General features: G+C 41.0%; 1 protein-coding gene across 1 annotated transcript; it reads right to left on the bottom strand.

The window, feature by feature from the left end:
• Nucleotides 1-7,731: 7,731 nt before the first annotated feature.
• LOC147638905 (uncharacterized) lies at nucleotides 7,732-51,284 on the bottom strand. The gene is made up of 2 exons (XM_086792893.1): nucleotides 51,038-51,284; nucleotides 7,732-8,457 (listed from the first exon to the last, which is right to left on the bottom strand). Exons 1-2 carry the CDS (start codon nucleotides 51,282-51,284, stop codon nucleotides 7,820-7,822), a joined length of 885 nt encoding a protein of 294 aa, XP_086649019.1. The 3' UTR covers nucleotides 7,732-7,819.
• Between the last annotated feature and the right edge of the window lie 16,229 nt (nucleotides 51,285-67,513).

Here is a 67,513-nt window from a genome sequence, read left to right as displayed (position 1 = left end):
CTCGATGGGTGGACTAAGTATGTAGTCAAGCTATAGAGAATCACTCACGAAGATCTCCGTGTCGGTCACCAAAACGCGCCAGTGAGTAAATGCCTCAACGGTCATCACCGAGGCCATGTTATGAGTAGTGTCACCTCATGGTGGTGACCTTGACATCTCAACACTCCCCCTCAAGCTCAACTCCATCGCTCAAACTCCAAGCAAAGTCTGAAATTTGCGAAGCTTCTCAACTCCCAAGGCCTTCGTGAAGATATCTCCAACCTGCTGCTCCGTGCTGACATAGACCAAGTCAATGATGTCACCTGCTAAGACCCTCTCCCTGATGAAGTGATAATGGATGTCTATGTGTTTGGTCCTCCCATGGTACACTGGGTTCCTAGCCAACTGAATGCTACTAAGATTGTCACAATATATGACAACCTTCATGTCCACATGCAGTCCCAAATCATCAAGTAGCTTGTGCAACCAAGCTACCTCACAGATGCCATCGCAGCACCCCTGTACTCTGCCTTTGTACTAGACAAGGCCATTGTCAGCTGCTTTTTTTTGCTCTAAAGAACAGCTGCACTCCCAAAAGAAAACATAAATCCACTAGTAGACCGCCTGTCTCTGCAATGCTAACAGCCCAATCTACATCTGTGTAACCATACAACTCTAATGGTACACCAACCTCATAGAAGAGTGCATAATCCACCTTGGACACCTGACATAGCGTAGTGTGCACCTTGCTGCCAGAAAAGCCCGTGCAAGAGGTTTTTTGGGAAACGGGTACCGTGCTTTTTGTGAGTTTTTGCTCAACCAATGCTCTCGTAGGTGCTTAGCACACACTTTGCGAATGCACATATTACCTCGTGCAGGGGAAACTCTACCAATTTTTTTTGAAAATCCCACACTTAGCACGGGGAAGAAATAAGCTTTTTTATGCACTAAAGAGGAAAAAAATAGAGGTAAAAGCATGGCAGGAAGTTCGCATGTACTTGCACACAGGTCATAGATCCTTTATACCTTGTTTGACCAACACTATGTTGGCAAGGCTTATGCGGACTCAAAACTTTTGAAGGATTGTGGGGAAAAATTGTTGCGTGCCCATTTTGTGGATGAAATACATGAGGAAGTGCTTACCTATGTGCCAACTGAAAGTTTCTTTGCTTTGCATAAGCAAGACCCATAAGTGTCAATGCTCTTTGACAGAATGAATCTGCTTGGATTCTTTAATTTGCCACCATGGGGCCAGATTATCAACGTTCTTGGAGGTTCTAAGCACAATCGATGGTGACGGGCTGCATAATAACAGATTTTGAAGGTGAAAAGAAGAAGGTGCATCTGTCTATGCGAATAGTGTGTGAGGGATTGGGCATGAGAAAAAGTAAAGTCAGCATAGGGGAGTACAAGATAACAGAAGTGTAACGGAAGGTAACAGCAGGGAATCAGACTCCCACATGGAAATAGCTCCATCGCAAGGAAACAGTTCTTGCCCTGCAGTTGTATACATAGCATTTCTCCTTGTTTTATCCTGAGTGCTTTACGTGTCTAGAGTTCAAGGTTGCACAATTGTTTGCTATGGTGGCCATCGATCAATTACCTCAGAAGCCAAGCATTATTGCACACTTTTTAGATGCTCTCAGCGGACTGCATAGCTATACAAGGAAAGGAAGTCAAAGTCGTATAGGTAAGGCCACTGCCAAAAGGATATCAACCTGGTCTGTCCAAAAAAGGGAGAGCATAGACCTTGGCATCCTCAAAAGAATTTATTCCGAATGAGTTTGCACCAGACTCAGTGGACACACAATCGAATTCAAATGCTGAGTCTTCTAGGTCCACAGACTTGGAAAGTGCTGGAGGTGATGATGTGCTTGACAAAGATTTATCACCATTTCCTAGAAGAGGGCAAGAAGAAAGAACTAAGATAGATAGGGCACCATGGACGGATTCAGACTCCAGTGATAAAGAACATGAAGAGGATTCCACAGAGCATGAGAACAAAGGAGAAGAGCAACCATGTGAGGAAGGACCTCTTAATCTAAACACACTTCTGGCTTATGCAGATGAAGAGAAGGATGAAGGTCATGTGGTAACATATGAAAAATGGTCAAAGCACAGACTGGACAGGCATACAGTTGTGCTTAGTGAGGACTCCTCCAAATCCCTAAGGCATCATGATGACATCTCAAAAGGTAAAGCACAAGTAATTAAGGGTTCGACAGGAGTTCATGTAATGAAAGAAGAAACTCCAATGTCTCAAGAGTAGACTTTACTAGTAGCAGCAAGGATGCCTATACCATTGTATGACCCTACGAAAGAAGCAACGGAGGCTGAAGTGAAGACAGCATGCATAGAGTAATGGTTGGCTGAAATCCAAGTGAAGAAGGAAAAGAGAGCTCGACAACTCTATGGTGAACTCTTAGAAGGAGGAGATTAAAGCAAAGTGGCCAAGATGGGTAGGAGGTATGCACATGCCTTTGAGGATTCTATTAAGGCCCAGTAGGAAACCTTCTAGCAGTCCGGTAGTATTGAAGAATGCTATAAGCGATATAGCGCATGCAGCCATAAATCTCAACACTTTAGTATTGCTACGAGATGAAGGACAGGAAGCATTGCAAGAGGTTGCTGGAGGTGAGGTGTCCAACCAAGGTATGGAGCGTCACAGGTTAGAGGAGAAAATTTCATTTTTGTATTTTTTTTTGGAAAAAGCTAAATATGACGATGACCGTTATGAAGTGCAAGAGGAATTCTTTGAGGTGAAGTTTAAAAGAGGAAGAGACCAGGAGGATAGAAAGCAGAATTTCTTACATTTCAAACTACAACACTATGTGCGCAGAGCATGATCACTTATTGCAAACTAAGCTTGAAGAGTTAAGGGAAGTAGGAGATGCAGTGAAGCAAGTAGATCTCTTAAAAGTGGATAACAGGGAATTAGAGAAAGCTATACAGGTGATGCAAAAATAGTTGGAAGTGGCAAAATAGATGGCAAAAGTGAAGCTATAGGGCAGGATACAACCCACTGTGGGACCAAGTGTAGAGTCCACACTTTTCTCTTAGAGGATACTCCAGCACAAAAAGGGATTGAGAGGTTAAAGGCTTTACTTGATGCTAGTCATCTAGAAAATTCGTCCCTTATTCTTAGCACTTAAGTCATAAAAAGACAAGATAGCAACAAGTCCAGAGAAGGCAGACAAAGGAAAAGATAAACTGCATAAGACATTTCCCACACCATCGAACGATGAGTTCTCTCATCGAGTAAGACCATCTACTCTAGATGAATGGGTTAAAAGTATGACAGATCGGGAGATGCATATGACCATGTTGCATCCTTCCAACAAGTTGTTTAAGCAAAACAAGTTAGAACAAGTTACTGACGAACACACACAGATCGAGGAATTTGGGCTTACGCTTGAGGGTGAAGCTTTGTCTTAGTTTCAAAAAGACTTTATCATGGCTTTCTCTAAAATGGGGATAAAACATAACGCAATTGCTCTTATCTATTCTTTCAAGTAGAAAGAGCATGAACTAGTGTGAGAGACTCTGCAAATTGGCTTAAGCAATATATCATGAGATGTCCAATAGATGAAAAACATAGCTAGGCAAGATTGATATCAATCTTCCTAGAGGGCTTGAGAAACAAAACCTTGCATGCTCATTTATTTGCAAAGAAGCACATAAGTTTCAATGAGTGTTGCTTGGATGCCATGGATTACGATGATAATTTTTACATGCCAAGTGTCACAAGTCATGGCAACCAAAGAGTTAATAAGAGAACCTCTAGTAAGGACATAGATTATGCTGTTTGTTGTGTCAAAGAAGTGAATATGGATGAGATAGCTGATATGGTATTAAAGCGCATGGGAGAATTGTATTGTCCTCCTACTAGACCAATGTACACTCAACAAGTGCCCCAAGGGCCTTATAGATGTGGAAAATGTGGCGGAGATCATTAAACAAAGCGCTCCAATATGTATCCTTATGTAGTGGCTAGAACCCCTCCTCCAGGAATGTGGTGTGATGTTTGTAGATGGAACTGTAAGCACGACTAAGGATTGTAATCATCTAGCATGCATACAGTGGGGATAAGGCTATTGTAACCCACAACAATTTAGACCACAAGTTAAAAATGTTGAGAGAGCTCCTGTTCCAACACAAACGGGAGTTCAAGAACAAGCTAGGCCAGTGTTGGGAGCTCAACCTCCTACACCTGGTACTACGCCACTGACATATGTGGGAGCGAACAAGTACGAGAAAGGACTAGAGATGGTGAGTGCTCAACCATACTTCTAGGAGGAGGAGCCACCATTGATAGATTTGGGTTCTGAGGCACCAATTGTGCAACCCGAATAGCCAGTGTACACAAGCTAGGATATAGACCAGATTTTGTATGTGATCAAATCAAGGAAAGTCGATCATCTTGTTAGAGATTTTCCATATGAAGCTGGACAATTCAAGCTGCAACTAGTCAAGTAACACCTATGTAATTTCCATCTGTACCAAGTTATTGCAAGGATTTCTCAATCACTCAAATTGTGAAAGATTACCCAGCACAGCCTATGGGGAGTGGTAATTCTTCTTGGAAAACAATGCTTAACGTTTTTAATGTGATACCATCATATCAAACAACAGAAATTGAAACAAAAACTGGGAATGTTCCATTGAGAGTGGTGAGTAAAGCACAAGTGCAAGATGCAAAAAAACCCAAGAAAGAAAAGAGAAGAGCCCTAGGCTGAGAGAGTTGGAACAACAAGAGAAATCGAGAAGAAAATACAAATACATAGACCTAGGAGTAGAAAATCAAGCAACATGAAATCTACATGAAATCTACAAAAAGCTCTAAGCCTTCTTAGATAGTATTGTTGATAAGTTGAAACTAGACGGTAAGATCTAGCCAAGCCCTAAGGTGTCTGATGACATAGCAATCTCAGAAGTGAGTGTGCGTGGATTGATCTTCGTGGAAAATATCAATGAGCCTTGTGATGCCATTCAAAAAGCTTATGGCAGTCGCATCACGGCTTTGACAAAAATTCCAAAAAAGCTATAGGAGTATCCCAATCCACATGAAGAAACGATAAATATAGTTGTGCATTGTGAGGTGCCCGCCCTAACTTAACGCGAAATCGGTGGACAAGCCCCTTGATAGTCGGCTAGGCTGTCTAGGAAATTCCAGTGTGAATGACACCTGGGCCTTGCACCGAGTCCGTGGATATGAATCACTGGAGCCTAACCTAGCTCTATCTCGCATGCGCTAGCGTAGTCACCTAGAATCCATCTATTTCCCATCAACGCACTCGACCCAGCTTCAGACACCTGCAGGAATGTGGAGGTACTACGCCCTTGGTTCAAAATACCATGCCTTTTTTCTGATCTTTCACGGGCACAGTCGATGGTTTTGTACCCTAAGGCGAGGGTCTTAAGCTACTCGACTTAGCGTATAAAAAATGTTGGAAATCCACCTGACTTATTGGGTCCACTCGTCCATAGATATGGTGCCACGTCGGGGTGACCAATCTCCCGCTTTTCACCCTGCACGTACCCATAACTGTTATCTACTACCGCACACTCTTAACAATTAAAGACAGCGTTCCTTAATTAGATTTATCGAACAGTGTTCTTTAAGACAACCCCTTTAACTAGGTGAATACAAGTTAATACATTGTCTAAAAATCACCTACTTTTCATTAAAAAGATTGTATCTTAAAAGATATTTACATTGTTCACATCCAAGGGATCCCCATCCTTAGAAAAGGAGTGATCCTCACTTGTCCAAAAAGAAAACAAACAAAAAAGCCGAGTTATCTAAAATCTTGATGCCCGATCCTGCTAACCATGATGATGCGTCTAGAACCAAGGAACCCCCATCTTAACTAGATGTGATCGCTGCTTGGTGGGCACTTATTGTCACCACTGACCTCTTCACCCAAGAAAGTCGGCAGCTCATCCACCTCGGCAAGGCTAGACATCATGAGGTAGGCTAAGGTCTAAAGTTAAAGGTAACCTAAGACTTTGGCACTCGCGCGATGTATCCCGTCGTTCGGAGTGCCTCAACCACAAAGCCGGTTTTACAAGCGTCCGTCGGAACAACAAAAAGTTTTACCTCCTTTGAAAAGAGTTTAACTTAAAAATTAACAAGTCATTGAAATGACAATTACCGCAAGGCATGTTTTAGAATACATTCTTTTGAACTGGAAAGTTACGGGAAAACACATGATTACGGGTTTCTTTTGGTCATGGACCAATTTTTTGGGAAGTATATTTATTTAAGGAGGGTTTCCTATGCTTACTAAAAGTCTCGTATGCATATGGAAATTGAAATAACTATGCATGTACAAAAATAAGACTTTCCTACCTGGGTCACATTCGTTGCGACCTCATTCGAGGTATTGGCATTCCCGCCGGGTACTGGGCCTCACTTGTACCAGCATTGTTGAATGTGACCCCACTTCGTATGCACTTGGGAGCCATCCTCGACACAAAAGTTAAGCAAAAAACATGAAAAAACACTCGAACGTAAACTGCGGATTTAACACTTGAGAGGGTTAAAGAGCGTAAAGTAAACTAGTTCTAAACACTCAAATTCGCTGTAGTTTTTACCCTTGATTAGTTTGATTGGAGCTTAATTCTTGAGAGAGAGTGTGTGTAATAATGAGAAATAAGAGAGGGAGCCTGATATTATAGAAAGAGGAGAGAAGATATGCCCCATGAGAAATAAGAGAGGGAGCCAATTTTGAAAATTCTGTCCGAGAATAGAATTATATTTTACGAGTCAAATTTCAATCCAGTGTGTCGAACAAAGGGAATTCTTTTTGTTTTCTTTGTTTTTGGGGAGGGGGGTAGAAAACTTTATCTACACATGCGCGTGCTTGGACATTGCTGCTTGGATATTTTTTTGGGGGGTGCTTACGGGGTAGGGAAAAAGGTGAAATTTTCAGGCTAGAAAGAAATTTTCCCTGGATAAAATAAATGGTACGCACGTTTCGTGCAAGATTACAAAACATCGAAGCTCGCCCGAATCGAATATACTGCACATACTACCGCCAGTTTTAGTAGTAAATAACTTGTCATCTTTCTGCTAAAGTAGATTATAGAAGGTGATCCCGTTTGATCCATCCGGGAAAAGGCGGCATTCATTCATTCCCAGACACACTGTGAGTCTGTCTATCTCTCTCTCTCTCATCAGCCTGTTGTGCAGTCACCAGTGCAACAAGCTTCGGAGGACCATATTTATTATTATTCGATTATTTTTAAAAAACTAAAATATGTCACAGACTCACAGGAATTATGTGATCATTTGAAGTATGTGGTACTAAAAGACATGTGACATAAAGGTACCTGCCACGGAATGTGACATAAAGGTTCTATAAAGACATGTGACATTAAGGTTCCTGCCAGTGCTGCCACACGGAGTACAAAAAGACATGTGACATCCACAAAAAGACGTGTAAATAAAAACATAAGGGCTTAATTGAAGGGTTGCCTTTAAATTTAAGGGTTTCTTTTTTTTTTTTCTTCAGCGAGAAAAGGTAGAAAATTATATTAACAAGAAGAGCCGCATGGGCTCAGATTACAAGAGGAGAATCTGGGATACAATACTAGGAACACGCCTAATAGGCTCACTGGCCAGAAGGTTTTTTTTTTTTTTCTGTCGGTGATGTGACATAAAGGTACTTGCCATGGAGTGTGACATAAAGGTCCCTGCAATGTGTTGCGACATTGCACAAATGCCGTGAGTGTTATATATATATATATATGAAATGCATGTTGGAACGTGCAGCATATGCGTGCAGTAAGGAGGGTGAGACAAGGCAATATTGGTCATAGTGTGAGGATGGGGAGGTCATGGGGAGTTGTGGCTATTATGGTGTTGTGCGCCAGCGGCCTGCTGGGCGTAGCGAGCGGCCATGGCAGCATGGAGGACCCCTTCAGTAGCGTCTACAACTGCTACCTGGAGCTTCCGGTTCCCACGTCGGCAGCTTGCCAAGCCGCGGTGGCGCTGAGTGGGACCCAAGCGTTCTATGATTGGATGGAGGTGAACCTGCCCAACGCCGCTGGCCGCCACCGCGAGCTCATTCCGGATGGCCAACTGTGCAGCGCCGGGCGGGAGAAGTATCAGGGCCTCGACCTGGCACGCTCCGACTGGCCAGCCACCTCCTTGTCCTCCGGCGTCCCCTTCACATACCTCTACCTGGCCACCGCCCCGCACTTGGGCTTCTTGGAGTTCTACGTCACCCGGGATGGTTACCAGCCCACTGAGCCGCTCAAATGGGCAGACTTGGAGGACCCGCCCTTCATCAACGTCACCACCACGCTTGACAGCGGCTCCTACCAAATCCCCCGCACCACGCCTGCCGCCAAGGCCGGCCGCCACCTCATCTACGTCATTTGGCAGCGCTCCGACAGCCCCGAGGCCTTCTACTCCTGCTCCCACGTCGACTTCGTCGATGCCCTCTCTCTCCACTCCACCACCTAGGCCCTCTGCATGTGTCCCGACCAATAGCTAGAAAGGGGGTGAGTGGCATGGCCACTTGCTCTTTCTCTTACGCACGGAATGCTCTTGTTATAATAAGAATCAATATGTTTCATGCGCGCATCGTCGCCTCTCGGTACTGTGTCTATAATTTTCGATCACTCCTCCCTTCATTCGCTCTCGCTCTTCCCTACTCTCTAGTGCCATGAGTATCATTCTCTCCTCTCTCTCTCTCTCTCTCTCTCTCTCTCTCTCGTTGCCACGCATGGGCGTGTGCACATATGTATATAGGGTAATGGGACCATGCTATTATGCATTCATTCATTCCCAGACACACTGTGAGTCTGTCTATCTCTCTCTCTCATCAGCCTGTTGTGCAGTCACCAGTGCAACAAGCTTCGGAGGACCAATTAGATTACTATTCTGTTATTTTTAAAAAAAACTAAAATTAGATTATTATTCTGTTGTTTTTCTGCTAAATTAGATTATAGAAGGTGATCCCGTTTGATCCATCGGGTAAGTCACCAGTGCAACAAGCTTCGGAGGACCACATTTATTATTATTCTGTTATTTTTTTAAAACTAAAATAGCGAATGGCGCATTTTCAAGATTTTCCAAATTAAAAACTAGGCTCAGAGGTTCGTTCCCTAACGAGAGAGAGAGAGAGAGATCAATTAAACAAGGTTGCAAATGAAATCATTTACAAATGGTCCTGCAAAGTTATGGTGTGTTGTGTTGTTTGGCATATGGTGGATTCCAAGCACTTGTTGTTTTGGTGAACGGTGGATCCTAAACAATTCTCGACTTTACTAATTTGACTAGAGTAGTGTATCGATTGCCATATGGTGGCCGATTCCAAGCACTTCTAATCTCTAGTCTTTTTTTTTTGGCATAGGGTGGATCCTAAACAATTCTCAATTACACTTTTACTACTTTGATTAGCACAGTAATATTGGTATCCCAAATTTTTACGTGAACTTTAAAAGTTTCTATGTAAGTCCTTCGAATGTTGTAATAAGATATACACAGCTTCAATTTGAACTCAAAATGCTGATTAGTATAGGTTATGAGTAGAATTAGAAGTAGCTAAACATTTTCACTGCAACCGCTCGTTTCTCACAAAATGAATTTACTCTCAGCACATTGGCACGTGCCTAGAAGACAATTGCTTTCTACTTCTAACCAGATGTTTGCTCCATAAACATAATGTTGTTTGTTGACTCCACCTTTTGAAAAACCTCTTTCATACAAATATCGTACAACTTAAAGATGAGCCTTGAAAATTAAAGCACTATGCTTATTGCATACTCTTACATAAACAAATATGAGCGATACTATGCTCACATGCGTTTGATCCATATGTAATTCTTGGGTGTTTCAAGTTATACTTGATTGAAGGATTGATTCTATCGTGGCTTCAACTTAGCTCTTTTTCACAAGTCCCATGCAATGTTGCTCCACTCCTTTCCTTCATATTACACCACATGGAAGAAACAACCTGTCTATGCCATTGTGGAAGAATTTCCACTTTCCTTACGCTTGTTTTAAAATTCAAAAAGGTTCTTGGTTGTTTGGGCACGTGGAGTATTCCACGTGTGTGAGTGGAACAATTTGTCGATCACAAAAGATCACAAAGTGCCACTCTTCTCCTTTAGTGTACGCGATACTCATGCACAATTCGAGTGGAATCTAGGAGAGCTCTACAAATCCATGTACTACTCGTTAATCATGTGCATAAAGCAGTCAATATCAAGGTTGGGTTCTTCATGCATGTAGGTTTGCGATTGATTTAAATTTCTCAAGCAGCTATGGACATGTATTGAGCCACTCCATAGTGCTTTGCATTGAGAGTGTACCATTTTTTGTTTACTCTATAAATAAGGTCCCCTCTCTCTCTCTCTCTCTCTCAGGCTCTCTGGTATTTAAGAAGGTGAGGTCTCATGATGGCTTCCTAACAAAGTTTGATCATTGTGATTGGAATGAAAAGGTATGGGGCTGTCCTTTTACTACATACTGTGACACAAAGTCTCAAACTTCAAGAAAACATGTAACAATCGTGTAGAAGCAATGTTAGAGAGAAAGAGAGAGAGAAAGTGCAGGAAAGGGAATTTATGTGGAACCTACAATTGTCCACATATGAATTGTTTGCCAAAGACACAGACATTTATAAATTATTTTGAGAACATTGAACAGTGAAAAAAACTAATGGTCAAGGTTGTGAGGTCGGGAAACCAACCCAAGACCCATGGGGCTTTGGGGGTATGCTTGACCGCACCGAAAATCATGCATCTATATAGGGAGGAAGTGTAAGGAGCGGCGAAACATGGACCCATATCTAGGCACACTAGAACGCACTCACGCACTGGGTAGGCACATTAGGCCTCCCCGGTTGCCGTGGAGGTTAATAGGTGCCATGTGCCTCGGGGGATGCCCGCCCCAACTTGACGGTGATCATGTCGAAGTGAAAATGGAACTGACGGAAGGAAAAACGGTGGAAACAACGAAGCCGCCGGGATGGCGAGCCGTGCCGAGCCGACGGGCCGATGAGGCCGGGCCAGTTGGATCATGGATTCGAGATGGATGGATGGACCCGAGACCACAAGGCCATGGAGCCGGGCCGGGGATACATGAGAAGGGTGTGACCCGACAAGGTTATATCACCCTATGCCGCGCTCAATAGCCGATGGAGCCGAGCTACATCATATATTGGCATGATGGGACGCATTGCGGCCCATCGATGTCCGGGACCCCGATCCTGGGGCCTGTGACACTTGGTACCAGAGCAAAGATCATTGGGAAGCCCACATGGGGGCCATGTGATGCCAGGTCGGAAGAAATCATAATTAAAAAAAATAGCAAAAACGGCAATTTGAGCAAGACTATATGACAGTCACAGAGCCGACGGCACAAAAGTAGCCGACAACATAAAAACTCATTTTTGAGCATCAAGATGATGGAATTTGCCCATGATTACATATACCTATCACGAGTGTGTGGACGCGAGGTACATGATGGCATGCTTGGTCGAGACTGCCAGGGACCCAGGCTGCAAATATGGAAGCTTCAATAACAAGGCAGCTCTGGACGACGGATGCCCAAACGATGGAATTTGAAGACATGTTATATATGAAAAGTGATCGGTTTTCCAAGTAGAATGTACATATGCAGTCTCTTTTGTGAAAATCCATAGTTGACCAGTGAGCTATTTGGCATGTGGAATGATTGGTATGGATACAAGGGAAGGTATCAAGGTGCAAGTCCAACTGAGTTGTTGGCAAGGGCCAATTTCTAATAGAGGCCCATATCATTCATACGAGAGTCAAAGATATATGAAACTCGGTCCTGGTGGAGCTGATATAGCACTTAGAATCAGAAGAATAGCGGGCTTAGGACCTCACATGAGATAACCACCATGGAAGGTGAAGATTTGAAGAAAACGACAATCCAGATATAGTGGCACATTTCGGACCAGCAGCACTCGACTTCGTGGTTGCGGGTTGGAAATGCCACATCAAGATCATTTGTGAGGGGAAACAAGACAACCATGTAGAATTAGCCGAACCGTGTGATCCGGGAGAGGCACATCTTTTGAATATACATATTGATATGAACTAATGGGTATGTGGAATTTTAAAATGCATGAACATATGGGAATTGAGCAAAATCAACATGTGGAATAAACGGCAATACAGGTGCCAAGAAGAAACGGTGTGGTAAGCCGAATCAACTTGAATCAGGTCATTGGCCGAAATGCAGAGCTGTGAAGCTACAAGGATGCAGATGTATTGGGTTGAAAGTGACATGATGCAAGACCGAAGAACCCTTGGAGGAGTAGGCTTGTAGTTGTGAAGCCGGAGACTAGCATGAGGCAAGTACAAAGAACCCTTGGTGGAGAAGGCTTGTTCTTGTGCAGACGCATGGATGAAGTTTGCATGTGATTGTTGACACCAGGGGGTTGTAGCGTGAGAGGCACAAGGTACTACTCGTGGTAGAAACGGCGTGTGAATGGAACCTACAGGGTCGATCTAAGATGGAATCATGAAGCATATGCATATAGATATCAATGAAGCAACAAAGGGGCCATGTATGCATTACAGCGACCGGTTATGGGACTGGAAGCTGATCTTTTGAAGATTGATGCAGCGGGTATGGGACCGTTGTGTCGGCATGGTACTCTCATATATATCATATAACATGTAAGAGCAATGAATGCAAAACCGCCATGCAAAACCGCCAAGACGAATCATTTGGGAATATCAAGCGGGATTGTATCCGTTAAGCGACAAGGTGTCCACTAAGGCCATGAGGAGCCTTGTGGCAGTGAAGCCACCACATTCTTTTCAGAGATCATACATATATTTATATCTACAGAAGGTATCAGATTGAACATGAAAGTCAATGAAGCTGCGCACAATCGTATGAGATTATATGCAAGGGACTTGAACCCCCATATAAGATGAGATCATATGCAAAGGAGCTTGAACCCCCATTTCACATGCAATCATATCCAAGGGGTTTGAACCCCCTGTCACTCACAGCTATTAGCAGCATCCAAGGGGCTTGAACCCCCATATATCAGGCAACTGGGCAAATAAAGCTGTCAGTTTCAAATGGAGTTGGTGGAAGCTACTGGGAAGCAGAAACCATTCTCACCATTGATATGCGGGTGAGGGTGAGACCAAAGACGGCATCAATAACCCCATCATCTATATCATCATGTGGGTCGACAGAAGGTTGGTAGAAGCCAGGTAAGTAGAGTTAGCAAGAGACATCATCATTCGGGTAAGGGTGAGTCCACCCAATCATGGCACCAATATTCCCTATTCATATATATCATATCATCAGAAGGACCCAACATAGTGGTCATATCAAAGTGGCCGTGCAACCAGTATCGCACAAGAAGGTCACAAAACCGAAACTACAATCCATGGACTCTTAGGTGTGTCAAACACTTTGGGGTCCATACCGGCCCAAACTGGAGAAATCTAGGGAGGGTAAACAGATTTTGGAATACAACGTGCTACATGAGGTCAAGTTAGGACCATGAAGGCACATATGCATACCAAGGGGAACTTGAAAGATGGAAACAGCCAGGAGCGCAGGTGGCAATGTACTTATGGTTGGATGATGGTAGCAAGGTGGCAATTGCTCTCATCGGAGTCAAATGGGGAGACTTGGACCAAGTGAAGTTAAAGATGAAAACTGCACGTGCGCAAGGTGGCAATTGTGCTATGTATGCGTGAATGCTTAGTGGCAGTGTTCATTGGATTCCAAGACAACACTTGGGTTTTGTTGTTGGCAGCATCTATACTTAGCCGTTCAAAGGGCAAACAAGATGCATAACAGGTACTCAAAGGCTCGAAGACAAATCAAATAGGTGACTTGGGATTAGCCTACTAAGCTACTTGTGTCCTCAAGCTTCAACATCCGAGCAACTAGGCTCATGCAGTATGAGCAAACAAACATTCAAGCATCACGGCTCACAGTTACAAGGGTGCAACTTCCAAAGGTGAGAGATTATGTAAAGGTCAACATGGTGTCATGAAGGCTAGAGCAAACTCAAGCTCAAGGATCGTATTGCAAAAATCATAAGCAGGTTAATCATCACACAATGGTCAAAAGAACCTACACATGGTTGCAGGAGATAGACAGGACAAGAATCAGTGCAGAGGCCAAGCTAGCGTTAGTAAGGTTCTACAACTCATGTCCGAGATGGATTCAGCACCTTAGCGCACATGGGTAATAGCAGAGCTATAGGCTCACCACAACCCACAGGTTCAAAGGATCAATGGAAAAAGAACATGCAAAGCTTATCTTGGTGTCAAGACAGCTAGGGCTTGGCTTGACCAGGAAAACCTTGTCCTCAACAATGTCGACAACATGGATTGGAATGGCAGATGATTAGATTGGTGTGATGAGACGCCAAGTGACAACAGGGTTATGAAAATCAATGGGGTCGACCTCCTTGAAGATGGGAATATCTTTGGAAACTCTTAAGAAAGGGACGATCAAGAAGGCCAGAACATACTTGATTCAGGAGAAATAGGCAAGTGCTGCGTTGTCTTGAAGGACTCCACATTCGGCTCAGACAGGAGTCAAGCGGGGACCAATGTAGCAGTTTGGTACCTTGCACATTGGGGATTCGGGGGACTCTCGAGCGGCTTGAAATCCAGGCCACAAAGATAGATAAAAATCTAAAAATATGCATAGTTGTTGTAACGGGTTAGACACTGACTTTGCTCATGGGCTATAAAGCAAGGTTAAGACCTCTCGCTTTCTTTTTTCTTAGTTGTAGGCACTTGTTGGAGAATATACTAAACATGATACTACAAAGGCACTCCCTCCTAGTTTGAAAATCAATTGACGACGAGGACGTCAATTCTATAAAGGGGGGTGTATGTGAGGTCGGGAAACCAACCCAAGACCCATGGGGCTTTGGGGGTATGCTTGACCGCACCGAAAATCATGCATCTATATGGGCAGGAAATGTAAGGAGCGGCGAAACATGGACCCATATCTAGGCAAACTAGAATGCACTCACGCACTGGGTAGGCACATTAGGCCTCCCTGGTTGCCATGGGGGTTAATAGGTGCCATGTGCCTCGGGGGATGCCCTCCCCACCTTGAGGGAGATCATGCCAAAGTGGAAATGGAACTGACGGAAGGAAAAACGGTGGAAACGGCAAAGCCGCTGGGATGGCGAGTCGTGCCGAGCCGACACGCCGATGAGGCCGGGCCGGTTGGATCATGGATTCGAGATGGATGGATGGACCCGAGACCACGAGGCCATGGAGACGGGTATCATGAGAAGGGTGTGACGACCCGACAAGGTTATATCGCGCTATGACGCGCTCAACGACGACTGATGGAGCCGAGCTATATCATATATTGGCATGATGGGACGCATTGCGGCCCGATGTCCAGGACCCCGATCCTGGGGCCCATGACAAAGGTCCACTTACAATGATTGGAGTTGCATGGCATTAGTTGACGATTTTGACATTTGGAGCATTTGTTGTATGGTGTGGCCAGCATTGCAGAGGAGATTGCACTATGAGGACATTGTGTTATTAGGGATGGAACTACAACACAACTGATCTACAAAGAGTCAAGACCTTAGACAAGTTGGGAAAAGTTGACCAAGCGGGACATGTAGAGGAAGTGGTGCTGAAGTCATACATGAGTCAAAAGATTTTACACCAAATTCCTCTTATTTTTGTAGGTTTGCTCTCCTGAAGATGAGAGTTGCCTTATGGCTTTGCAAAGAAACTCCTAAAAGTGAGATGCCTTATTAGAGAAGAGAGCTAGCCAATTTCCTGGTGTCCCCGTAGATCCATAACGTAATGACACACCAAGCGTTGCACTTGATGCCGACCAATGCCCTTGTGGTCTATGAGAGCAGCGTTCATTGCAACCAATGCTGCCAAATCTGCGTCCACCACTTTTGAATTGGTATTGCCAGCTCTCGCACTAGCTATGCAAATGCTCTGGCTGCTTAAGAAACAGAGCATGACGAATAGGAGAGGCTACTATATTACAGCCTTTGAAACATGCAGTCCTCATGGTCCACCACCACGATCAGAAGCAACTAAGGCTAGTTGTGAGAAGGAGACCAAGATTCAACGCTGAAGCACAGGTCATGGGGCCAAGATGAGCAACAATTTCTCCAAGCACCACCCTATGCATTCATAGATTCATAACCCTCTTCCTTGCACGTGCACAATCGTATGCATATTAAGCACCCAGCATTGGTTCAGTTCACTACTGCCGCAATGCCCCATGCTGCCTTCGCAATAGCATTGCCATGTGTTGTGCCTCGTCGCCATCAGCCTTCTAGCTCACAGCGTCCTATGTGTGTGTGTGTGTGTGTGCGCACGCGCGTGTGTGCGTGAGAGAGAGAGAGAGAGAGAGAGAGAGAGAGTGATGGCCCGCATGAGTGCAACACAACAATGAGAAGGAGAAAGAAGCAGCATGTTCCTCCAAACCACAACAATGAGAAGGCCTTGTCTAGTGAAGGGAGCATTACCTGGAATGAGAATGTGGCATCTAGACAAACATCATCATATCTTTCAAAGTCAAAAAGTAATTTTCGGGTTTCTGGAAACAAAGCAATGCATTTGTAGCATCAGTATATGTGGTTTTGGCAGACCCAAGCCATCCAATAAACTGGTGCATGACAGCAGATTCTATTTTTCCATGAAGGCCCCGCAATGCCCTGGCTTAGAACTCAACATGTAGAAGCCTCTTCCAAACTCAAGAATCCTACTTAGAAAACATATCAAGATCTTCAACTTTGCAAGTGTTCGAAAGAGAGACATGGCAGCCGAGAATAGAAGTTTCACACAGACAAAATTATGTTTAAATAGGTTTACACCAACTGAGCTTCTGATAACAATTGATGAACAGGAACAAACCTGGAACAAAGGCCAATAACCATGCAACCAAAAAGAAATAGTCAAGCCAAGAGTTGGTGTGACACGAGGGCAACTAGCACAAGTTTGAATTCAATACTTTTGTGTGTTACATAGCACGTTTATGCTACTCAGGAAGAAACACTCCAGACATGAGAAGCCGAGGGAGCTACTAGCAAGCTCATACTAAAAACAAGGAAGAGCAACCTCAAAATGATGCATTGAATCATGTAATTGGCTTCAGCTCACTGAGACTGTAGAGATACTCTCTACATAAGTAGGGAAACAATTGCAAAGCATAATTAACATTCAATTGCTAAGGAAGCTGTGTGCAAAAAGCATGAAAGACCAGCAACAACTATGTCATGGCAAATTCAGCTACTAACATTTCTTCAATAATGATAGCGACCACAAATAGAGCAGGGTGCTGCTAGACATGGTGGTTGTATGTGACATGCTTGCTTGACACTCTACCCACCCCTTATCTCATTATGTCCACAGTTGCCACAGCAGAGGTTACTTGGGGTTTCTTATTCCATACATTTGATTTGATGCATCCTGTAGTCGAGAAAGAGGTTCAAGAGAATATGGAGAACACGATAGTGGGGACGATGGCAACATAGCAAAAGCTACAGATGTAAAATCTTGCAAAAGGTGAAAATATGGTGTGAGGTCGGTCGCATCCATCGCTTGCGACAAAAATGAAGTCCCTTGGCCTGCAGAAGTGCATAGAGATGCAAAGCCTCTCTTTCCGAATTAACTCACACACAATGGTGATGCTGCAGAGGCAGAAAAGTCAAGGCCACTTGTAATCCGTTGCTTCTCCCTGTCCTCTCAGTAGCAACTGATTTGTGGGAATGGCCAGCTTTGGGATCTCATGCTTTCAAGGTTAGTCATGACCTTTTGTGCGCACATTTGGGAGTCTCCTCCACCAAGCATGTCTCCTCTTAACATAATCGGGGTCCTCCATCATTGCTCACACAGTGTATAGTGATTTTCGGGTTGGTAGCGAAGGCCGATTGTAGGCTTTGGAGAGAGGCAGAGCACTGTGTGCTCAGTTGAAGCAGCACTGAATTGCTAAAGATGGCATTCGACAAGGAGGGCAGCCAGCTCAGTCCTTTTTGGAGCTGTGTGCTTGCATGCTTTGGCCTCAATGCAGAGCAAGGGGAGTCGCTCAGAATTCACAGATTTACTGGCTTTCGAGGGTGCTAATTTGCCAACTTTCATGACATCTCAACCTTCCCATCCGCGCTGCTACTATTCTTAATTTACCGTACGCTTGCTGCTGCTATTCTTAGATTACTGAAACCACCTTTTTTGACTGGATGGAAAATCAAATTTCCACACCTTGCAGGACCAAAAAAATTTCATGTGATCACGGCCATGTGAACAACGGCCAATATGGCAAATAATTGAAGAATCAAATTTGAAAAGTTGATTTTGAATAATAATCATTCTGCCAGCTGAAAGAATGCCGAAAATTAAAACTTGCATGTGGAAGATGCTGCAACAACTGATGCTGAAATTGCTGCCAAGAGGGCAATGTTTAGAGGGGTTAGAGCTGCTCGAGGGAGACCATGTGACTTATATGAAGGGCTTGAGCCTGAGCTAGGAGGTTTATATGAATAAGATGGGGGAATGTGGCATAATGTCAGAAGAATATTGAAAAGTTGGTTTTTTAGATATGGGGTTTTATGCTGAGGTGGATTTTCAATAGGAGACGAGGATGGTGGTTTCTGAGAGGAATATGCTAGTGATGTGTGTCCCCGGCTACACACATGTGAACATCTCTGTGCGACACGTAGAGGGTTGAAACCTTGCTAGGCTTGAAGTTGAAGGGGCTTGTGATGATCTATCCAACATCTCCTCTCTAACAAAGTTTGTGGCAGGGCCACTGTTTTCACGTGAGGATGCTACTTAGCAAGGCTGGAGCTTCGACTCAGGAGCGCCACAATGCAGGTATGTGACAAGGTAGACACCAAGACATGGATGATGAGCTGGCCATCTTTAGCTGATTTATCTTCCTAGTAGAAGGTTTGGGTACCATTGTGAGAAGTGCATTGGACATCCATATTGTTGGTGTTCCCTATCACTCACCACTTACTTAGGCATTCCATGCAACCTAAACACATTCTCCATAAATTCTTGAGCCACCATAGAAACTGTATATTTCACCTTTGTGGGTATGAAATGAGCCGCCTTTGTTAATCTATCCACTACCACATAGATGCTATTCCACCCTTGCTTAGTAGTGGGCTACTCTTGCCCATTAGGGACGGGTCAAGCCACTAGTACATACAAATACTCATGCATGGGATGTTTCGCCCACATGCATGAGGGGGAGATCTTAACCCAATCTATGTCGACTCTCATTTTCTCTCTCATCTTAGTAAATTCATTTAATTAATGTTAATCATCTTTACAGGCTAAAGTATTGTGAAGAAATATGCATTTAATCTATCACCGTAAAACTCTTGAATTCTAGATGTTGATGTGAGTGTGTATTTGAGAGATTAATACTCAATTTCCATCAAAAATCATATTATGCTTTTAGTGGTATTAGAGCTAGGTTGCAGAGACTGCATATATGTTATCAATAAACCTAGATGAACATACTTGCCATAAAAACACCTCAAAGAGTGGCCCATGCATTATAGGCCCATTGCATCACATGCTAATGAATTGTCAATGCTCGCGTGTGCCTGCCACAATCTCTGTGTCTGCAAACCCACTTCCATCCTTGATTTCAAGTCTCACCTTGACGCTGCTTATGACCTGGCTCTACATGCATGAGGTTGATTAGGTCCCAGCACAATGGAGCTAGTTTCACATTTCTTAGACCCCAGCCCGATATTGACAATGCCCTTTTACTCTTTACTATAGAAAAGCTCAATGTCAAGGGCACGTGGTGGAAGAGCTGATTTTTTGATGAACGTGCAAGGAAAAATTGGAAAAAAAGACTTGATCAACATTAATTTGGTTTTCTTGTGAATCATGATGTAGCTTACACTCTTTCACTCTTTCCTTTGATCAAAACTGCAGATAAATTAATTAGATTATTTGTGCAGATAAATTAATTTAGCATAAGGTTAGGTTTCCATTACTTTCGAAAAACACAAGTAGATAACATTCAAGAGTATCTCTTTGATAAGGGGAAAATTGGAACCAAAATCTAATCTCCATGCCATGACATGCTCATTCAACTTTGTTTAGAAAAGCAATCTTCCCAACCACGTCATAGTCTTGAACACGGGAGTTGAAGACACAAATCCAAAGAGCTCAACGAATACATCATCACTTCCCCTAGTTTTTAAGGGGAGTGCCAACAGAATAGGATAATGTTGACCAAGTAATAGCACAAACATGTACCATTTAATACCTCGCTTGTTAGGTGTTGGTATATACCAGCAAACAAGCCATGTATTACGTGAGGAAAATGTACCAAGACGTGAATAGTTGTCAAAGCTATCAATTTCTCAAAGGGAGTAGTTGCTTCCACCCCATGATCCAACACTACGTGAGAGCATCATAGCCCATAAATACCAAAGAACTATTATCCAAGTCCATTTTCTTCATGACCAGTTCATAAATTGCCATATAACAAGACCAAGTGGAAATTAAGTACCCATATATTACAAGGCAACTAGGAAATAGAGTACAAATAAAACTGACCTGTTCTGCAATACTCCTATGGATGGGTGGCACACCCTCGATTTGCATGTGCCTTGCAAAGCACATACTCTTCCACAGGTCCTTCCAAGCACTCAAAACTCCCTATGGAAGTACTTGAGGGTGGGAAAAAACTGTGCATGGTAACAGTGGCAATCTATGTTTGGGAAAAATCATTTTCCTAAACATAAATCGTGTTTGAGGTTTTCTTAGAAGGAAATTTTATAAAATTGACCTACTTTTTTATATTTTTACACTAACTTTTTAAAATTTTAAGGGATTTTTTTCCCTTTCCTCTTGCTCACAAAACTGGCATTATTGAATTTCTAAATGGCACAATTGTAAGTTGAAACACACTTTTCCCAAACACTGGTGGCAAGGTCTACCAAACACCTTTGCTGTAAGATGTACACTTACTCAAGAGCCAAACCTCGTTTGGCGAAGGAAACTACCTACTATTTACAATAGAGGACAAGATGATGCAACATGGTACAATGATCAGAAACAAGTCATCTATGCATCCAAGAGTAGGGACTACCAAGTCCTTCAGCAATTTATCATCAAAACGCCTCCCTTTCCTGCGTTGTCCAAGGTCAACAAAATGCTGCATTGCTTGCTCAGCTAAGTTCCCATCCCCACTACCTAGGCAATGGCCTCGTCCACAAACAACAAGCCCCTTCCTTTCAATCATGATCCCGACTAAAAACAATCTTGACGCAGTCCGCTGTCACTCATCGCCTACTACTGAGCCCAACGGCCACCCCGAGTGGGGCGAGTCCCGCGATAGGGCAGTTGGTCTCCTTGGCGAAGAGATTGCACTGACCCCTTTACTACACTTGACATCTGTGGAAGTTGTAACGTCCCTCCCAAGCCATGTATGTATGTGTCTCTTTTAATATAGATTTTAATAAGAAAAGAGAGTGTAATTAGAAAGAGTGAGACAATAAGGCTAGAAACATTAGAAAAGTGTTAGAATAAAAATATTAGCTCCAAAAATCCTAAAAGAAATAAGCACATAAGAATAGTTCTATTAAGAGATAAGTATCCCCAAAAATAGAATTTCGATTTTAGGTGATAAGAGGTCATATTTAGAGTACTTTTACACATTTAGAGTCCATGCATACTAAAAATATGGAAAAACAACGCGTTTCTAAAGATGGTGCGTTTGCGGCTATATATAGACGTTTTTGCCTATTCTGCCCGCGTTGGCTTATAGACCAGATGCCTTCCCGTTCTTTTGACTGGCTACATAACTATATTCTGAGTTTTTATCAGAGAGTTATGGCCGAAACAGTTTGTTGTTTCTGTCAGGGTTTCTACATAGAGAAAACTGTGAGAAGACAGCAAGTAGCCTCAAGGTAATCCTAGAGTTTGAGATGCATATATCCCTTCATTCTTATCTAATACCTCAGAAAAGAAGCTTAGATTGCTATAGTCTTTCGGAGGAAGAGACCAAAACTCCATAGCTTTTCTTTTAGAGAAAGAATAGTATGCCATAGCCCTGTAAGAGAAGGCTATTTTGCCATAGATCTTAGAAAGAGAGGAGAGTCACAGTATGAGTAAGAGGAGATAAAGCTTGGAGATGATTGGATGATTTCAATCATAAGAGAAGGTATTAGAAGACTCTATTTTCTAAAGCTCTTGTTAATAACGAGCAAAGGCAACGATAAACGACAAATTTCTATGAGGTATATACATATTTTGTTTTTCAATTATATATCATTCTTAGGGGTTGAGGTATGGCCCCGGCTTCTCTATTGATTGTTACAGTGATCTATTTAATTGATTTACCATTTAAAGTTTGTATTCTTTTAAGCAATAGCTTATGCCTTTATAAAGAGTGTCTTATCGCAATCTCAAGTTGAAATGCTAAAATCTGTGTGAGAAAAGGCTTGTTTTCTTAAAGAAGGTGACATGGATCATAGTCATATGGTTTAGTGAATAAATGGATGGTTATCTTGGTTAAATTAAGGTACAGGTACAACTTCTCCCTGCCTTGACGCTGCCCCGTTCTTGTGCTTGTGTAGCCGGACGGCGGAGACGTTAGTAAGGCCCGGAGTTGGCCCATGGTATCCCTCATACCATTGGGAGAATGAGGTTTGCCGATTGAGGCAAGTGATTGTGATGATGCTGCCTAGTTCTGAGGGCCCAGGCTAGTGCGGTGAATTAGCCCACCCTAGTGCGCAGACATCCCTCTGAGGGGCGGGAGGATCGAGCGATGGAGCCTGAGAGGGCGACAGGCCGGCTTGAGTCCTCGCCAGCGGGCCGACGATGAGGTGTATGGTCCCGTAGGGTTTTGCCCAGCATGTGGAGGCTGGAAGGCCGAATTCTAGATCATCGGCAGTATACAGGAAAAGAATAAGAGAGCCAGTTTGGCTTGTATGAAATTGATTCATGTTTAAACTTTGTTTTTATAAATCTTGTCTTTGGCATTATTGTATTGTGGAAAAAGGCTGTTTTAATAAACCTTGTGAAAGGGCCTTAATTAAGGAACATGTTTGTTTATGTCAAACAGTGTGGTAGGATTAATTAGAAAACAAATTGACGCGTGAGTAGGGTGGAAAGTGGGAGGATGGAATGCCCTGATGGCACCATCCTATGGACGGGTGGACCCGATTAGTCGGGTAGCTTTCCAACATATTAAGTGAAAGCCCTACGTTAGATAAATAGGTTCTCGAGCAATTCTATTCTAGAAGACTAGGCCAACGGCTGTGCCTTGCATGGATGAGGAAAAAAGCGTTGTCTCTAGGAATCAAGACTAGTAGTTGCCCAATTTTTGATCAATTGTCCTATGGGTGATTTGATGTTTAGAAGACTACGCTTCTCCTGCGGGATAGAACTAGGTCTTACCTATGAATCGTATCCTTGAATCTCTATATGGTCAAGGTGTCGATGAGTAGGAAATTTTCTCCAAGTTAAGACTTAGTGGACTATCTTAAGCGTTTCCCCTATTTGTGGAAGGGGGGAACCTTACAAGTGGTATCAGAGCCGATCTTAGTTCCTAGGATTTGTTTTTCAAAGGTTAACTATCAAAGGGATTAAAACAAGTGATTGTTTATCATATGAGGACGAATCAATCATCTCTACTGGCCATAGAAGTGATTTGAATATCCTCACATGTTGAGACAATCATCTTATGAAATTGTGCTTGTATCTTGGGGGTGCACACGCAAGATATTTGTACAATAAATTTGAGAAATTAGATTGGGGAGAAAACCTTTTGTGAGGGAATCATAGGGTGATCAAATAAAGAAACTAGTGAGAGACTGAATGACTAGAAGGATAGACCGAAATTGTTTAGAGAAATTTTCACGATATATCTCATTAACTTGCATATTATAAATTATTAAGATTGTAACTCCATTAAGATTTGAACAGTTAACATGTGAATGCCATCCATTCGATACTTTACACTAGGACGATCATCCAAGATCTAGAACCCATCTCAGACAAACATGGATCTAACTTCGGATGTGTAATTCCCAGAGGATCATGCTCTTAGATGTATTAATCCCAAGATACTAGAAAACTAATCATCTCAGATGTGTCAATCCTGATAATCTTTGGATGTGTTAATCCCAAGGCACCAGATGTGTAATTCTTTTTTAAAAAAATGAATGAAGATCTTACATATATTAATCCAGAGTGCCTTTAGATGTGGCACTATAATAAGTATTTGATAGTTTTGAACTTTTAATGGATACAATGAAAGAAGCAAGCTCACCCTTACTCACGTCTAAAAATCGTAAGAAATGCTAAATTAGTTGGAAGCATTGTTGTCAATCTAACCATTGGAGCTAGAAAGTTAGAAGCATTATTGTCAATCTAACCACTACTAGAGCTAGAATCACTTATGAGATGCCATGAAAGTACACCTTCGTGAAAGGTTTTGTCCTCCAGGATTTCGAGAGGATAAAATGAATAAATTTTTGGAGCTAACCCAAGAAGGGAAGACCCTAAAAGAATACCACCAAAAAAACTTCTCCGATTTGCTCTAGAGATGGATGAGGTAACTCTTCTCCATCGATTCATTTGGAAGCTTAATCTAACTTTGAATAACCTCATCAAGAATGTGAAACCATCCTCTATTTCAAAAGCCATAATTATAGCCAGAGACTATGATAAAGTCTTTATATAGAAAGTGTCGAGAAGGACACGAGTCCTTCCATGTTAATCAAGAAGAGGTCCCCTAATTCAAGAGGAACGTCAAGCCCACCCTTGGCTACAAGGAATCATGAGCTAGAGCAAAAATTAGGTCAAAAAATAGAGATAGCAGGGTTAAAGATAATCGAATTCAACAAGTATTTCTATGAGTAAATCGAAGAGGATTGGTGCAAGATTCATGTGAAGTAATGTACATGATGAATAGAGGTATTCTACAAGACGATACTAAGATTATGAAATTGCTATCATAGGTTAGATTGCATAAAGGATTGATTCCCTTACGTTTTTCCATGACAATTTGTTAAGTACCATATTACATGGGGGTATAGAATAAGAAATTCGAAGGTTCATAGCATATGAGAGGTATATGGATGCATGAACTTAGGATAATAAGGCCAATTAACTTTAGAATAATAGATCTTTTGGAGGCAAAATAAAACAAGCCAAACACATGAAATAAAAGACCCTTTAAGAACAATGTTTAGATAAAAGAATATTTTTACCTAGTGGTGGGGACACCAATTTGAAAGAGACAGGAGGATTTACTTAGATACTACCCCAGCTCGCGAGATGAGGACATCTCGAATCTTTTAAGTGGGGGAGATTGTAACGTCCCTCCCAAGCCATGTATGTATGTGTCTCTTTTAATATAGATTTCAATAAGAAAAGAGAGTGTAATTAGAAAGAGTGAGACAATAAGGCTAGAAACATTAGAAAAGTGTTAGAATAAAAATATTAGCTCCAAAAATCCTAAAAGAAATAAGCACATAAGAATAGTTCTATTAAGAGATAAGTATCCCCAAAAATAGAATTTCGATTTTAGGTGATAAGAGGTCATATTTAGAGTACTTTTACACATTTAGAGTCCATGCATACTAAAAATGTGGAAAAACAACGCGTTTCTAAAGATGGTGCGTTTGCGGCTATATACAGACGTTTTTGCCTATTCTGCCCGCGTTGGCTTATAGACCAGATGTCTTCCCGTTCTTTTGACTGGCTACATAACTATATTCTGAGTTTTTATCAGAGAGTTATGGCCGAAACAGTTTGCTGTTTCTGTCAGGGTTTCTACATAGAGAAAACTGTGAGAAGACAGCAAGTAGCCTCAAGGTAATCCTAGAGTTTGAGATGCATATATCCCTTCATTCTTATCTAATACCTCAGAAAAGAAGCTTAGATTGCTATAGTCTTTCGGAGGAAGAGACCAAAACTCCATAGCTTTTCTTTTAGAGAAAGAATAGTATGCCATAGCCCTGTAAGAGAAGGCTATTTTGCCATAGATCTTAGAAAGAGAGGAGAGTCACAGTATGAGTAAGAGGAGATAAAGCTTGGAGATGATTGGATGATTTCAATCATAAGAGAAGGTATTAGAAGACTCTATTTTCTAAAGCTCTTGTTAATAACGAGCAAAGGCAACGATAAACGACAAATTTCTATGAGGTATATACATATTTTGTTTTTCAATTATATATCATTCTTAGGGGTTGAGGTATGGCCCCGGCTTCTCTATTGATTGTTACAGTGATCTATTTAATTGATTTACCATTTAAAGTTTGTATTCTTTTAAGCAATAGCTTATGCCTTTATAAAGAGTGTCTTATCGCAATCTCAAGTTGAAATGCTAAAATCTGTGTGAGAAAAGGCTTGTTTTCTTAAAGAAGGTGACATGGATCATAGTCATATGGTTTAGTGAATAAATGGATGGTTATCTTGGTTAAATTAAGGTACAGGTACAACTTCTCCCTGCCTTGACGCTGCCCCGTTCTTGTGCTTGTGTAGCCGGACGGCGGAGACGTTAGTAAGGCCCGGAGTTGGCCCATGGTATCCCTCATACCATTGGGAGAATGAGGTTTGCCGATTGAGGCAAGTGATTGTGATGATGCTGCCTAGTTCTGAGGGCCCAGGCTAGTGCGGTGAATTAGCCCACCCTAGTGCGCAGACATCCCTCTGAGGGGCGGGAGGATCGAGCGATGGAGCCTGAGAGGGCGACAGGCCAGCTTGAGTCCTCGCCAGCGGCCGACGATGAGGTGTATGGTCCCGTAGGGTTTTGCCCAGCATGTGGAGGCTGGAAGGCCGAATTCTAGATCATCGACAGTATACAGGAAAAGAATAAGAGAGCCAGTTTGGCTTGTATGAAATTGATTCATGTTTAAACTTTGTTTTTATAAATCTTGTCTTTGGCATTATTGTATTGTGGAAAAAGGCTGTTTTAATAAACCTTGTGAAAGGGCCTTAATTAAGGAACATGTTTGTTTATGTCAAACAGTGTGGTAGGATTAATTAGAAAACAAATTGACGCGTGAGTAGGGTGGAAAGTGGGAGGATGGAATGCCCTGATGGCACCATCCTATGGACGGGTGGACCCGATTAGTCGGGTAGCTTTCCAACATATTAAGTGAAAGCCCTACGTTAGATAAATAGGTTCTCGAGCAATTCTATTCTAGAAGACTAGGCCAACGGCTGTGCCTTGCATGGATGAGGAAAAAAGCGTTGTCTCTAGGAATCAAGACTAGTAGTTGCCCAATTTTTGATCAATTGTCCTATGGGTGATTTGATGTTTAGAAGACTACGCTTCTCCTGCGGGATAGAACTAGGTCTTACCTATGAATCGTATCCTTGAATCTCTATATGGTCAAGGTGTCGATGAGTAGGAAATTTTCTCCAAGTTAAGACTTAGTGGACTATCTTAAGCGTTTCCCCTATTTGTGGAAGGGGGGAACCTTACAAGTGGTATCAGAGCCGATCTTAGTTCCTAGGATTTGTTTTTCAAAGGTTAACTATCAAAGGGATTAAAACAAGTGATTGTTTATCATATGAGGACGAATCAATCATCTCTACTGGCCATAGAAGTGATTTGAATATCCTCACATGTTGAGACAATCATCTTATGAAATTGTGCTTGTATCTTGGGGGTGCACACGCAAGATATTTGTACAATAAATTTGAGAAATTAGATTGGGGAGAAAACCTTTTGTGAGGGAACCATAGGGTGATCAAATAAAGAAACTAGTGAGAGACTGAATGACTAGAAGGATAGACCGAAATTGTTTAGAGAAATTTTCACGATATATCTCATTAACTTGCATATTATAAATTATTAAGATTGTAACTCCATTAAGATTTGAACAGTTAACATGTGAATGCCATCCATTCGATACTTTACACTAGGACGATCATCCAAGATCTAGAACCCATCTCAGACAAACATGGATCTAACTTCGGATGTGTAATTCCCAGAGGATCATGCTCTTAGATGTATTAATCCCAAGATACTAGAAAACTAATCATCTCAGATGTGTCAATCCTGATAATCTTTGGATGTGTCAATCCCAAGGCACCAGATGTGTAATTCTTTTTTAAAAAAATGAATGAAGATCTTACATATATTAATCCAGAGTGCCTTTAGATGTGGCACTATAATAAGTATTTGATAGTTTTGAACTTTTAATGGATACAATGAAAGAAGCAAGCTCACCCTTACTCACGTCTAAAAATCGTAAGAAATGCTAAATTAGTTGGAAGCATTGTTGTCAATCTAACCATTGGAGCTAGAAAGTTAGAAGCATTATTGTCAATCTAACCACTACTAGAGCTAGAATCACTTATGAGATGCCATGAAAGTACACCTTCGTGAAAGGTTTTGTCCTCCAGGATTTCGAGAGGATAAAATGAATAAATTTTTGGAGCTAACCCAAGAAGGGAAGACCCTAAAAGAATACCACCAAAAAAACTTCTCCGATTTGCTCTAGAGATGGATGAGGTAACTCTTCTCCATCGATTCATTTGGAAGCTTAATCTAACTTTGAATAACCTCATCAAGAATGTGAAACCATCCTCTATTTCAAAAGCCATAATTATAGCCAGAGACTATGATAAAGTCTTTATATAGAAAGTGTCGAGAAGGACACGAGTCCTTCCATGTTAATCAAGAAGAGGTCCCCTAATTCAAGAGGAACGTCAAGCCCACCCTTGGCTACAAGGAATCATGAGCTAGAGCAAAAATTAGGTCAAAAAATAGAGATAGCAGGGTTAAAGATAATCGAATTCAACAAGTATTTCTATGAGTAAATCGAAGAGGATTGGTGCAAGATTCATGTGAAGTAATGTACATGATGAATAGAGGTATTCTACAAGACGATACTAAGATTATGAAATTGCTATCATAGGTTAGATTGCATAAAGGATTGATTCCCTTACGTTTTTCCATGACAATTTGTTAAGTACCATATTACATGGGGGTATAGAATAAGAAATTCGAAGGTTCATAGCATATGAGAGGTATATGGATGCATGAACTTAGGATAATAAGGCCAATTAACTTTAGAATAATAGATCTTTTGGAGGCAAAATAAAACAAGCCAAACACATGAAATAAAAGACCCTTTAAGAACAATGTTTAGATAAAAGAATATTTTTACCTAGTGGTGGGGACACCAATTTGAAAGAGACAGGAGGATTTACTTAGATACTACCCCAGCTCGCGAGATGAGGACATCTCGAATCTTTTAAGTGGGGGAGATTGTAACGTCCCTCCCAAGCCATGTATGTATGTGTCTCTTTTAATATAGATTTCAATAAGAAAAGAGAGTGTAATTAGAAAGAGTGAGACAATAAGGCTAGAAACATTAGAAAAGTGTTAGAATAAAAATATTAGCTCCAAAAATCCTAAAAGAAATAAGCACATAAGAATAGTTCTATTAAGAGATAAGTATCCCCAAAAATAGAATTTCGATTTTAGGTGATAAGAGGTCATATTTAGAGTACTTTTACACATTTAGAGTCCATGCATACTAAAAATGTGGAAAAACAACGCGTTTCTAAAGATGGTGCGTTTGCGGCTATATACAGACGTTTTTGCCTATTCTGCCCGCGTTGGCTTATAGACCAGATGTCTTCCCGTTCTTTTGACTGGCTACATAACTATATTCTGAGTTTTTATCAGAGAGTTATGGCCGAAACAGTTTGCTGTTTCTGTCAGGGTTTCTACATAGAGAAAACTGTGAGAAGACAGCAAGTAGCCTCAAGGTAATCCTAGAGTTTGAGATGCATATATCCCTTCATTCTTATCTAATACCTCAGAAAAGAAGCTTAGATTGCTATAGTCTTTCGGAGGAAGAGACCAAAACTCCATAGCTTTTCTTTTAGAGAAAGAATAGTATGCCATAGCCCTGTAAGAGAAGGCTATTTTGCCATAGATCTTAGAAAGAGAGGAGAGTCACAGTATGAGTAAGAGGAGATAAAGCTTGGAGATGATTGGATGATTTCAATCATAAGAGAAGGTATTAGAAGACTCTATTTTCTAAAGCTCTTATTAATAACGAGCAAAGGCAACGATAAACGACAAATTTCTATGAGGTATATACATATTTTGTTTTTCAATTATATATCATTCTTAGGGGTTGAGGTATGGCCCCGGCTTCTCTATTGATTGTTACAGTGATCTATTTAATTGATTTACCATTTAAAGTTTGTATTCTTTTAAGCAATAGCTTATGCCTTTATAAAGAGTGTCTTATCGCAATCTCAAGTTGAAATGCTAAAATCTGTGTGAGAAAAGGCTTGTTTTCTTAAAGAAGGTGACATGGATCATAGTCATATGGTTTAGTGAATAAATGGATGGTTATCTTGGTTAAATTAAGGTACAGGTACAACTTCTCCCTGCCTTGACGCTGCCCCGTTCTTGTGCTTGTGTAGCCGGACGGCGGAGACGTTAGTAAGGCCCGGAGTTGGCCCATGGTATCCCTCATACCATTGGGAGAATGAGGTTTGCCGATTGAGGCAAGTGATTGTGATGATGCTGCCTAGTTCTGAGGGCCCAGGCTAGTGCGGTGAATTAGCCCACCCTAGTGCGCAGACATCCCTCTGAGGGGCGGGAGGATCGAGCGATGGAGCCTGAGAGGGCGACAGGCCGGCTTGAGTCCTCGCCAGCGGCCGACGATGAGGTGTATGGTCCCGTAGGGTTTTGCCCAGCATGTGGAGGCTGGAAGGCCGAATTCTAGATCATCGGCAGTATACAGGAAAAGAATAAGAGAGCCAGTTTGGCTTGTATGAAATTGATTCATGTTTAAACTTTGTTTTTATAAATCTTGTCTTTGGCATTATTGTATTGTGGAAAAAGGCTGTTTTAATAAACCTTGTGAAAGGGCCTTAATTAAGGAACATGTTTGTTTATGTCAAACAGTGTGGTAGGATTAATTAGAAAACAAATTGACGCGTGAGTAGGGTGGAAAGTGGGAGGATGGAATGCCCTGATGGCACCATCCTATGGACGGGTGGACCCGATTAGTCGGGTAGCTTTCCAACATATTAAGTGAAAGCCCTACGTTAGATAAATAGGTTCTCGAGCAATTCTATTCTAGAAGACTAGGCCAACGGCTGTGCCTTGCATGGATGAGGAAAAAAGCGTTGTCTCTAGGAATCAAGACTAGTAGTTGCCCAATTTTTGATCAATTGTCCTATGGGTGATTTGATGTTTAGAAGACTACGCTTCTCCTGCGGGATAGAACTAGGTCTTACCTATGAATCGTATCCTTGAATCTCTATATGGTCAAGGTGTCGATGAGTAGGAAATTTTCTCCAAGTTAAGACTTAGTGGACTATCTTAAGCGTTTCCCCTATTTGTGGAAGGGGGGAACCTTACAAGTGGTATCAGAGCCGATCTTAGTTCCTAGGATTTGTTTTTCAAAGGTTAACTATCAAAGGGATTAAAACAAGTGATTGTTTATCATATGAGGACGAATCAATCATCTCTACTGGCCATAGAAGTGATTTGAATATCCTCACATGTTGAGACAATCATCTTATGAAATTGTGCTTGTATCTTGGGGGTGCACACGCAAGATATTTGTACAATAAATTTGAGAAATTAGATTGGGGAGAAAACCTTTTGTGAGGGAACCATAGGGTGATCAAATAAAGAAACTAGTGAGAGACTGAATGACTAGAAGGATAGACCGAAATTGTTTAGAGAAATTTTCACGATATATCTCATTAACTTGCATATTATAAATTATTAAGATTGTAACTCCATTAAGATTTGAACAGTTAACATGTGAATGCCATCCATTCGATACTTTACACTAGGACGATCATCCAAGATCTAGAACCCATCTCAGACAAACATGGATCTAACTTCGGATGTGTAATTCCCAGAGGATCATGCTCTTAGATGTATTAATCCCAAGATACTAGAAAACTAATCATCTCAGATGTGTCAATCCTGATAATCTTTGGATGTGTCAATCCCAAGGCACCAGATGTGTAATTCTTTTTTAAAAAAATGAATGAAGATCTTACATATATTAATCCAGAGTGCCTTTAGATGTGGCACTATAATAAGTATTTGATAGTTTTGAACTTTTAATGGATACAATGAAAGAAGCAAGCTCACCCTTACTCACGTCTAAAAATCGTAAGAAATGCTAAATTAGTTGGAAGCATTGTTGTCAATCTAACCATTGGAGCTAGAAAGTTAGAAGCATTATTGTCAATCTAACCACTACTAGAGCTAGAATCACTTATGAGATGCCATGAAAGTACACCTTCGTGAAAGGTTTTGTCCTCCAGGATTTCGAGAGGATAAAATGAATAAATTTTTGGAGCTAACCCAAGAAGGGAAGACCCTAAAAGAATACCACCAAAAAAACTTCTCCGATTTGCTCTAGAGATGGATGAGGTAACTCTTCTCCATCGATTCATTTGGAAGCTTAATCTAACTTTGAATAACCTCATCAAGAATGTGAAACCATCCTCTATTTCAAAAGCCATAATTATAGCCAGAGACTATGATAAAGTCTTTATATAGAAAGTGTCGAGAAGGACACGAGTCCTTCCATGTTAATCAAGAAGAGGTCCCCTAATTCAAGAGGAACGTCAAGCCCACCCTTGGCTACAAGGAATCATGAGCTAGAGCAAAAATTAGGTCAAAAAATAGAGATAGCAGGGTTAAAGATAATCGAATTCAACAAGTATTTCTATGAGTAAATCGAAGAGGATTGGTGCAAGATTCATGTGAAGTAATGTACATGATGAATAGAGGTATTCTACAAGACGATACTAAGATTATGAAATTGCTATCATAGGTTAGATTGCATAAAGGATTGATTCCCTTACGTTTTTCCATGACAATTTGTTAAGTACCATATTACATGGGGGTATAGAATAAGAAATTCGAAGGTTCATAGCATATGAGAGGTATATGGATGCATGAACTTAGGATAATAAGGCCAATTAACTTTAGAATAATAGATCTTTTGGAGGCAAAATAAAACAAGCCAAACACATGAAATAAAAGACCCTTTAAGAACAATGTTTAGATAAAAGAATATTTTTACCTAGTGGTGGGGACACCAATTTGAAAGAGACAGGAGGATTTACTTAGATACTACCCCAGCTCGCGAGATGAGGACATCTCGAATCTTTTAAGTGGGGGAGATTGTAACGTCCCTCCCAAGCCATGTATGTATGTGTCTCTTTTAATATAGATTTCAATAAGAAAAGAGAGTGTAATTAGAAAGAGTGAGACAATAAGGCTAGAAACATTAGAAAAGTGTTAGAATAAAAATATTAGCTCCAAAAATCCTAAAAGAAATAAGCACATAAGAATAGTTCTATTAAGAGATAAGTATCCCCAAAAATAGAATTTCGATTTTAGGTGATAAGAGGTCATATTTAGAGTACTTTTACACATTTAGAGTCCATGCATACTAAAAATGTGGAAAAACAACGCGTTTCTAAAGATGGTGCGTTTGCGGCTATATACAGACGTTTTTGCCTATTCTGCCCGCGTTGGCTTATAGACCAGATGTCTTCCCGTTCTTTTGACTGGCTACATAACTATATTCTGAGTTTTTATCAGAGAGTTATGGCCGAAACAGTTTGCTGTTTCTGTCAGGGTTTCTACATAGAGAAAACTGTGAGAAGACAGCAAGTAGCCTCAAGGTAATCCTAGAGTTTGAGATGCATATATCCCTTCATTCTTATCTAATACCTCAGAAAAGAAGCTTAGATTGCTATAGTCTTTCGGAGGAAGAGACCAAAACTCCATAGCTTTTCTTTTAGAGAAAGAATAGTATGCCATAGCCCTGTAAGAGAAGGCTATTTTGCCATAGATCTTAGAAAGAGAGGAGAGTCACAGTATGAGTAAGAGGAGATAAAGCTTGGAGATGATTGGATGATTTCAATCATAAGAGAAGGTATTAGAAGACTCTATTTTCTAAAGCTCTTATTAATAACGAGCAAAGGCAACGATAAACGACAAATTTCTATGAGGTATATACATATTTTGTTTTTCAATTATATATCATTCTTAGGGGTTGAGGTATGGCCCCGGCTTCTCTATTGATTGTTACAGTGATCTATTTAATTGATTTACCATTTAAAGTTTGTATTCTTTTAAGCAATAGCTTATGCCTTTATAAAGAGTGTCTTATCGCAATCTCAAGTTGAAATGCTAAAATCTGTGTGAGAAAAGGCTTGTTTTCTTAAAGAAGGTGACATGGATCATAGTCATATGGTTTAGTGAATAAATGGATGGTTATCTTGGTTAAATTAAGGTACAGGTACAACTTCTCCCTGCCTTGACGCTGCCCCGTTCTTGTGCTTGTGTAGCCGGACGGCGGAGACGTTAGTAAGGCCCGGAGTTGGCCCATGGTATCCCTCATACCATTGGGAGAATGAGGTTTGCCGATTGAGGCAAGTGATTGTGATGATGCTGCCTAGTTCTGAGGGCCCAGGCTAGTGCGGTGAATTAGCCCACCCTAGTGCGCAGACATCCCTCTGAGGGGCGGGAGGATCGAGCGATGGAGCCTGAGAGGGCGACAGGCCGGCTTGAGTCCTCGCCAGCGGCCGACGATGAGGTGTATGGTCCCGTAGGGTTTTGCCCAGCATGTGGAGGCTGGAAGGCCGAATTCTAGATCATCGACAGTATACAGGAAAAGAATAAGAGAGCCAGTTTGGCTTGTATGAAATTGATTCATGTTTAAACTTTGTTTTTATAAATCTTGTCTTTGGCATTATTGTATTGTGGAAAAAGGCTGTTTTAATAAACCTTGTGAAAGGGCCTTAATTAAGGAACATGTTTGTTTATGTCAAACAGTGTGGTAGGATTAATTAGAAAACAAATTGACGCGTGAGTAGGGTGGAAAGTGGGAGGATGGAATGCCCTGATGGCACCATCCTATGGACGGGTGGACCCGATTAGTCGGGTAGCTTTCCAACATATTAAGTGAAAGCCCTACGTTAGATAAATAGGTTCTCGAGCAATTCTATTCTAGAAGACTAGGCCAACGGCTGTGCCTTGCATGGATGAGGAAAAAAGCGTTGTCTCTAGGAATCAAGACTAGTAGTTGCCCAATTTTTGATCAATTGTCCTATGGGTGATTTGATGTTTAGAAGACTACGCTTCTCCTGCGGGATAGAACTAGGTCTTACCTATGAATCGTATCCTTGAATCTCTATATGGTCAAGGTGTCGATGAGTAGGAAATTTTCTCCAAGTTAAGACTTAGTGGACTATCTTAAGCGTTTCCCCTATTTGTGGAAGGGGGGAACCTTACAAGTGGTATCAGAGCCGATCTTAGTTCCTAGGATTTGTTTTTCAAAGGTTAACTATCAAAGGGATTAAAACAAGTGATTGTTTATCATATGAGGACGAATCAATCATCTCTACTGGCCATAGAAGTGATTTGAATATCCTCACATGTTGAGACAATCATCTTATGAAATTGTGCTTGTATCTTGGGGGTGCACACGCAAGATATTTGTACAATAAATTTGAGAAATTAGATTGGGGAGAAAACCTTTTGTGAGGGAACCATAGGGTGATCAAATAAAGAAACTAGTGAGAGACTGAATGACTAGAAGGATAGACCGAAATTGTTTAGAGAAATTTTCACGATATATCTCATTAACTTGCATATTATAAATTATTAAGATTGTAACTCCATTAAGATTTGAACAGTTAACATGTGAATGCCATCCATTCGATACTTTACACTAGGACGATCATCCAAGATCTAGAACCCATCTCAGACAAACATGGATCTAACTTCGGATGTGTAATTCCCAGAGGATCATGCTCTTAGATGTATTAATCCCAAGATACTAGAAAACTAATCATCTCAGATGTGTCAATCCTGATAATCTTTGGATGTGTCAATCCCAAGGCACCAGATGTGTAATTCTTTTTTAAAAAAATGAATGAAGATCTTACATATATTAATCCAGAGTGCCTTTAGATGTGGCACTATAATAAGTATTTGATAGTTTTGAACTTTTAATGGATACAATGAAAGAAGCAAGCTCACCCTTACTCACGTCTAAAAATCGTAAGAAATGCTAAATTAGTTGGAAGCATTGTTGTCAATCTAACCATTGGAGCTAGAAAGTTAGAAGCATTATTGTCAATCTAACCACTACTAGAGCTAGAATCACTTATGAGATGCCATGAAAGTACACCTTCGTGAAAGGTTTTGTCCTCCAGGATTTCGAGAGGATAAAATGAATAAATTTTTGGAGCTAACCCAAGAAGGGAAGACCCTAAAAGAATACCACCAAAAAAACTTCTCCGATTTGCTCTAGAGATGGATGAGGTAACTCTTCTCCATCGATTCATTTGGAAGCTTAATCTAACTTTGAATAACCTCATCAAGAATGTGAAACCATCCTCTATTTCAAAAGCCATAATTATAGCCAGAGACTATGATAAAGTCTTTATATAGAAAGTGTCGAGAAGGACACGAGTCCTTCCATGTTAATCAAGAAGAGGTCCCCTAATTCAAGAGGAACGTCAAGCCCACCCTTGGCTACAAGGAATCATGAGCTAGAGCAAAAATTAGGTCAAAAAATAGAGATAGCAGGGTTAAAGATAATCGAATTCAACAAGTATTTCTATGAGTAAATCGAAGAGGATTGGTGCAAGATTCATGTGAAGTAATGTACATGATGAATAGAGGTATTCTACAAGACGATACTAAGATTATGAAATTGCTATCATAGGTTAGATTGCATAAAGGATTGATTCCCTTACGTTTTTCCATGACAATTTGTTAAGTACCATATTACATGGGGGTATAGAATAAGAAATTCGAAGGTTCATAGCATATGAGAGGTATATGGATGCATGAACTTAGGATAATAAGGCCAATTAACTTTAGAATAATAGATCTTTTGGAGGCAAAATAAAACAAGCCAAACACATGAAATAAAAGACCCTTTAAGAACAATGTTTAGATAAAAGAATATTTTTACCTAGTGGTGGGGACACCAATTTGAAAGAGACAGGAGGATTTACTTAGATACTACCCCAGCTCGCGAGATGAGGACATCTCGAATCTTTTAAGTGGGGGAGATTGTAACGTCCCTCCCAAGCCATGTATGTATGTGTCTCTTTTAATATAGATTTCAATAAGAAAAGAGAGTGTAATTAGAAAGAGTGAGACAATAAGGCTAGAAACATTAGAAAAGTGTTAGAATAAAAATATTAGCTCCAAAAATCCTAAAAGAAATAAGCACATAAGAATAGTTCTATTAAGAGATAAGTATCCCCAAAAATAGAATTTCGATTTTAGGTGATAAGAGGTCATATTTAGAGTACTTTTACACATTTAGAGTCCATGCATACTAAAAATGTGGAAAAACAACGCGTTTCTAAAGATGGTGCGTTTGCGGCTATATACAGACGTTTTTGCCTATTCTGCCCGCGCTGGCTTATAGACCAGATGCCTTCCCGTTCTTTTGACTGGCTACATAGCTATATTCTGAGTTTTTATCAGAGAGTTATGGCCGAAACAGTTTGCTGTTTCTGTCAGGGTTTCTACATAGAGAAAACTGTGAGAAGACAGCAAGTAGCCTCAAGGTAATCCTAGAGTTTGAGATGCATATATCCCTTCATTCTTATCTAATACCTCAGAAAAGAAGCTTAGATTGCTATAGTCTTTCGGAGGAAGAGACCAAAACTCCATAGCTTTTCTTTTAGAGAAAGAATAGTATGCCATAGCCCTGTAAGAGAAGGCTATTTTGCCATAGATCTTAGAAAGAGAGGAGAGTCACAGTATGAGTAAGAGGAGATAAAGCTTGGAGATGATTGGATGATTTCAATCATAAGAGAAGGTATTAGAAGACTCTATTTTCTAAAGCTCTTGTTAATAACGAGCAAAGGTAACGATAAACGACAAATTTCTATGAGGTATATACATATTTTGTTTTTCAATTATATATCATTCTTAGGGGTTGAGGTATGGCCCCGGCTTCTCTATTGATTGTTACAGTGATCTATTTAATTGATTTACCATTTAAAGTTTGTATTCTTTTAAGCAATAGCTTATGCCTTTATAAAGAGTGTCTTATCGCAATCTCAAGTTGAAATGCTAAAATCTGTGTGAGAAAAGGCTTGTTTTCTTAAAGAAGGTGACATGGATCATAGTCATATGGTTTAGTGAATAAATGGATGGTTATCTTGGTTAAATTAAGGTACAGGTACAACTTCTCCCTGCCTTGACGCTGCCCCGTTCTTGTGCTTGTGTAGCCAGACGGCGGAGACGTTAGTAAGGCCCGGAGTTGGCCCATGGTATCCCTCATACCATTGGGAGAATGAGGTTTGCCGATTGAGGCAAGTGATTGTGATGATGCTGCCTAGTTCTGAGGGCCCAGGCTAGTGCGGTGAATTAGCCCACCCTAGTGCGCAGACATCCCTCTGAGGGGCGGGAGGATCGAGCGATGGAGCCTGAGAGGGCGACAGGCCGGCTTGAGTCCTCGCCAGCGGCCGACGATGAGGTGTATGGTCCCGTAGGGTTTTGCCCAGCATGTGGAGGCTGGAAGGCCGAATTCTAGATCATCGACAGTATACAGGAAAAGAATAAGAGAGCCAGTTTGGCTTGTATGAAATTGATTCATGTTTAAACTTTGTTTTTATAAATCTTGTCTTTGGCATTATTGTATTGTGGAAAAAGGCTGTTTTAATAAACCTTGTGAAAGGGCCTTAATTAAGGAACATGTTTGTTTATGTCAAACAGTGTGGTAGGATTAATTAGAAAACAAATTGACGCGTGAGTAGGGTGGAAAGTGGGAGGATGGAATGCCCTGATGGCACCATCCTATGGACGGGTGGACCCGATTAGTCGGGTAGCTTTCCAACATATTAAGTGAAAGCCCTACGTTAGATAAATAGGTTCTCGAGCAATTCTATTCTAGAAGACTAGGCCAACGGCTGTGCCTTGCATGGATGAGGAAAAAAGCGTTGTCTCTAGGAATCAAGACTAGTAGTTGCCCAATTTTTGATCAATTGTCCTATGGGTGATTTGATGTTTAGAAGACTACGCTTCTCCTGCGGGATAGAACTAGGTCTTACCTATGAATCGTATCCTTGAATCTCTATATGGTCAAGGTGTCGATGAGTAGGAAATTTTCTCCAAGTTAAGACTTAGTGGACTATCTTAAGCGTTTCCCCTATTTGTGGAAGGGGGGAACCTTACAAGTGGTATCAGAGCCGATCTTAGTTCCTAGGATTTGTTTTTCAAAGGTTAACTATCAAAGGGATTAAAACAAGTGATTGTTTATCATATGAGGACGAATCAATCATCTCTACTGGCCATAGAAGTGATTTGAATATCCTCACATGTTGAGACAATCATCTTATGAAATTGTGCTTGTATCTTGGGGGTGCACACGCAAGATATTTGTACAATAAATTTGAGAAATTAGATTGGGGAGAAAACCTTTTGTGAGGGAATCATAGGGTGATCAAATAAAGAAACTAGTGAGAGACTGAATGACTAGAAGGATAGACCGAAATTGTTAAGAGAAATTTTCACGATATATCTCATTAACTTGCATATTATAAATTATTAAGATTGTAACTCCATTAAGATTTGAACAGTTAACATGTGAATGCCATCCATTCGATACTTTACACTAGGACGATCATCCAAGATCTAGAACCCATCTCAGACAAACATGGATCTAACTTCGGATGTGTAATTCCCAGAGGATCATGCTCTTAGATGTATTAATCCCAAGATACTAGAAAACTAATCATCTCAGATGTGTCAATCCTGATAATCTTTGGATGTGTCAATCCCAAGGCACCAGATGTGTAATTCTTTTTTAAAAAAATGAATGAAGATCTTACATATATTAATCCAGAGTGCCTTTAGATGTGGCACTATAATAAGTATTTGATAGTTTTGAACTTTTAATGGATACAATGAAAGAAGCAAGCTCACCCTTACTCACGTCTAAAAATCGTAAGAAATGCTAAATTAGTTGGAAGCATTGTTGTCAATCTAACCATTGGAGCTAGAAAGTTAGAAGCATTATTGTCAATCTAACCACTACTAGAGCTAGAATCACTTATGAGATGCCATGAAAGTACACCTTCGTGAAAGGTTTTGTCCTCCAGGATTTCGAGAGGATAAAATGAATAAATTTTTGGAGCTAACCCAAGAAGGGAAGACCCTAAAAGAATACCACCAAAAAAACTTCTCTGATTTGCTCTAGAGATGGATGAGGTAACTCTTCTCCATCGATTCATTTGGAAGCTTAATCTAACTTTGAATAACCTCATCAAGAATGTGAAACCATCCTCTATTTCAAAAGCCATAATTATAGCCAGAGACTATGATAAAGTCTTTATATAGAAAGTGTCGAGAAGGACACGAGTCCTTCCATGTTAATCAAGAAGAGGTCCCCTAATTCAAGAGGAACGTCAAGCCCACCCTTGGCTACAAGGAATCATGAGCTAGAGCAAAAATTAGGTCAAAAAATAGAGATAGCAGGGTTAAAGATAATCGAATTCAACAAGTATTTCTATGAGTAAATCGAAGAGGATTGGTGCAAGATTCATGTGAAGTAATGTACATGATGAATAGAGGTATTCTACAAGACGATACTAAGATTATGAAATTGCTATCATAGGTTAGATTGCATAAAGGATTGATTCCCTTACGTTTTTCCATGACAATTTGTTAAGTACCATATTACATGGGGGTATAGAATAAGAAATTCGAAGGTTCATAGCATATGAGAGGTATATGGATGCATGAACTTAGGATAATAAGGCCAATTAACTTTAGAATAATAGATCTTTTGGAGGCAAAATAAAACAAGCCAAACACATGAAATAAAAGACCCTTTAAGAACAATGTTTAGATAAAAGAATATTTTTACCTAGTGGTGGGGACACCAATTTGAAAGAGACAGGAGGATTTACTTAGATACTACCCCAGCTCGCGAGATGAGGACATCTCGAATCTTTTAAGTGGGGGAGATTGTAACGTCCCTCCCAAGCCATGTATGTATGTGTCTCTTTTAATATAGATTTCAATAAGAAAAGAGAGTGTAATTAGAAAGAGTGAGACAATAAGGCTAGAAACATTAGAAAAGTGTTAGAATAAAAATATTAGCTCCAAAAATCCTAAAAGAAATAAGCACATAAGAATAGTTCTATTAAGAGATAAGTATCCCCAAAAATAGAATTTCGATTTTAGGTGATAAGAGGTCATATTTAGAGTACTTTTACACATTTAGAGTCCATGCATACTAAAAATGTGGAAAAACAACGCGTTTCTAAAGATGGTGCGTTTGCGGCTATATACAGACGTTTTTGCCTATTCTGCCCGCGTTGGCTTATAGACCAGATGCCTTCCCGTTCTTTTGACTGGCTACATAGCTATATTCTGAGTTTTTATCAGAGAGTTATGGCCGAAACAGTTTGCTGTTTCTGTCAGGGTTTCTACATAGAGAAAACTGTGAGAAGACAGCAAGTAGCCTCAAGGTAATCCTAGAGTTTGAGATGCATATATCCCTTCATTCTTATCTAATACCTCAGAAAAGAAGCTTAGATTGCTATAGTCTTTCGGAGGAAGAGACCAAAACTCCATAGCTTTTCTTTTAGAGAAAGAATAGTATGCCATAGCCCTGTAAGAGAAGGCTATTTTGCCATAGATCTTAGAAAGAGAGGAGAGTCACAGTATGAGTAAGAGGAGATAAAGCTTGGAGATGATTGGATGATTTCAATCATAAGAGAAGGTATTAGAAGACTCTATTTTCTAAAGCTCTTGTTAATAACGAGCAAAGGCAACGATAAACGACAAATTTCTATGAGGTATATACATATTTTGTTTTTCAATTATATATCATTCTTAGGGGTTGAGGTATGGCCCCGGCTTCTCTATTGATTGTTACAGTGATCTATTTAATTGATTTACCATTTAAAGTTTGTATTCTTTTAAGCAATAGCTTATGCCTTTATAAAGAGTGTCTTATCGCAATCTCAAGTTGAAATGCTAAAATCTGTGTGAGAAAAGGCTTGTTTTCTTAAAGAAGGTGACATGGATCATAGTCATATGGTTTAGTGAATAAATGGATGGTTATCTTGGTTAAATTAAGGTACAGGTACAACTTCTCCCTGCCTTGACGCTGCCCCGTTCTTGTGCTTGTGTAGCCGGACGGCGGAGACGTTAGTAAGGCCCGGAGTTGGCCCATGGTATCCCTCATACCATTGGGAGAATGAGGTTTGCCGATTGAGGCAAGTGATTGTGATGATGCTGCCTAGTTCTGAGGGCCCAGGCTAGTGCGGTGAATTAGCCCACCCTAGTGCGCAGACATCCCTCTGAGGGGCGGGAGGATCGAGCGATGGAGCCTGAGAGGGCGACAGGCCGGCTTGAGTCCTCGCTAGCGGCCGACGATGAGGTGTATGGTCCCGTAGGGTTTTGCCCAGCATGTGGAGGCTGGAAGGCCGAATTCTAGATCATCGACAGTATACAGGAAAAGAATAAGAGAGCCAGTTTGGCTTGTATGAAATTGATTCATGTTTAAACTTTGTTTTTATAAATCTTGTCTTTGGCATTATTGTATTGTGGAAAAAGGCTGTTTTAATAAACCTTGTGAAAGGGCCTTAATTAAGGAACATGTTTGTTTATGTCAAACAGTGTGGTAGGATTAATTAGAAAACAAATTGACGCGTGAGTAGGGTGGAAAGTGGGAGGATGGAATGCCCTGATGGCACCATCCTATGGACGGGTGGACCCGATTAGTCGGGTAGCTTTCCAACATATTAAGTGAAAGCCCTACGTTAGATAAATAGGTTCTCGAGCAATTCTATTCTAGAAGACTAGGCCAACGGCTGTGCCTTGCATGGATGAGGAAAAAAGCGTTGTCTCTAGGAATCAAGACTAGTAGTTGCCCAATTTTTGATCAATTGTCCTATGGGTGATTTGATGTTTAGAAGACTACGCTTCTCCTGCGGGATAGAACTAGGTCTTACCTATGAATCGTATCCTTGAATCTCTATATGGTCAAGGTGTCGATGAGTAGGAAATTTTCTCCAAGTTAAGACTTAGTGGACTATCTTAAGCGTTTCCCCTATTTGTGGAAGGGGGGAACCTTACAAGTGGTATCAGAGCCGATCTTAGTTCCTAGGATTTGTTTTTCAAAGGTTAACTATCAAAGGGATTAAAACAAGTGATTGTTTATCATATGAGGACGAATCAATCATCTCTACTGGCCATAGAAGTGATTTGAATATCCTCACATGTTGAGACAATCATCTTATGAAATTGTGCTTGTATCTTGGGGGTGCACACGCAAGATATTTGTACAATAAATTTGAGAAATTAGATTGGGGAGAAAACCTTTTGTGAGGGAATCATAGGGTGATCAAATAAAGAAACTAGTGAGAGACTGAATGACTAGAAGGATAGACCGAAATTGTTAAGAGAAATTTTCACGATATATCTCATTAACTTGCATATTATAAATTATTAAGATTGTAACTCCATTAAGATTTGAACAGTTAACATGTGAATGCCATCCATTCGATACTTTACACTAGGACGATCATCCAAGATCTAGAACCCATCTCAGACAAACATGGATCTAACTTCGGATGTGTAATTCCCAGAGGATCATGCTCTTAGATGTATTAATCCCAAGATACTAGAAAACTAATCATCTCAGATGTGTCAATCCTGATAATCTTTGGATGTGTCAATCCCAAGGCACCAGATGTGTAATTCTTTTTTAAAAAAATGAATGAAGATCTTACATATATTAATCCAGAGTGCCTTTAGATGTGGCACTATAATAAGTATTTGATAGTTTTGAACTTTTAATGGATACAATGAAAGAAGCAAGCTCACCCTTACTCACGTCTAAAAATCGTAAGAAATGCTAAATTAGTTGGAAGCATTGTTGTCAATCTAACCATTGGAGCTAGAAAGTTAGAAGCATTATTGTCAATCTAACCACTACTAGAGCTAGAATCACTTATGAGATGCCATGAAAGTACACCTTCGTGAAAGGTTTTGTCCTCCAGGATTTCGAGAGGATAAAATGAATAAATTTTTGGAGCTAACCCAAGAAGGGAAGACCCTAAAAGAATACCACCAAAAAAACTTCTCCGATTTGCTCTAGAGATGGATGAGATAACTCTTCTCCATCGATTCATTTGGAAGCTTAATCTAACTTTGAATAACCTCATCAAGAATGTGAAACCATCCTCTATTTCAAAAGCCATAATTATAGCCAGAGACTATGATAAAGTCTTTATATAGAAAGTGTCGAGAAGGACACGAGTCCTTCCATGTTAATCAAGAAGAGGTCCCCTAATTCAAGAGGAACGTCAAGCCCACCCTTGGCTACAAGGAATCATGAGCTAGAGCAAAAATTAGGTCAAAAAATAGAGATAGCAGGGTTAAAGATAATCGAATTCAACAAGTATTTCTATGAGTAAATCGAAGAGGATTGGTGCAAGATTCATGTGAAGTAATGTACATGATGAATAGAGGTATTCTACAAGACGATACTAAGATTATGAAATTGCTATCATAGGTTAGATTGCATAAAGGATTGATTCCCTTACGTTTTTCCATGACAATTTGTTAAGTACCATATTACATGGGGGTATAGAATAAGAAATTCGAAGGTTCATAGCATATGAGAGGTATATGGATGCATGAACTTAGGATAATAAGGCCAATTAACTTTAGAATAATAGATCTTTTGGAGGCAAAATAAAACAAGCCAAACACATGAAATAAAAGACCCTTTAAGAACAATGTTTAGATAAAAGAATATTTTTACCTAGTGGTGGGGACACCAATTTGAAAGAGACAGGAGGATTTACTTAGATACTACCCCAGCTCGCGAGATGAGGACATCTCGAATCTTTTAAGTGGGGGAGATTGTAACGTCCCTCCCAAGCCATGTATGTATGTGTCTCTTTTAATATAGATTTCAATAAGAAAAGAGAGTGTAATTAGAAAGAGTGAGACAATAAGGCTAGAAACATTAGAAAAGTGTTAGAATAAAAATATTAGCTCCAAAAATCCTAAAAGAAATAAGCACATAAGAATAGTTCTATTAAGAGATAAGTATCCCCAAAAATAGAATTTCGATTTTAGGTGATAAGAGGTCATATTTAGAGTACTTTTACACATTTAGAGTCCATGCATACTAAAAATGTGGAAAAACAACGCGTTTCTAAAGATGGTGCGTTTGCGGCTATATACAGACGTTTTTGCCTATTCTGCCCGCGTTGGCTTATAGACCAGATGCCTTCCCGTTCTTTTGACTGGCTACATAGCTATATTCTGAGTTTTTATCAGAGAGTTATGGCCGAAACAGTTTGCTGTTTCTGTCAGGGTTTCTACATAGAGAAAACTGTGAGAAGACAGCAAGTAGCCTCAAGGTAATCCTAGAGTTTGAGATGCATATATCCCTTCATTCTTATCTAATACCTCAGAAAAGAAGCTTAGATTGCTATAGTCTTTCGGAGGAAGAGACCAAAACTCCATAGCTTTTCTTTTAGAGAAAGAATAGTATGCCATAGCCCTGTAAGAGAAGGCTATTTTGCCATAGATCTTAGAAAGAGAGGAGAGTCACAGTATGAGTAAGAGGAGATAAAGCTTGGAGATGATTGGATGATTTCAATCATAAGAGAAGGTATTAGAAGACTCTATTTTCTAAAGCTCTTGTTAATAACGAGCAAAGGTAACGATAAACGACAAATTTCTATGAGGTATATACATATTTTGTTTTTCAATTATATATCATTCTTAGGGGTTGAGGTATGGCCCCGGCTTCTCTATTGATTGTTACAGTGATCTATTTAATTGATTTACCATTTAAAGTTTGTATTCTTTTAAGCAATAGCTTATGCCTTTATAAAGAGTGTCTTATCGCAATCTCAAGTTGAAATGCTAAAATCTGTGTGAGAAAAGGCTTGTTTTCTTAAAGAAGGTGACATGGATCATAGTCATATGGTTTAGTGAATAAATGGATGGTTATCTTGGTTAAATTAAGGTACAGGTACAACTTCTCCCTGCCTTGACGCTGCCCCGTTCTTGTGCTTGTGTAGCCAGACGGCGGAGACGTTAGTAAGGCCCGGAGTTGGCCCATGGTATCCCTCATACCATTGGGAGAATGAGGTTTGCCGATTGAGGCAAGTGATTGTGATGATGCTGCCTAGTTCTGAGGGCCCAGGCTAGTGCGGTGAATTAGCCCACCCTAGTGCGCAGACATCCCTCTGAGGGGCGGGAGGATCGAGCGATGGAGCCTGAGAGGGCGACAGGCCGGCTTGAGTCCTCGCCAGCGGCCGACGATGAGGTGTATGGTCCCGTAGGGTTTTGCCCAGCATGTGGAGGCTGGAAGGTCGAATTCTAGATCATCGGCAGTATACAGGAAAAGAATAAGAGAGCCAGTTTGGCTTGTATGAAATTGATTCATGTTTAAACTTTGTTTTTATAAATCTTGTCTTTGGCATTATTGTATTGTGGAAAAAGGCTGTTTTAATAAACCTTGTGAAAGGGCCTTAATTAAGGAACATGTTTGTTTATGTCAAACAGTGTGGTAGGATTAATTAGAAAACAAATTGACGCGTGAGTAGGGTGGAAAGTGGGAGGATGGAATGCCCTGATGGCACCATCCTATGGACGGGTGGACCCGATTAGTCGGGTAGCTTTCCAACATATTAAGTGAAAGCCCTACGTTAGATAAATAGGTTCTCGAGCAATTCTATTCTAGAAGACTAGGCCAACGGCTGTGCCTTGCATGGATGAGGAAAAAAGCGTTGTCTCTAGGAATCAAGACTGGTAGTTGCCCAATTTTTGATCAATTGTCCTATGGGTGATTTGATGTTTAGAAGACTACGCTTCTCCTGCGGGATAGAACTAGGTCTTACCTATGAATCGTATCCTTGAATCTCTATATGGTCAAGGTGTCGATGAGTAGGAAATTTTCTCCAAGTTAAGACTTAGTGGACTATCTTAAGCGTTTCCCCTACTTGTGGAAGGGGGGAACCTTACAGAAGTATTGACTATTGCACAAGCGGAAGTTGGTGAAATGGTTTGACGTGTGGGTGTATAGGGGAGTGGGTGAAGTCGGGCCTTGCGTCAGCTTCCGTTGGTATATTTAAATCGATTAAAGTTACTATAAAAAAAATATTGACTATTGTTACTTGAGATGTGGGCACAATGCTTTGGCCACCAAGCTTCTCATCTGCAACAAGGAGATGTGAACCTGCCACCAGACCATAAAGCTCAAAAAGGGGCGGTCAATCCAAACTAGTGGGCTAACCCATGCTTCGCACGTCATCTCACATGGTAATTTTGTGGAACTTTTCTTTTGTGACCCATGCTTCATGTGTATATAATTGGTTTTCTCAGAAAATGGAACCAATAGGCAAAGTAATAGGATGGTCATTGTCAAAGGTTTGGAAGTATGAATCCTAGCTCCATATTAATCAAAACCCAAAGAAATAAGAGCATACCTCTCTCTCTCTCTCTCTCTCTCTCTCTTACCGTAGCACAAAAAAGCAAAGTATTCGTTCCCTAGCGTACATATGACTACACTCTTCTCTTGTCTTGCCATGTGTCCCTGCTATCCTCGATGATTAAAATAGATAGTACAGAAAAAGATATAAATATAAAAGTCATAAACTGAATGTTTCAACATGTATGTGTTGGTTGTAGCTAATGGAACAAATTGACAAAGTGATAGGACAGATATACTTGTTGTCAGTGGAGTGGACCGACGCATCTCCACTACACTAACCATCAAGTGTAGATGTCTTCTTCAATCGTGACCCTACAAAGAAAAGAGAGAATTATTGATAAAACGTTAATTAAAAAATTACCATAAATCTATAATAGTTATAGTTAATCTTACTAGACACAAATGAAGATTGGAATAGAGCTTTGTCCGGTGCCACAAAATACTCGTATCGAAGGGAGAAAATCATGTACGTACGGAATAAGGTCCAAGACTCATGTATAGAGAATCCCTCAAAAGAGGCAACACATCTCTCTGTGTCATAGTTAGTGTCACAAACATACTCTTTTGTAAATAAGTATACTCCCAACTCCTCATTGGGAACGCTAATCCCATATCTTTCAATGCCCTCCTCCATAACTTTAACCATGAAAAAATCCACCATAGGCCAAAATTCTAAAACAAAGAAGAAATTAAGAAGTTATATAAACAAACATGGAAATCTTGAAAGAATTTCTTGTAGTGTACGCACCCATCCTTGTGGGCATCTATCATAATCCTTGCAACATGTTGATGACGAAGGGGTGCACACCAAAGAGGTGGCTCTATAAATAATGTAAGTTTTATATGTCATGCACTAAAAAATCATTAAAAGATATGCATAAATACCAAAAAATGGATATAGGTTGTAAACCTTCAACCCTCGACTCCAACATATCCAAAATGAATAGAATGTCATACATGATTGTCCCTAAATCAAAACAAAACTTTTTAGAATATATACATAAAACAAAGAACGAAGAGCTATGGAAACTCCTTTTGGCATGCATCCTTGTCTTGTCATACGACAGGGGAAAGGATGTGCTTAATAGGAGAGAGACACATGCATACAAAAAGACACATACAGAAAATTAGAACACATAACTTCAATACAATACCTGAAATAATTACCTAGAAGCATCTAAGATCTACGCATAAATAATGTTACTTATTGTAAACCAAGCAATAAGGTGGATATCCTCCCCCAAGTTAGAGATCATAAACTGAAAGGACGTTCTGGTAAAAAAACTATAGCTCTCAAATCAGGTCAATCACATACACACTGTCTCGGAAGTAAAGCATCTTGGAATGGATAACTGCCATTGCATTTGATATATTTTCCAAGTCTACCAATAAAACTCGATGGTAAATGGTAAAAATTAGACATGTAACAAATTGCTTCTAGGTACTTCTTATTGCCATATGTAAAACTTCCTTATATACAACATTGGTAGTACAAACTGTCTCTCGACCACTCACATTGGTCTCATAGCAAGTAGTATCTTGAAGAAATACCTTGACAGCATTCGATGATCACACACGCGAGAAAGCAACATATAACTGTCCCTGACTAAATACTAGAGTTGCCAAGTATAATCATAAAAGAGACATTGTTTGGCCTTGTGATTTATTTATTGTCATGGGCAAATGCGAGTCAAACAGGGAACTACCTCCGCCTCATATCAAATAAAAGCTGCAAAATGTATGTGGAATGACAGTTATTCTTGGAATGAGACCCTATCTCCAATATTAGTCCCAGTAATAATTTTCGCCTCTAACACCTTTGTGTCAAAATTCTTGCATATTAATCGAGTACCATTGCACAATCCCTCTCAAGGATTTACATTACGCAATAAAATTATTGGAGCATTTCTTTTCAGAATCAATCGATGAGGTGGATAACCACCACCAAGATTAAGACTGTTTAGGTACTCTGTTGCATATAAAAAAGATCCTTCACCACTGTTATTAACTGAATCTGCACTGAAGTATTGCTTACTCTCCCCTAGCATGGAATCCAGTGCACTGCTATTGATCGCATCAACTTCAAGGTTTGGAGGTGCAAGAATAGCATGCTCTCTAAAATACGATGCATAATCTACAACACTTAGAAGCCCTGTATACACCCATTTAATCAAGTCCTCCATAGACCCTCTCTCTAAAAGCATTTTTGATGGAATTGACACAATACCTTCTTTTGTTCCCTCCCTCTCTATTCCATTGCCAATGTCTAGAACCCACTGTATGAATTCATGCTCTGTTAAGTTATTACCATTTTGAAGTACCTGCATGTTTTGTGTAAGCTTCAATACTGTAGTGTCTCTCGATATTTGTGAGTGACATAATGCAGCATTAACAATGTCCTATCATCCTCCCTTTGGAACAATTGGCAAGATCTACGTAAAATCTCCACCAAACAATATGACCTTTCCACCAAAAAGCTGATCACTACCCATGATGTCTCTTTATGTCCTGTCCAAGGCTTCAAAGGCATATTGATGGGTCATGGGTGCCTCATCCCATATTATTAGCTTAGCTAGCTTCACAACATCTGCAAGCTAACCTTTATGTTATAGGTGCTAGCTGCATGTAGGTCCAATGGTATTTTAAACCGTGGATGAGCTATGTGACCATTGCTGCCTAGTAGCATGGCTGCAATGCCAGAAGATGCACATGCCAAAGCAACATGCCCCTCCCCATGCAACCGAGAGAGGAAAAAATTATAGAGAAAGGTCTTTCTTGACCCTCCTGGACTATCGAGAAAAAACACTTCACCAACACCTGCATATACTGCGTCCAAAATCTGATTAAAGGCTGCTAATTGACAATCAATTAGAGTTGTTTTCATTTGATCAGCAATTTGTGCCTACTACTCAACATTAAATTTCTCTCTTCTTGTAATTATCCATTTGTAACTATGGACACAGTTGATCTGTCCACCACAGGAGGCATTCCCTCAAACTCAACCAACCTTTGGCCATGTTGCTAAAGAATGCATTCTAAATGCAATAGAGCCTCATTCTTTGCCATTACTTGATGATCATTTAAATTCTCTATAGTCAGTTGTAATGCATGAAAAAAAATCATCCGAAAGTTTCGATGAAAATCTTGCCCACAGAAAGGCCAGGAGAGGCTGGCTCACAAAACACCAAAATTGTGACAAATAGGTGTCTCAATTGCGATCCGGTTTGATGAGCGGCCTCTTGCATACATATAAACCATTCTTCATCACTTTCCAATAAACCATTCTTCATCACTTTCTAATAAACCTCTAGCTATGCATGCTCCCTTGAAAGTAGGATAGACTTGCCCATCAAAAGTGTGGAAGTCATCAAAAGACTTACAGCCTTTGCTCACCAAACAGATGGAGAAACGTTGTACATGCGACTATAGCCTAACTTTCTTCTAGTCCACTTCTTAAGACTCGTGTTCCAAACCCATCGGCTGGGAAAGTCACTATAAAGTAAATCTTTTACATCATCGTGCAACTCATTACATGCAAAGGGTAGTTTTTTTGTTTCTTTCTCTATCGATTATACTCTGCAAATCATCATCATCTCGAAACATGACATTATGATGTAGGGGAATATGAACTTGTAATCTTTGGACATCAAGCTTTTCTTCATGCATATCATATTCATAAACTTGCCAGCATGCTTCTAATGCTGACACATAACGTTCATCCAAGTACCTACTGACCTCATCCACCACACCATCAGTTGAATGTTCTAGTTCTCCTTGCCTTTCTACATGATTTACAGTCTGCATTCTGATTGTTGCTGTCATGACCCTTGTACACATATCTATACAAATATTTAACTGCTGTGATTGTGGAGCATACTTTAACATTGATGTGTGCCTTGTATTTCATGGAGGAAAGGATTAAATGGCACTATCCAACGATTGTCAATGATAGCTCCTTTCACTTGTATGTTCCTACCATGACCTCGACGCATATAATTAGGATAGCCATCGCTACCCACCATAGTAGATTCAGAGAAGGCATGCGGATAATGACGACTACATTTCCCATTAGTCATGCTGCATGGAGCATTGGGATTTAGTGCACCACCACTACTAGAGGTTTAGGGCATACCGACGTTAGAACACCGACACAAATGTCGAACGTCGGTATGTATGTCCTAAACTTGGAGGCGAAAAGTCGAACGGGTAATTTTCAAAAGTTCATATATTGATGCATATACCGACGTGTATACCGACGCGTATACCGACGGATATATCGACGAATATTCCGACAGATATATCGATGCCCGTAACTTTTTTTTACAGCCGAGAACCTATTATTCTTTGTTTTGCACGGCGTTGAACATCCAGACAAGGTATGCGTCCATCTCCCTCAAGCGTTCGCCTTCTTCCATTCAACCCACTCTTGTTGTGTGTGTGTGTGTGTGTGTGTGTGTGTGTGTGTGTGTGGAGAGAATTAGTGAAGTGTGTGTGTAGAGCTCCCTCTCTCTCTCTCTCTCTCCTTGGGCAGTTTGCCTCTCCCCATCTCCTCATCTTCTTATGGCGTTTTGCCTCTCCCTCTCTCCTCATCTTCTTATGTGTGTGTGTGTGTGTGTGTGGAGTGATTAGGGTAAATGTGTGATGTGTGTGTATATCTCATTCCCCTCTCTCCATCCTTCTTCTTACCTTCTTAATTATGTATGGAGAGAAGATTTGTATGTGTGTGTTGTGAGAGATGTAGAGAGTGAGAGAGCTTGTGTATGTGAATCTATTACTAATGTATGCAATGTGTGTGTAGGTTTGTTTCTCCCATGTGTGTCCTAGCTTACAGATCTGCTTCGAACATGCACTATCCAATCCACATTTGAGAGGTAAGCACATTACCAATTATGTTGTTTTATTACTTCTCTTTTTGTTATGTTTTAATTTGTTCTCAATTTGTAATTATTAATTGAAATTGAGTATGCAAGCTTGTTGTTTTATGTACATATATGCTAATATTAGCATATATGTGAGTGCATAAGAAATTAATGTACGTGCTTATTTGTCTTTACACACACACACACACACTTTGTGAGAGAGAGAGAGAGAGAGAGAGAGAGAGAGAGAGAGAGATTTTCTTTTTGGCACATACCCAAGGCATTTCGGTCTCTTTTTTGACTTGAAATGTAATGTCTAAGACATGCATGTCAACGTGTTAACCTATGACGGACATTGAGACGTGTACTATGTTTTACGTCATGTAATTAATTTAAGTACTCTGAGTCATGGGCCGGGCTTGTCGGCACCACATGTAAAGGGTAAAGGGATTGGGTGATCACCGATGAGAGGCGCACCTTGAATATCAGTAGGATAAGGGTTAGGATCGGTCGGCCATGTATGGGGATCCATGTGTGAATGGCTTAGTCACCTATAAGAGTCAAATGTAACCCTAAAACTCTCATTCTCAACATGTGGAATAAAAAGTGTGCTCTTGTCTTATCTTCTCGGTCCCCTTCTCCTGTGTGTGTGTGTGTGAGTGAGAGAGAGAGAGAGAGAGCGATCGAGCACTGTGTGGCGGCACGGCGGTGGCGAGGCAATAGAGCAGCGACGATGGCTCCTTCACAGCGACGCGAGAATCCTTCACGACAGCGATTTGAGCGGTGAGTGACACACCTTTGCTTTCTGTTTGAGCTTGCTAGTTTCTGGTTGTATGCTTGCAGCCATTCGTGGCTCGCATACGGTGTTCGGCAAGTCCCCAGCTCCGACTCGTACGGTAAAAGCGCACATTTGACTCTTATAGGTGACTTAGCCGTTCACACATGGGCACCCATCAGTAGGATAAGGGTTAGGATCGGCCGGCCATGTATGGGCGTCCATGTGTGAACGACTAAGTCACCTATAAGAGTCAAATGTAACCCTAAAACTCTCATTCTCAATGTGTGGAATACAAAGTGTGCTCTTGCCTTATCTTCTCGGTCCCCTTCTCCTGTCCCCTTCTCCTCTGTGTGTGTGTGTGTGTGTGAGAGAGAGAGAGAGAGAGAGAGAGAGAGAGAGAGAGAGTGATCAAGCAGTGTATGGCAGCACGGTTGTGGCGAGGCGGTAGAGCGGCAATGGTAGCGGCGACGGTGGCTCCTTCTTCACAATGATGCAAGAATCCTTCACGACGACAGTTTGAACAGGAGCTCAGGACTTGCCGAACACCGTATGCGAGCCACGAATGGCTGCAAGCATAAAACCAGAAACTAGCAAGCTCAAACAGAAAGCAAAGGTGTGTCACTAACCGCTCAAACCCCCGTCGTGGAGGATTCTCATGTCGCTGTGAAGAAGGAGCCACTGTCGTCGCTCTACCGCCTCGTTATCGCCGTGCCGCCACACAGTGCTCGATCTCTCTCTCTCTCTCTCTCTCTCACACACACACACACACACAGGAGAAGGGGACCGAGAAGATAAGGCAAGAGCACACTTTGTATTCCACACGTTGAGAATGAGAGTTTTAGGGTTACATTTGACTCTTATAGGTGACTTAGCCGTTCACACATGGGTGCCCATACATGGCCAGCCGATCCTAACCCTTATCCTACTGATATTCAAGGTGTGCCTCTCATTGACGATCACCCAATCCCTTTACCCTTTACATGTGGTGCCGACAAGCCCGGCCCATGACTCAGAGTACTTAAATTAATTACATGACGTAAAACATAGTACGTCTCAATGTCCATCATAGGTTAACATGCCCCCTTTCCTGATGTAGATTCCGTCCTCGGAAGCTATGGTATGGTAAGCTCGATAGGGTTTGTTGTGGTAGACCATCTGCAAAATAGGGAAGTAGAGTGAAAGTATGCAAGAATTCAAAAGATATAAAGTGTAATAAATTTAAGTATGTTAGACCACAATGGATGTTCCTATGAGAACTTAGTTTAAGGGGTCACATGAATGAGCTAGTGTAGCAAATTAACAGGAGTTTAAAATTATTGAAAGTAAATCAAGAGTTAGCAAGCTGTCAAAGGTTAATCAAGGTTTATAACTGGCCTAAGTCAGGAAAAATAACCAACCTTAATAAATAAACAGATGACCACAACGTGTCGACTCTAAGAACAAGTTAATACCACGAGCCTAGGGACACAAGAAACATCAGAGTTACAGGAGCCTTTTGCCTTTATTTCTTTATGCACGTGATAATTTTTACACACAATGGCAACCTCCCTAAGGCAAAACTAACATCGATCCTGGTACCATGTTTAACACAAGGCATTCTCCAGGAATCTATTAGTTCACTTTAGGCAAGGCTACCCCTTACCAACCCAGGGCATCGGTCTAGAGTAGACTACTCCTCGCCTACCAAGTGTTAATAAGGCAATAGGCCAACATTAGAGCACATAATAGACTTGCATTGCCATTTATTGTAGGTTTTTTTTTTAATTTATTGCTTTTGATCTTCGCTCCTGAGAGAGCTTGTGTATGTGAATCTATTACTAATGTATGCAATGTGTGTGTAGGTTTGTTTTTCCCACGTGTCCTAGATTGCAGATCTGCTTTGAACATGCACTATCCAATCCACATTTGAGAGGTAAGCATATTACCAATTATGTTATTTTATTACTTCTCTTTTTGTTATGTTTTAATTTGTTCCCAATTTGTAATTATTAATTGAAATTATGCAAGCTTGTTGTTTTATGCACATATATGCTAATATTAGCATATATGTGAGTGCATAAGAAATTAATGTACGTGCTTATTTGTCTTTACACACACACACACACACTTTGCAAGAGAGAGAGAGAGAGAGAGTTTTCTTTTTGGCGCATACCCAAGGCGTTTCGGTCTCTTTTTTGACTTGAAATGTAATGTCTAAGACATGCATGTCAACGTGTTAACCTATGACAGACATTGAGACGTACTATGTTTTACGTCATGTAATTAATTTAAGTACTCTAAGTCATGGGCCGGGCTTGTCAATAACCATGCAACGAAAAAGAAATAGTCAAGCCAAGAGTTGGTGTGACACGAGGGCAACTAGCACAAGTTTGAATTCAATACTTTTGTGTGTTACATAGCACGTTTATGCTACTCAGGAAGAAACACTCCAGACATGAGAAGCCGAGGGAGCTGTTAGCAAGCTCATACTAAAAACAAGGAAGAGCAACCTCAAAATGATGCATTGAATCATGTAATTGGCTTCAGCTCACTGAGACTGTAGAGATACTCTCTACATAAGTAGGGAAACAATTGCAAAGCATAATTAACATTCAATTGCTAGGAAGCTGTGTGCAAAAAGCATGAAAGACCAGCAACAACTATGTCATGGCAAATTCAGCTACTAACATTTCTTCAATAATGATAGCGACCACAAATAGAGCAGGGTGCTGCTAGACATGGTGGTTGTATGTGACATGCTTGCTTGACACTCTACCCACCCCTTATCTCATTATGTCCACAGTTGCCACAGCAGAGGTTACTTGGGGTTTCTCATTCCATACATTTGATTTGATGCATTCTGTAGTCGAGAAAGGGGTTCAAGAGAATATGGAGAACACGATAGTGGGGACGATGGCAACATAGCAAAAGCTACAGATGTAAAATCTTGCAAAAGGTGACAATATGGTGCGAGGTCGGTCGCATCCATCGCTTGCGACAAAGATGAAGTCCCTTGGCCTGCAGAAGTGCATAGAGATGCAAAGCCTCTCTTTCCGAATTAACTCACACACAATGGTGATGCTGTAGAGGCAAAAAAGTCAAGGCCACTTGTAATCCGTTGCTTCTCCCTGTCCTCTCAGCAGCAACTGATTTGTGGGAATGGCCAGCTTTGGGATCTCATGCTTTCAAGGTTAGTCATGACCTCTTGTGCGCACATTTGGGAGTCTCCTCCACCAAGCATGTCTCCTCTTAACATAATCGGGGTCCTCCATCACTGCGCACTCAGTGTATAGTGCTTTTGGGGTTGGTAGCGAAGGCCGATTGTAGGCTTTGGAGAGAGGCAGAGCACTGTGTGCTCAGTTGAAGCAGCACTGAATTGCTAAAGATGGCATTCGACAAGGAGGGCAGCCAGCTTAGTCCTTTTTGGAGCTGTGTGCTTGCATGCTTTGGCCTCAATGCAGAGCAAGGGGAGTCGCTCAGAATTCACAGATTTACTGGCTTTCGAGGATGCTAATTTGCCAACTTTCATGACATCTCAACCTTCCCATCTGCGCTGCTACTATTCTTAATTTACCGTACGCTTGCTGCTGCTATTCTTAGATTACTAAAACCACCTTTTTTGACTGGATGGACAATCAAATTTCCACACCTTGCAGGACCAAAAAAATTTCATGTGATCATGGCCATGTGAACAACGGCCAATATGGCAAATAATTGAAGAATCAAATTTGAAAAGTTGATTTTGAATACTAATCATTCTGCCAGCTGAAAGAATGCCGAAAATTAAAACTTGCATGTGGAAGATGCTGCAACAACTGATGCCGAAATTGCTGCCAAGAGGGCAATGTTTAGAGGGGTTAGAGCTGCTCGAGGGAGACCATGTGACTTATATGAAGGGCTTGAGCCTGAGCTAGGAGGTTTATATGAATAAGATAGGGGAAGGTGGCATAATGTCAGAAGAATATTGAAAAGTTGGTTTTTTAGATATGGGGTTTTATGCTCAGGTGGATTTTCAATAGGAGACGAGGATGGTGGTTTCTGAGAGGAAAATGCTAGTGATGTGTGTCCCCGGCTACACACATGTGAACATCTCTGCGCGACACGTAGAGGGTTGAAACCTTGCTAGGCTTGAAGTTGAAGGGGCTTGTGATGATCTCTCCAACATCTCCTCTCTAACAAAGTTTATGGCAGGGCCACTGTTTTCACGTGAGGATGCTACTTAGCAAGGCTGGAGCTTCGACTCAGGAGCGCCACAATGCAGGTATGTGACAAGGTAGACACCAAGACATGGATGATGAGCTGGCCATCTTTAGCTGATTTATCTTCCTAGTAGAAGGTTTGGGTACCATTGTGAGAAGTGCATTGGACATCCATATTGTTGGTGTTCCCTATCACTCACCACTTACTTAGGCATTCCATGCAACCTAAACACATTCTCCATAAATTCTTGAGCCACCATAGAAACTGTATATTTCACCTTTGTGGGTATGAAATGAGCCGCCTTTGTTAATCTATCCACTACCACATAGATGCTATTCCACCCTTGCTTAGTAGTGGGCTACTCTTGCCCATTAGGGACGGGTCAAGCCACTAGTACATACAAATACTCATGCATGGGATGTTTCGCCCACATGCATGAGAGGGAGATCTTAACCCAATCTATGTCGACTCTCATTTTCTCTCTCATCTTTGTAAATTCATTTAATTAATGTTAATCATCTTTACAGGCTAAAGTATTGTGAAGAAATATGCATTTAATCTATCACCGTAAAACTCTTGAATTCTAGATGTTGATGTGAGTGTGTATTTGAGAGATTAATACTCAATTTCCATCAAAAATCATATTATGCTTTTAGTGGTATTAGAGCTAGGTTGCAGACTGCATATATGTTATCAATAAACCTAGATGAACATACTTGCCATAAAAACACCTCAAAGAGTGGCCCATGCATTATAGGCCCATTGCATCACCTGCTAATGAATTGTCACTGCTCGCGTGTGCCTGCCACAATCTCCGTGTCTGCAAACCCACTTCCATCCTTGATTTCAAGTCTCATCTTGACGCTGCTTATGACCTGGCTCTACATGCATGAGGTTGATTAGGTCCCAGCACAATGGAGCTAGTTTCACATTTCTTAGACCCCAGTTTCTGCCCGATATTGACAATGCCCTTTTACTCTTTACTATAGAAAAGCTCAATGTCAAGGGCACGTGGTGGAAGAGCTGATTTTTTGATGAACGTGCAAGGAAAAATTGGAAAAAAAGACTTGATCAACATTAATTTGGTTTTCTTGTGAATCATGATGTAGCTTACACTCTCACTCTTTCCTTTGATCAAAACTGCAGATAAATTAATTAGATTATTTGTGCAGATAAATTAATTTAGCATAAGGTTAGGTTTTCGTTACTTTCTAAAAACACAAGTAGATAACATTCAAGAGTATCTCTTTGACAAGGGGAAAACTGGAACCAAAATCTAATCTCCATGCCATGACATGTTCATTCAACTTTGTTTAGAAAAGCAATCTTCCCAACCACGTCATAGTCTTGAACGCGGGAGTTGAAGACACAAATCCAAAGAGCTCAACGAATACATCATCACTTCCCCTAGTTTTTAAGGGGAGTGCCAACAGAATAGGATAATGGTGACCAAGTAATAGCACAAGCATGTACCATTTAATACCTCGCTTGTTAGGTGTTCGTATATACCAGCAAACAAGCCATGTATTACGTGAGGAAAATGTACCAAGACATGAATAGTTGTCAAAGCTATCAATTTCTCAAAGGGAGTAGTTGCTTCCACCCCATTATCCAACAATACGTGAGAGCATCATAGCCCATAAACACACCAAAGAACTATTATCCAAGTCCATTTTCTTCATGAACAGTTCATAAATTGCCATATAACAAGACCAAGTGGAAATTAAGTACCCATATATTACAAGGCAACTAGGAAATAGAGTACAAATAAAACTGACCCGTTCTGCAATACTCCTGTGGATGGGTGGCACACCCTCGATTTGCCTATGCCTTGCAAAGCACATACTCTTCCACAGGTCCTTCCAAGCACTCAAAACTCCCTATGGAAGTACTTGAGGGTGGGGAAAAACTGCTCACGGTAACAGTGGCAATCTATGTTTGGGAAAAATCATTTTCCTAAACATAAATCGTGTTTGCTCACAACTGGCATTATTGAATTTCTAAATGGCACAATTGTAAGTTGAAACACACTTTTCCCAAACACTGGTGGTAAGGTCTACCAAACACCTTTGCTGTAAGATGTACACTTACTCAAGAGCCAAACCTCGTTTGGCGAAGGAAACTACCTACTATTTACAATAGAGGACAAGATGATGCAACATGGTACATGTTACCATATTATAGTAGTGATGTGTGTGAACACACTTAGGACCGCCGGGGCACTTTTTCCCTCACTAGGAGGTTTTTTCCCCCGTGCATTGTATATACGCCCATTATCTTCTAGGGCTTGTTATCTTTCATTTTTGGCACTCATAATACACTACTGTGTTGTGCTCAAGCTTCCTCATCTTCTTGAAGTTGTGTGTGCATTCCTGCAACCCTAATTCCAACAATTGGTATCAGAGCAGGCTTCCTCCTCCCGGGCAGCATCACCGGCACCTGCCGCTTCATCTCCTCCGATTGCGACGAGGTTTCACGAGCGTCTGCAGGTTAGTATATGCCGTGGGCGAGCCCGTAGGGCTCGGTCGTTTCAAAATTTTGATCTGAAGTCATTTCGCCCTCCGTTTTTGCATTCCAAGTACTGCGCAGGCAAAATCGTCCTACTGTGCAGATTTTCTGTCAAGATTAAAATCTGCAGGACAGGTGCCCATTCGTCTGTTTTGGGCTGTGCTACATAGCACAGGTCGATTTTATACAGGTTTACCTCTTACAGACAGCATTTACATCTAGTAGTACAGTCATTGGCCATGGCTGACAACAATGATGTATTCCGCATGTTGGCTGCTGAGGATAAGTTGGATGGCACCAACTATCCATTGTGGGCATATATGATGCGACATGTATTGGTAGCAAAGGGGTTATGGAACATTGTGCAGGGTATTGATGCACGTCCTATTGTGGCTGGGAATGCTGCAAACACATCAGAAACAGGTACTGTTGATGATGGTGCAGGCACAAGTGCTGTAGCAGCTGTTCGAGAACCACCACTTTCAGCAGAGCAGATTCGTTGGGATGGTAGAGATGCGCAGGCTCATGCCTTGATTGCGCTGTCTGTCAAACGTACCATTATCCCACATATTCGCTCATGCAGGACTTCTAAGGATGCTTGGGATGTACTTGCCACATTGTATCAGGCAAGAAATGAGGCTCGTGTTGCTTACCTCCGAAAACAGTTGGAGAGTGAGCATATGAACGAAGGTGATTCTATGGATAGCTTTTTGACAAAGATCAAGGATTTCAAAGAGCAGCTCATTTCTGCAGATGAAATCCTGTCAGACAGTTCACTTGTGCAGACTGTTTTGAATGGTCTACCAGATTCTTATCAGGGTTTTGCTTCCACTCTTCGCTTGATGATGAAAGGCAATCCCAATGCCTTATCATTTGAGGAGTTAGTTTCTGTTTTGCTGCAAGAAGACCAGTCAAGGCAAAACAGGAATATTATGCGTGTCGCAGATCAAGCTTTCGTTGCTAGTCAGAGAAGCGGGAAAGGTAAAGCTGGCTTTTCTTCTAGTAAGCAGAAATCTGCAAATGCTGCGCAACCAAAGAAGGAAGACAAAGATGAGAAGAAGGGTGACAAACAGAAGACATTTTGCAAGTACTGTAAGGGAAATGATCATGTCATCAAAGCTTGTCCTAAGCTGGCTGCGAAAGAGGCTAAGAAGAAAGAGGTTGGTATGGCTGTTGCAGATGCCTCTCCTTCTAACAATGAATCTGCTAATGTTGTGCAAGATACAGAATGGGCATTCAATGCGCAGTGCAGTTATGACCCATCTTTGCATGACACATGTATGTCTGCAGTAGATTCAGATGTATGGTACTTTGACAGTGGTGCCACTAAGCATATCACCTCGCAGCGCAGTTTATTCACTTTCCTTGAGTCTGCTCCCACAGGGAATACTGTCACTTGTGCCAATAACTCCTCTTATCCCGTTAAAGGAGTTGGACAGATTGTGCTGAATGTTGCAAATTGCAACACCTTTACACTTTTTGATGCATTGTATGTGCCAGGGATCAAAAAGAATCTGCTGTCAGTCTCCGCATTTGCCAAAACAGGTTTGGTTGTAAAATTTGTGGATGACAGATGTACTGTTCATGATCTCTCTTGTGGTGACATCATTGTAGCATCTGGTTCACTATGTCGAGGGCTGTATAAGCTCAATATGGATGGCAAATGTGTAGAGGATTCAGCATGTGCTATTATGGATACGCAGGCTATTTCAAATGCAAAACTGTGGCATGCACATTTTGGTCATCTGAATTTTGCAAGTTTGCTGCGCCTGCAGAAATCTGAAATGGTGTCTTCTTTGCCTAAGCTTGAGGCACCTGTCAAGCATGTTTGTGAGGGCTGCATATTGGGTAAAATGCAGCGTGCTTCCTTTCCCAAAGATGGATCAGTGAGAGCTGAACGCAGATTGCAGCTTGTTCACAGTGATGTTTGTGGTCCCATGCAAACTCCATCATTTGGAAACTACCTTTACTTCGTGACTTTCATTGATGATTTTACCAGGCATGCATGGGTATATCCTTTGAAGGCAAAGTCCGAAGTGTTTTTGTGCTTCAAACAGTTTTTGGTTATGGCTGAAAATGTGTCAGAAAGTAAGATGGGCACCCTCCGTTCAGATCGAGGGGGGGAGTATATGTCTTCAGAATTTAATGCATTTCTGGCTGAGCGTGGGATAAAACACCAATGTACAGTGCCGTATACACCACAGCAAAATGGTGTGGCTGAGAGAAAAAACAGGTCTCTCATGGAAATGGCAAGATGTATGGTTAAGAGTCAAAGTCTACCACATGGTTTTTGGCTTGAGGCTGTCATGTGTGCCACTTATGTACTAAACAGGTGTCCCACCAAAGCATTACAGGTTGTCACTCCATATGAGGCTTGGCATAGCCGCAAGCCATCTGTTGGCCATTTACGTGTTTTTGGTTGCCTGGCATATGCATTAGTGCCTGTGCAACATCGCAGAAAATTGGATGACAAAGCTGTCAAATGTATTTTTGTTGGATATAGTGCTGAGAGCAAAGGCTATCGTTTGTATCATCCACAGACAAAGCGCATTTTGGTTAGCCGTGATGTTGTATTTGTGGAAGATGCAGTTCAGCCCTTGGTTTCATGTACTAAGGAGACAGATATCAGCTCACGTGATGTCTATGATACATTGTTGCCTCTTTTCAGTGGTGCACAGTCAAGTGCAATACCTCATGAGGCAGTTTTTCAGCCTATGCAGGTTTTAAATGATGGCACAGATCAGCCTATATCTGATGCAGATGTGCATGATGCACTTGAGGATGAGAGACAAGAGATTGAGGGCTCTAGGAACATGCCTAGATGGCTGGTGCAGACTTTGCGTGACAGCAAGTTGGATGCCCCTTTGTCTAGTCGCACTCGTTCTGGCTCTCATGGTGCCTCTTATGCGTCAGATTGTTATGCATTGGCTGTTTCTAGTATGTGTGATGAAAGTGAGCCTGTTTCATTTGATGAGGCACAAAGTTCAGAAAATTGGATGGCTGCTATGCAAGCAGAATACAATGCTATTATGAAGAATGGTACATGGTCTTTATGTGACTTGCCCCCTGGCAAGAAGGCCATTGGCACTAAGTGGGTATACAAATTGAAGCGTAAGCCTGATGGCACAGTGGATCGCCATAAGGCTAGGCTTGTTGCAAAAGGTTATGCTCAAGAGAAGGGCATTGATTTTGATGAGACTTTTGCTCCCACATGTCGTATGACCACTGTTCGTAGCATCTGTGCATTAGCAGCTCATAATGGTTGGAATGTACATCAGCTGGACATAAAGACTGCGTTCTTAAATGGAGATTTGCATGAGGAGGTGTATGTATCGCAGCCTCGTGGTTTTGTTCAAAGAGGGCAGGAAAACAAAGTGTGCAGGTTAAAAAAGGCTTTATATGGTTTAAAGCAAGCTCCACGAGCTTGGTATGAAAAAATACATGCATATTTGACTGCACATGGGTTTCAGAATAGTCCAACAGAAAGCACTTTGTATGTTAAACGTGTGGATGGTGTACATCTAATCATTGCTCTCTATGTCGATGACATGCTGCTCACAGGACCAAATGAGAGTCATATTGCTGATTTTAAGGCAGATTTGAATGCCTCTTTTGAGATGTCAGATTTGGGGCATTTGCATCATTATTTGGGGATACAATTTAAGCAGTGTGATGGAGGTATTGCTTTGTGTCAGACAAAGTATATTGAAACATTGTTGCGGAGATTTGGCCTTGAAGACTGCAAGCCTATTGCTACTCCAATGGAGACAGGTTTGAAGTTGAGTCTTCATGATGCTGGAGATCACTTTGATGTCACACTCTATCAGACAGCTGTTGGTTGCCTCATTTATGTATGCATTACGAGGCCAGACATTCAGTTTGCAGTCTCACAGGTGAGCACATTTATGCATAGCCCAGGCATTAAGCATTGGCAGGCAGTGAAGCGTATCTTTCGCTATTTGAGTGGTACTCGGCATCTTGGGTTGTTTTATCCCAAGGGGGGATCATTGCCGCCAGATTTACATGTTTTTTCAGATTCTGACTGGGCTGGTTGTTATGACACACGCGTGTCCACGAGTGGTTTTTGCTTCATGCTTGGAAGCTCATGCATATCATGGTTGAGCAAGAAGCAGCCTACTGTGGCCACTTCTAGTTGTGAAGCTGAGTACAGGGCAGCTTTCACAGCTACGGTTGAGTGTGTGTGGCTCAGACGCCTTATGGCTGATTTGGGTGTTGGGCAGCCATCTGCCACCACCATCTTCACTGACAGTCAGAGCGCATTGGCAGTTGCGCGGAACCCAGTGTTCCATGCTCGTACGAAGCACATTGAGGTGCACTACCATTATGTCAGGGAGAGACTCTCTGCAGGAGAGATCAGTTTGGCTTATGTGCCAACACAGGATAACCTTGCAGACCTTTTCACAAAGGCTCTGCCTCGTGAGAAGTTCGAAGCTTTTCGCAAAGCTTTGGGCTTACTCCCTTTTGTGGATTCGTCCACATAGCTAGACACTTCCCTATACATGAGTGCTAGCTCTTGTTCACCGCATCACTCCAGGGGGGATTTGTTACCATATTATAGTAGTGATGTGTGTGAACACACTTAGGACCGCCGGGGCACTTTTTCCCTCACTAGGAGGTTTTTTCCCCCGTGCATTGTATATACGCCCATTATCTTCTAGGGCTTGTTATCTTTCATTTTTGGCACTCATAATACACTACTGTGTTGTGCTCAAGCTTCCTCATCTTCTTGAAGTTGTGTGTGCATTCCTGCAACCCTAATTCCAACAGTACAATGATCAGAAACAAGTCATCTATGCATCCAAGAGTAGGGACTACCAAGTCCTTCAGCAATTTATCGTCAAAATGCCTCCCTTTCTTGCGTTGTCCAAGGTCAACAAAATGCTACATTGCTTGCTCAGCTAAGTTGCCATCCCCACTACCTAGGCAATGGCCTCGTCCACAAACAACAAGCCCCTTCCTTTCAATCATGATCCCGACTAAAAACAATCTTGACGCGGTCCGCTGTCACTCATCGCCTACTACTGAGCCCAACGGCCACCCCGAGTGGGGCGAGTCCCGCGATAGGGCAGTTGGTCTCCTTGGCGAAGAGATTGCACTGACCCCTTTACTACACTTGACATCTGTGGAAGTATTGACTATTGCACGAGCGGAAGTTGGTGAAATGGTTTGACGTCTGGGTGTATAGTGGAGTGGGTGAAGTCGGGCCTTGCGTCAGCTTCCGTTGGTATATTTAAATCGATTAAAGTTACTATAAAAAAATATTGACTATTGTTACTTGAGATGTGGGCACAATGCTTTGGCCACCAAGCTTCTCATCTGCAACAAGGAGATGTGAACCTGCCACCAGACCATAAAGCTCAAAAAGGGGCGGTCAATCCAAACTAGTGGGCTAACCCATGCTTCGCACGTCGTCTCACATGGTAATTTTGTGGAACTTTTCTTTTGTGACCCATGCTTCATGTGTATATAATTGGTTTTCTCAGAAAATGGAACCAATAGGCAAAGTAATAGGATGGTCATTGTCAAAGGTTTGGAAGTATGAATCCTAGCTCCATATTATCAAATCCCAAAGAAATAAGAGCGTACCTCTCTCTCTCTCTCTCTCTCTCTCTCTCTCTCTCTCTCTCTCTCTCTTACCGTAGCACAGAAAAGCAAAGTATTCGTTCCCTAGCGTACATATGACTACACTCTTATCTTGTCTTGCCATGTGTCCTTGCTATCCTCGATGATTAAAATAGATAGTACAAAAAAAGATATAAATATAAAAGTCATAAACTGAATGTTTCGACATGTATGTGTTGGTTGTAGCTAATGGAACAAATTGACAAAGTGATAGGACAGATATACTTGTTGTCAGTGGAGTGGACCGACGCATCTCCACTACACTAACCATCAAGTGTAGATGTCTTCTTCACTCGTGACCCTACAAAGAAAAGAGAGAATTATTGATAAAATGTTAATTAAAAAATTACCATAAATCTATAATAGTTATAGTTAATCTTACTAGACATAAATGAAGATTGGAATAGAGCTTTGTCCGGTGCCACAAAATACTCGTATCGAAGGGAGAAAATCATGTACGTACGGAATAAGGTCCAAGCCTCATGTATAGAGAATCCCTCAAAAGAGGCAACACATCTCTCTGTGTCATAGTTAGTGTCACAAACATACTCTTTTGTAAATAAGTATACTCCCAACTCCTCATTGTTGGGAACGCTAATCCCATATCTTTCAATGCCCTCCTCCATAACTTTAACCATGAAAAAATCCACCATAGGCCAAAATTCTAAAACAAAGAAGAAATTAAGAAGTTATATAAACAAACATGGAAATCTTGAAAGAATTTCTTATAGTTTACGCACCCATCCTTGTGGCCATCTATCATAATCCCAGCAACATGTTGATGACGAAGGGGTGCACACCAAAGAGGTGGCTCTATAAATAATGTAAGTTTTATATGTCATGCACTAAAAAATCATTAAAAGATATGAATAAATACCAAAAAATGGATATAGGTTGTAAACCTTCAACCCTCGACTCCAACATATCCAAAGTGACTAGAATGTCATACATGATTGTCCCTAAATCAAAACAAAACATTTTAGAATATATACATAAAACAAAGAACGAAGAGCTATGGAAACTCCTTTTGGCATGCATCCTTGTCTTGTCATACGACAGGGGAAAGGATGTGCTTAATAGGAGAGAGACACATGCATACAAAAAGACACACAGAAAATTAGAACACATAACTTCAATACAATACCTGAAATAATTACCTAGAAGCATCTAAGATCTACGCATAAATAATGTTACTTATTGTAAACCAAGCAATAAGGTGGATATCCTCCCCCAAGTTAGAGATCATAAACTGAAAGGACGTTCTGGTAAAAAAACTATAGCTCTCAAATCAGGTCAATCACATACACACTGTCTCGGAAGTAAAGCATCTTGGAATGGATAACTGCCATTGCATTTGATATATTTTCCAAGTCTACCAATAAAACTCGATGGTAAATGGTAAAAATTAGACATGTAACAAATTGCTTCTAGGTACTTCTTATTGCCATATGTAAAACTTCCTTATATACAACATCGGTAGTACAAACTGTCTCTTGATGACCACTCACATTGGTCTCATAGCAAGTAGTATCTTGAAGAAATACCTTGACAGCATTCGATGATCACACACGCGAGAAAGCAACATATAACTGTCCCTGACTAAATACTAGAGTTGCCAAGTATAATCATAAAAGAGACATTGTTTGGCCTTGTGATTTATTTATTGTCATGGGCAAATGCGAGTCAAACAGGGAACTGCCTCCGCCTCATATCAAATGAAAGCTGCAAAATGTATGTGGAATGACAGTTATTCTTGGAATGAGACCCTATCTCCAATATTAGTCCCAGTAATAATTTTTGCCTCTAACACCTTTGTGTCAAATTTCTTGCATATTAATCGAGTACCGTTGCACAATCCCTCTCAAGGATTTACATTACGTAATAAAATTATTGGAGCAATCGATGAGGTGGATAACCACCACCAAGATTAAGATTGTTCAGGTACTCTGTTGCATATAAAAAAGATCCTTCACCACTGTTATTAACTGAATCTGCACTGAAGTATTGCTTACTCTCCCCTAGCATGGAATCCAGTGCACTGCTATTGATCGCATCAACTTCAAGGTTTGGAGGTGCAAGAATAG

The sequence above is a fragment of the Cibotium barometz genome, chromosome 4 (assembly GCF_041138505.1).
Source record: "Cibotium barometz isolate CiBa-2024 chromosome 4, ASM4113850v1, whole genome shotgun sequence".
NCBI lineage: Eukaryota > Viridiplantae > Streptophyta > Polypodiopsida > Cyatheales > Cibotiaceae > Cibotium > Cibotium barometz.
The sequence above is the reverse complement of the archived record's forward strand: the minus strand, read 5'-3'. Positions and strand labels throughout refer to the sequence as shown.

Coding starts and splice junctions, on each gene's coding strand:
- LOC147638905 (XM_086792893.1), bottom strand. CDS start 51,284: ATGACAGCAACAATCAGAATGCAGACTGTAAATCATGTAGAAAGGCAA. Junction 8,458..51,037: donor AGATGATGATGATTTGCAGA/GTATAATCGATA, acceptor GGACACATGCAG/AGGGCCTAGGTGGTGGAGTG.